General features: G+C 41.9%; 2 protein-coding genes across 2 annotated transcripts in view; one reads left to right on the top strand and one right to left on the bottom strand.

Annotated features, from left to right (window-relative positions):
* Positions 1-7,011: 7,011 nt before the first annotated feature.
* On the top strand, positions 7,012-40,836 carry LOC117881237 (rho GTPase-activating protein 7-like). The gene is made up of 14 exons (XM_034778214.1): positions 7,012-7,409; positions 14,030-14,101; positions 16,866-16,947; positions 17,810-17,873; positions 21,392-22,776; positions 23,232-23,402; positions 24,182-24,341; positions 26,164-26,362; positions 27,786-28,002; positions 30,847-30,961; positions 34,039-34,251; positions 34,771-34,988; positions 36,231-36,404; positions 39,134-40,836. Exons 1-14 carry the CDS (start codon positions 7,397-7,399, stop codon positions 39,249-39,251), a joined length of 3,201 nt encoding a protein of 1,066 aa, XP_034634105.1. The 5' UTR covers positions 7,012-7,396; the 3' UTR covers positions 39,252-40,836.
* A 3,893-nt stretch (positions 40,837-44,729) lies between these two features.
* RARS1 (arginyl-tRNA synthetase 1) overlaps positions 44,730-64,772 on the bottom strand; it is a 33,785-nt gene continuing 13,742 nt past the window's right edge. The window contains exons 4-15 of the mRNA XM_034778215.1: positions 61,927-62,038; positions 59,754-59,854; positions 55,786-55,907; positions 55,380-55,500; positions 54,919-55,048; positions 53,859-53,963; positions 52,419-52,597; positions 51,597-51,706; positions 49,877-49,982; positions 47,336-47,508; positions 45,700-45,947; positions 44,730-44,949 (exon numbers count right to left, since the gene is read on the bottom strand). Of these exons, the coding sequence (XP_034634106.1) occupies positions 44,840-44,949; positions 45,700-45,947; positions 47,336-47,508; positions 49,877-49,982; positions 51,597-51,706; positions 52,419-52,597; positions 53,859-53,963; positions 54,919-55,048; positions 55,380-55,500; positions 55,786-55,907; positions 59,754-59,854; positions 61,927-62,038 (1,617 nt within the window). The 3' untranslated portion in view covers positions 44,730-44,839. The remainder of the gene's footprint in view (positions 44,950-45,699; positions 45,948-47,335; positions 47,509-49,876; positions 49,983-51,596; positions 51,707-52,418; positions 52,598-53,858; positions 53,964-54,918; positions 55,049-55,379; positions 55,501-55,785; positions 55,908-59,753; positions 59,855-61,926; positions 62,039-64,772) is intronic.

Here is a 64,772-nt window from a genome sequence, read left to right as displayed (position 1 = left end):
AAAAAGAACAGGAGTACTTGTGGCACCTTAGAGACTAACAAATTTATTAGAGCATAAGCGTTCGTGGACTACAGCCCACTTCTTCGGATGCATACAGAGTGGAATAAATATTGAGGAGATATATACACACACATACAGAGAGCATAAAGAGTTGTCAACTCTCACCTGTTTATGCTCTCTGTATGTGTGTGTATATATATCTCCTCAATATTTATTCCACTCTGTATGCATCCGAAGAAGTGGGCTGTAGTCCACGAACGCTTATGCTCTAATAAATTTGTTAGTCTCTAAGGTGCCACAAGTACTCCTGTTCTTTTTAAATATGTGTGTTGCCAAAAACAACAGCTATTAATTTTATCTCATAAAAAAAAAAGCTAAAACAATTGGAATGATTTTAAAAGTGTAATGGGGTAGCCACCTAAGTGGGCAGGTGGCACTGGCAGCATATTTTGCTGCCACTTGTGGGGGAGGTTATCGGATTCCAGATCGGGTTTTCCTTGGAATGTTGTTTCAGGAGGGCTGCAGAGGAATCATAGAATATGCTGTAGGGGTGGGAAGAGAACATAACCCCCTCTGAGGTGGTACACACTGATCTCAAAGAGAGTCAACTCCAACCTGTAACCAAAGGAAATATCCCCAGGACTCAGGAGCCTATGTGGGGTCTGAGGATCCCAGTAGACTGTTTAAAATAAACCTCAGGGCCTCTGCTTTTGAAACAGTGATGCTACTTCTGTATGATTATGAATGTTTTATCCAGTATAGAGTATTATGGTGAAACAGTACTTCTATCAGAACACCCTTCACTAAAAATTATCACAGAATTTAATCACAGCTGAAATGAAGTTGGCTTTGTTTCCAGAATTAGAGCACAGGACATTCCTTTATACAGTTCTTCATTTGGGGGTGGGGGTGAGGCAACCAGGGAGAGGTGATCTGTGGGATCTCTGGTAGATTCATGTTTACATGGGAAATATTCCAATGACATCGGAGTTAAAATATGCAGTGGGTTGGCTTTTAATGAGATGTGACTCCACTGATGGGATCAGTGCCTGTCTGAAGTAGCTTGAGTAACTTTCAGAGCAATTTCTACAGTTTTGGTTAAGTATAAGGGAGGGGGAAAGACAGGAAAAAGTTCATTTCCATTTATGAAAAGGTTAATTTTGTTCATGAAATAGCTTGTGAATTTGTTTCAAGTGAACTGCTCCAAGATGACTTGCTGAAGTATCAAGTATCAGGGGATAGTATCTTGCTGAAATATCTTTCACCATATTTGGATAAATCTAGGAGTCTCCGCAACCCGGAATGCCTCTGATTTGGAGATACCGTGTATAAAATCTCTGCATGTGTTGGCTACAATAGGCAGACTGTAGTGTTTTAGATTGAAAAAGGGACATTGTGTCCTTAACATTTGCAAAGTGCTAAGGGTGTCTATCTGTGCCATCCAGCACCAGAATCCCACCAGTGTCAGGCATTCAGCAGAGATGATTTGTGAAAGTGGCCCTAACCCAGGGGCATTGGACTTTTCCTGTCCAATAGCTCTGTCCTGGATGCAAGACGGTGAGAAAGCAGAAGACTATAAACCATTGATATGAACTGGAAGAGAGGAAGTTCAGCACCAGAGAGTTACTCTAGTTATTGGAATGTGCCAATATGTAAGCAGAGTGACTGTGCAGTAGTGGGCATGGATGGGCTGTGGAATCAGGAACTAGCATAGGAAAGCAGGGAAATATCTCCTTACTGTCTCATGCTCCTGTCCTGCGAATCTCTACAGCGTGACACCCTGGAACTGGGCTTGGGCATTTTGATGTATTTATATAAATTATGGTGACACCTAAAGATCTCATCCAAAATTTAGTACAAGGGCCTCAACATGGTAGAACACACACAGTCTCTGCCTCAAGGAACTTTAAAATCTAAAGGCCCTGTGATGCTGCAACATGAAACCCCTGTGCAGGGTAGGCTGACCAGATAGCAAGTGTGAAAAATCGGCAGGGGTGGGTGGTAATAGGAGCCTATATAGGAAAAAGCCCCAAATATCGGGGCTGTCCCTATAAAATCGGGACATCTAGTCACCCTAGTGCAGGGGCACAGTCCCATTTACCTCAGTGGGGCTCTTTGTGGGTGCATGGGTCCATCCACCTCCATCGTAGTGCAGGATCAGCACCTACATACTCAAAACTGACCTCAAAGGCCTTCTGAAGCCTTTCACCATTCAGTCATGGCTGCACGGCACTCGACCAGGTCCTACCTTATTAACATTCTCTTCTGCCTATCTGCTCTTGATCAATTACCTATATAATATGAGGCTTGCATTCAAGATCACTGTAAACACTGTTTACTAGTAAACTAACTCTTTGAAATAGTACTAAAATGCTATCATTTCTTCCTGTCTCATCACATACTGGCAGCTGTTCAAAGGAAAATTAGAGTGGGAAAAAGATTGTATGATCATACAGATGGAGCATTTTTTTCACATAGAAAGTCTGTCTACAGATGTTCTCCTCAATTCACAATAATACATTCTGTCTTCTTAACCCCAGTGCATAGATGAGAATTTAATCAGTGAAGGGTGTGTACTTTTTACATTGAATGTGTGGATCTCTTACTTGACTGGCAACAATTTCTAAATTAATCACTGTTGGATATCCTAAATCAGGTTTATGTAATCTCATTTGTAGCACATGTGCTCAGTGAATCAAGAGCATAATAATACAGTTGCTTTATTCTGTCATAAAGAATTGCCAATTTAGAGGCCAATTCTACTCAAATTAGAATTGGCTCCTTCACAAGGCTATACAAGTCTTAAAATACCAAGTTTTGAGGGATACTTTTACCATGTGGAAACCATATGTAATTTTAATGAACTGAGCCCTTAAATTGCAACTTTATCAGGCTATCATAATTAGGGTTGGGCAAAATGGATTGGATAGAAACTTGCATGACCTTGCTTTTCAAATCTTCACTTAAAAATCAAACCAAACCCAAAAGGAACTTTTATTTGAAGTTTTAAAAATATATTTGATTAACTACTTCATTCTTTTTCATTTTTATCTCCCTGTGCACTTCAGGTTCCAAACTGGAAGTGCCTAAACATCACAAGATGTTGTATTAAGGAAATTTCTAACCCAGTTTTGCAATCTGAAGTGGTTCATAGACTTTGGATAAGTATCTGAACCTGAAGAATGATCAAAGCATCTCATCCTTTCGAGGGTCTCCCCTTTCTACTCATAATATTTAACAATTCAAAAGCCACCAAACTAACCTTGATTTAAAGTGTATCTGAAAGAAAATGTATGACTAGTAACCTAAGGTATGCTTCTGAAGCCAAACTACATTATAATCCGGTACCATATGGCTCTAAGCATCCATAAAGGTTGTTCAAATATTTTTATTATCATGAACCATAATGTATGGTTTAACTTGGCTCCAGAAACAATGTGGACAGAGTTTTAATTTTTTTAATTTAAAAAAATGTGGCCTCTGCAATTACAGAATAGGAAAATGTTTACAAGTTTGAGATAAGCCACATTAGGGAAATATCATATATCAGGCTGGCTAATTAAATTGTTTTGGTTTATTAAAAATATATAATCAAAGGGTTCATTGAAAACAGCCTACCGCAAATTCAGAGAAATCTGTGATCAGTCACAAAGTTCAGAATGTTTTTAGCACACGAGTGCATTGCTCAACAAGTGTGCATATTTCAGACCACAAACTATTTTTGTCTAGACTAAGTCTACATAAGCAAAATAGTCTGAAAGGTACTCTCTATTCCATAAAATCAGTTATGCCAATAGACCTGATTATAACACAATAGTCCATGATATGGTTTAGTCTGGCAGTGTAGATGGGACCCAAAGTGGGTTTTAATCATGAGCCCAAATCTTGTTTATCTCTTGCAAAAGTCCAAGGAAACCTGTCTAAGAACATGTAAGTCACTCATTAGAACTGGGAATAGAATGCAAGTCTCCTAATTCCCCCAGATTTGTAATTAATCATGCTACCATACACTGTACTGATAGATTTTAGATTTTTCCACTACCACCTTTCAGATCCAACAACTTGGGATCTTTTAGTTTGTGATGACTAACTAAATCTTGGGCTTGTCTACACTGGCAATTAACAGCGCTGCAACTTTCTCTCTCAGGGGTGTGAAAAAACACCCCCTGAGCACAGCAAGTTGGAGCGCTAAGAGCTACACCTGTCATTGAGGTGTTTTGTTTTGGTTTTTTTAGAGCTGTGACCACACAAGGCACCTTAAGGTCCAAAAAAGGTGCAAGACGCCCTGAGAAAATCAACAAGAGCTTGCCTGGGGCTGTTCAAATGAAAAGTCTTTGACATGTAAAATACCCTCTCTCAAAATCTGGAATTTCTGCAATGGTAGAAAGATTACCTATATCTGATGGAAAGTGAAGGGAGTAAACCTGATTTAAAACTAACAGATCTTAATTGATAAATTTGATACATTTTACAGCTGAATCTTTTTGTGCAATAGATTTCCTCCAAGAAACAGGTGTAAGCTGTTAGTGTAATGTCTGTCATATTAGAATAGTATAACAGGGCACTGATATCAGAATATGAAGCTACCCAACTAGAGCTGAGGTCATTGGCATGTTAATTACATCAGACAAATAAATTGTGGAACTTGTGGCAATTAATTCTCAGTGGGTGCAAACAGAATCACTTGGCCCTAAACTGAACACAGCTGGGTAGTGTTGCAGCTATTAGTGACTCATTTTAAACATGCCTGAGAGATCCTATATCCTTAATCCATGTAATATGTACCATGTCATGGAATTATAAATTGACAAGAACAAGGAAATTGCTACATCATAGTATCTAAGTTTATAGATTCATTCATTTTAAGGCCAGATGGGACCACTGTGATCAGCTAGCCCTGGTCTATGCTAGGAATTTACTTCAGTATAACTATGTCTCTTGGGTACGAAAAATCCACACCCCTGAGAGACGTAGCTGTGCCGACCTAACCCCAGGCATAGACCAGCACTAGGTCGGTGGAAGAATTTCTTGTTTCCCTAGCTATCACCTCTCTAGGAAGTAGACTTCCTACACCAACAGGAGAAGCCTTCCTATTGGTGTAGGCAGTGTCTACGCTGAAGTGCTACACTGGTGCAGCTGCACCGCTGCAGCGTTTTAAGTAGATCTATCCCTACTCTGACCTCCTGTATAACACAGGCCAAAATAATTTCTAGAGCAGCTCTTTTAGAAAAACAACACTCTTGTTTTTGTTCAGTATCTTTTTTACCTTTATGTAATACCTGAACAGATATTGACACGGTCTAGCTAGAGTCATAGACTGTCTCTCATCTGTTTCCTAGCTTGTATTGGTTGAAATAGTAATGTTAACTTTCCTTTCTAATTTTCATTTAACATATGTATTGCAATCCCAGTGCAATTACAATTATCATCTCAAATAGGACCCAATATAATCTCCATGGCACATTAATTTGTGTCTTTAATATTGACTGAGGGGTATCAGTACATGCCCAGCCCTAGTACATGTTGGTGCATATTTGAAAGCCTTGTGCCTGGGCTGTTCAGAATTCCCTCAGATGAGCTGTATTGGGTTGGTGACTTCCTCAGAAATTGTGTGTGTATATTTATACCCTCTCCCCCATAGACTTATTGGTACTATAGCACTCTGATCTTCCTTAATATATGGGCATAAAATTATTGTTTATGGGAAGCACTATGATGAATCGTGTCAATATGTAATATGTGGACCCTTATTGCGTGGACTGTTGGCAAAGTACGTTGGAAGTCTGTTATGTTAAAGGGACAGTATGAACTTGAAATCTAGACGGCTTAAAATAGAAAAGTAGTTTCAGGTACTATACCTGCCCTTTAGTCCCGCAACCAATTTTTTTTTGGGGGGGGGAAGGGGGGTTACAATTGCATTTCCTTTTTGAAACAATATTTTCTCTCTCCACTGTTGCTTTGTGAAAAATCCTCACAAAAAGGGGAAACAGCAAAATGATTATACACAAAATGCTCTCAAATGTACAAAGTATAGAAACTTCCCCACTCTAATCTTTGGTCTATCTGCCCTAGACGTTTTCTTACAATATTACACCATTGCACTACCACAGGTGTAGCTCCACAATTGGAACAACAGTGGGAGCACTAGTGGCAATAGGCTGCCAGTGTTGCAGTCATTGTTGTGTAAGCCAGCTCTAATCAGGAGTAGACAATGAAGAGGTTAAGACAACTGTGCTGCTGGTAACAATACTGGGAAATTTTAAGGAAAAACTTCTAATGCAGATGCAGTCTAGATACTAATCTTAGAAGCAGCCTGTAGGGGAAAATGAAATCAGAAGTGTGAAGTGATGATTAAACTGTCTGCATCTCTTTAACACACAATCAAGAGAGTGCCAAATTACATTATGATACCCATGTGACAGAGGGGAAGCAGAGGGGAGGGATAGCTCAGTGGCTTGAGCATTGGCCTACTAAACCCAGTTCAATTGTGAGTTCAATCCTTGAGGGGGCCACTTAGGGATCTGGGGCAAAATCAGTACTTGGTCCTGCTAGTGAAGGCACGGGACTTGATGACCTTCAGGGGGTGGGGCTGAGCGCAAGGTGGACGTTCCCCCTAGGGTGTGAAACTTCCTTGCATGGGCCCTGGATACTGGTGTACCAGTTTTTGAGCACAACCTTCCTGGTTAGTGCATTATAGCTACATGGCACTGCATGTAGTTACTTAAGTGAAACTTAATTTTAATTTATTAGGAAAAAAAATTCCTAAGAGCAATTGTTACAGCTCTTAATAAATGATAGTGCACGCCCCAGGATCATACAGCGAGCAGAAAAAAATCCATGCTGGAGTTGTTGACCATTGAAGGGCAAGGATCCGAGTGGAGGGGAAGGGATTCTGGCTTCCTCTCTACAGATAAATCACTCTCCGCTTCTAGTTAAACCCGGAAAGGGGCGGGGAGGGGGGGTGCGAGCCGTCTGTCAAAGCAGTGGTAGGTAACAGGAGCCTGCCTAGGCTTCCTTGTAGCCTCAATCACGCGGGTAGTGAAGTTAATTTCATTAACACTTAACACCCCTTTGTCCCCTGGCTCAGGGCTAGGAGCCGGCGAGGCTGCCGAGGCAGCTGCCCCCAGGATCGGGGGAGGGGGAGAGCCCGGGACACACGGACGGAGCCTAGCTGCTGTTCACCCCCTCAGTAGTGGTGGCACCAGGTGGCCAGCTCGCTGCGCCGGATCCCTCCCAGCAGCGCTGGGGAGCCCAGGCCGCCTCCCACGCCCTCTGCCCCGGATTGGAGGACTCCACAAGCGCCGTGCCTGGCGGGCAAGAGCAGCGCAGCGCTCGCCGCGCGGCTCCGGCTGCCCGGGGCTGGGAAGAGCTCGAGCCGCGGCGGGGAGCCGGCAGGATGATAGTGACACGTGAGTGGCGGGGCGGCTGCTGATGCCCAGCGGGAGAAGGGGGAATGTCCGCGGAGGGGAGCAGCGGGACCGAGACCGATTGGCGCCCGGGGCCGGGCCGAGGACGCCTGGGCACTAGCGGCTCGGTGTTCCGCTGGGTGAGCCGCCCGGGGAGCGCTCCGAGCGCAGCGCGCTGGGGCTGTCCCTGGTGCTCCGCTGGCTGGCCGGGGACTCGGTCCCGCCCGCTCTCCGCGCTTTGGCGGGGCTCTGACCGACACCCTGCAAAGACGGTGGTAATTCTGCTGCAGAAACCTGCCTTGGTGATGGCTGTGGGGTGCGCGCGGGGTGTGTGTGTGTCTTTCTCCTAACCTTAGTGAATAGCACCCCCGCCTTTAATTCCCTCCAGTCCAGTGTGCTGGTCGGGGGTGGGTTGAGTTGGGCACTCCCCAGTTTTTCACCTGTTAGCTGAAGTCTTTCTGCAGTCGGGCTTGTGGCCAGGCCCGGTGAGAACGTAGGTTTTCTTTTCCCTGGTGTTGTTCTGCCGCTAAACAACTTGTCTTTAAAGCATCTAGGTCAGTGGCCTAGATTCTTCAGAGACCATCTTGACCTTGAACTCACTGATTGTGTCTCTCCTGCAATACATGCTGTATGGTAAACTGAGGCACAGAGCAGTTAGGTGACTACTATGCTTTAGCTCACTTACAAATAAAAACCTCATCATCCTCTTTATAACTGCAACAGGACACTTACACTTCAAATGTATTCAGTTCAAAACAAGTAAATAGGTATGTGTAAAGGGGGTGGCATTTCCCCCCCCACACACGCACCTTGCCAGGAGATTATGGTTTAAATATTTGGTAGGGACTCTCCAATTAACATTGGTAATGCACAAGGTGCTGCTCAAATTCATATGGTTCCAGGGGAGTTTACAACTGAGACATTGATTGCAAAGCTGAGCCAGAGCAAATAATTATGTCTCTGGGGTATACTGGAAGACTTGATTCCCAAGGACAGCGTTGTAATGCGGGTGAGTGTATATGCCATCAGGCAGTGATACAGAAACAGGGACAGCAGTACTCCAGAGAAAACAGAATGTACTTTTTTAGGGCAAAAGGAACTATTAAAAGGATTTGAGGGCATACACTTTTAATTGAGGTGAATGGCCAGAAACAATTATATCCAGTAGTTAAGTGGATTGTGTGATATAATTTTTTGTTTAGAGCTACAAGTGTTTGTAAATACATTTGTGGTGCTGCTGGAGGCTAGAAATCTGATTTGTGATACCTGTTGGGATTTTGGAGTACAGCTGGGCAATACACTGGGATTTGGGTGGATCTAGTCCAATGGACGTGTTTTTCACAGCACATGTGCAAATTGGAATTGGCTTCCTAGGAGCTGAAGTTTATGGACAACTGATATGAAATTTTACAGATGCAACACGGAATACAGACCAAGGATGTCAGGAAGGACTAATAAGTTTATCTGCAACCTGGATCAGCCCCAAAGTCCACTCAACAGCTTGAATTACAGCCCACAATGAAACCAAGGCTTCATGAAGAATCTGTTAGCTTAGTAGGTGCTGGGATAGGCTAATAGGAACAATGCATTCCGGAGTTTGGCATCTGGCTGCTGCAGCTGCCAAGCATGTCCCATGCATGTTGACTTCAGTTCTGGAGTAGATGGAGGTGGTTGAGAAGGACAATAGATTCAGCATTACCAATAACGGAAGGAGGCAGCAGCATCCGATTAGTATTGGAGCCAACTGCTTTGCTGTATTTTGTGGTGGTGGTGGTGTTGTTGTTGTTGGCTTGCCTTTTGCTGTCATAGTAAGATTATTGTATTATGGAAAAAATCCTTCACGTGTCACACAAGGATCAAGAGGGAACAAAACTCTTTTGAATTATTTCTGTAGCCTCACAAATTGGTGTCCAAGCCTAATCATGTAAAGTTAAAATTAATTCTACACTAATTGTTCTCTCCTTTGTACCTGCTGTGAGTAAGGAGATGCTGCTAGGCTTCCTGGTGAGCTGGGAGTGTTGAGTAAATCTTACTTTTCATAGCGATTTCTTATGCAATTTAGTGCTGCTGAAATGGAGAGTCCTGGGATAATTGGTATGGAGTTGCTGCAAACAGCAGGAATGTTCACCATCTGCAAGGTTTTGGAACAATTTCAGACTTAAAAACCCCTCCCCCTTCAATTTTCTTAAACCCCGATCACCATCTAATTCTTATCCATCAAAACTGGCAAACTACATTGTGACACAATGAAGGTGAAAGATGTGCGTTTACCTTGATCTTGATAATGGAGATGTTACACTTTTCAAATGCAGGAAAGTGGTAGTGAGGGACAACTGTTTTAAAAAAACCCCAAAACAATACATTAAGAATGAGTTTTATGTTCAATATATTGCAGCAATACTGTCAAGCATAAATTTATATGCTGTAGTTTTAAACAAATATCCTTACCTTTTACTAATACTTTGTTTTAATAATTTAAGATATTTTTAAATTCTAAAGTACTAGTTAACAATCATACTGCTTGCTTACATGAAGTATTTCATCATTTTAGACTGAGATTAGACTAGTTTGTTTCATGTGCTCTTTCTGGTTAGTTTCATTTTCTGCCTTTCCTATACTAGCACAGGGCTGCTGTTCTTGGTCAGCAAACACTGCAGAGGGTATGTTTAAATTCAAATCTTCATTGACAATTTAATAAAAACATGAATATTCATATTAATGTGAGCATTTGTTTGGTTTTTGGACCTAATCATCCCTTCTAAATTTTGGTTATGTGATAACCAGCCTATATTACAATCCTATATGGAAAATTGGCACAGGTCATGCATTTGTGTTTTGATTCCCATAAACATTTGGCAGTGACCCTCTCACCTTTGGCTCAAGAAAAAACAGCTAACTTTAAAGTGCTGCCTCTAATCTCTGATAAACTAATGGGGCTTGCAGGAAATGGAAATTTTTCCAACTGCTTAAATATTTATAAAACCAAACAGTGTATTTAATGTGTGAGAAGGAGTTGCCATGTCAGAGTCACTCTGGTATTTCATACTATATGCAAATAATGCTGTACGATCTCTAGGAATCTGCCTTCTGCTCAATCCTGAGAAAGAGGATGTAATTGTAATACAATCTGGAGTGTCACTCCTGTGCCAGCTTTTCAAAGGATCTCCCATTTCCTGCTTCTATTTAGGAGGGGCTGACTCCTTCCTTACAAGCATCTGAGCAGCAATATTGGCATCAAAAAAGAGTAAGCAGTTAGAATCATCCTGTGTTTACTAGCATATCTATTTTAAAAAGTTGGTCAATAAGTCTATTGATAGATCCTGTTGTAGTATCTGTGTAACTGTATAAGGGCAAAAACAATTCTAACAATTTAGTGAGGTTGGTAGTTATTGATAGTGGCTAACACACAAAGTTTGTACACCTGTTACAAGAACTGTACAAATATTTATTAATCCCCATACCGCTTTAAGATAAAATACATTTCTTGATTTCACAGTTCAAGAGAACTGAGACTGGGAGGGGCAAAGTGGCCGTGGGACGGAGCAGGTATTAGAAGTCAAGAGTTCATGTCTCTTCTGCATAAACTACTAGGCTAGGCTGCTTCCCTGATCAAAAAGTAACACATGGGTGACCATTTCAACAGGCTAAATAACTAGATGGGCTCTGCTCTACATAAACAGATATCTCTGACTCCAGTTTAGTCCTCACTGAGCTTTGGTGTCTCTTAGCTGCACTTTTGAAGCACTGTGGTAGTTTACAGAGCAATAATATTCATGATCACAGTAGCTCAGTTAAACCAGGATTTATAAGTGCCTTGTTACATCTCTAATACTTGGTGCTCAAGTTTGATCCTATGCTGTTGGTGCGATACAGTGCCATGCCTTCATGAGTATTTCCCTTTTCTCAGGTGTTAACACTTTGGGAGCGTTGGAACACTCTGTGTGCATCCATAGAAAACATCAGTTGGGTATTTAATATGTATGCCATTGCTACCAAAATAGCCTTTCAGACATCGCATGTCTTAAAGTTCCTTGCTGTCAGGCCACAAACTAGCCTGGCACATCAGGAATCTAATGTAGGTCAACACAAATTTTCCTTTTGATAAAGTTTATTGCCTCCTCTCAGGTTGATTAGTATCATATTGGTACAGTTTTTTTTTTGGGGGGGGGGGGGAATGTCCTTAGATCATATCTAAACAGCTGGGACTCTATTTTCCAATTATCTTAATTCCCATTAGAGTTAAGAGGAGCTGCACCTAAATCTTCCCTGGATGTCAGTGGCATCCACAGACTTTTTAGAGCATTTTGGCAACCATTTCTAGCAGTGAAATAATAACTGCTAGACTGTTTCAAAAGTTCTAACATTGGAACAGATGTAGAGTAAGAAGTGTATTGATGCTTCCTGTACAGAAGCCTGGTAACAGAGAGGCAGCAAGCCAAGATGAAGCTATTCAAAGTAAAGAACTTTGTAGTGTATGTAACCTTTGTGTACAGTGCTGCATTGAAATACCTGAAGGTAGAAGGTCATTTAGCTACAGAATAGAGGTGGCAGCGGTACAACTTTTCCGAAGCTGCCTTAACCTTGTCCCGAAGGGACTACCACTGGGGTGAAAAGGTCATTGTGTCCAGGATCATTAGCTGATGAAGAAATTACTAATGGAAACATTTTTTAAGCTGCGGTTCCTGGATTAGTTTTTTCTTGATTCAATTCACAGTGGAAATGCAGCTGTAGTTTCAGAAGGAAGCTCTGGGTTACTTTAACCTGGGAAACTATTTAACATTTATGGGACTATGTAGACTCTTCCGTCTTCACTGGAAAAAAGATGTGCTTAACTAACATGAGTTAAAGTCCTAATGAAGACAAGGCAGGGCATAGTTTACTTTTTGCAGAGTTAGCAGGTTGAGTTAAAGACTATGATGAATTTAGGGTTTCCTTGACCTGCTAATTTGTGTGAAAACTACAAATGGCTTTACCTAACACAAGGGCAAATTCTAGTGAAGACAGCTCGAGTTAAGAACAAAACTTTTTTTTTCCTAGTAAAGTTAATGCCTAAAGATTTATTCTTCTTCTTTTCCCTTATTATAGGTATGTCATTTATGAATGTGCATGTGATTTATCAATCTGTTCCTGATTTTGTTAATAAAGGCTATGCTTTGATAAAATTATGTGCAAACTGGGGGCAGTTGAACCTGAAATGTGTATTATGAGAGCAGCAGCAATGGTGTATTTAGACTGGTGAAGTTGGCATAGTGGTAGAAATAAGTATTTGTGAAAAATTTTAAAAATGGAGAGAAGTGCATCACTCTATTTAAAACAAATGTCATTTCAACCTACCTCCTTACTTGAAGATGAAAATGGTTGCTTGGGTGTGCATTGCAATAGGATTACCTAAATTAATCAAACTGAGCTTATTTGCATTTAGTAATAAAACAGATTCAGGGTTGAGAGATTCAAAATTCACTTTACGAAGAAGAAGCAAAGCAGTAAATTCATGACAAAACTAGAAATACATAAATGAATTCCTTCAACTTACTAAACTGGTAACTTACTGCTAAATATTTCAAGCAAAATCAGGCTACGCATTCCTATGTATAAATGTATGGAATGCATTTTTTTGTTTAGAAAACATAGTAGAGCAAACCACTTTGTTCCTTCAGTCTAATATCTCAGATTCTGAAGCTCTTTTTAAAGATTTGAGGAAAATGTATAGGGACTGTCTGTGTGTCAGGCAAGCCTTGACAGTTTGGTTGTACTCATAACTCAACTAGAAGTATCCCTAGGAAGGAGAAAAGTGCAGTTCAGGGTTCCTCCCCTCCACAACAGACACCAGTAACTTCCAATATTGGCACGGTTTAGAGGCAGCTGGTATGTGCTCTTCCAACAGTATACTAAATTTGTTTACATTTTTAAGGCATCTGGTGAGTGTTCTGTATTTCTGTAAGGTTATGCTTTGCCTCTGCTCCTGTGGGAATGTTATAATATTGGCCATAATTGCTATAAAATGAGCAGTTGATTCCTGATATCTGTTGTTCTGAAGTAACTGCCAAGTGGAATTGATAGTGGGCAAGGAACAAAATATTAAGACTCTACCAACGGGTACTATACTGGGGCAAATTCTTGTTACTGAGAACTAGTAAGTGGTGTTCAATGTTACTAATGTGCTGGTCTTCCAGTTTAACTAATAAAGTAGTATTCTCTGCTATGTGTATGTCCTGCTGTCATACCTAAGAGTCAGTACGTGTGACTGGCCATTGATATCTTGGACCAGTAACTGGACATATGTATCATATATCCTTTTTTGTTCATTCCAACATATAACAGATGTTTCAGAGCAAAAGATTTTCACAGATGGATGATGTAGACTGGTACACTATATAGCAAATGTACCCCACTTTCAACATATTTGTATGTTTGCTGCATCTACACGGTGGAATAAATACTGTGCGTGTGTGTACGCATGCCAAATGGTAAACTAGCAGAACTCGCATATGTAGGATTCCTCAGGAATCCACCTTTGTGGAGTCATACAGAATAACCTCGCTTATTTAATAAAAGTCACCCCAATTGCTTGATCTCTAAATTTTTTGTTAACCACTGAAAGTCAACCTTTTGTTTTATTACAGAAATTGAAGCCAAAGAAGCCTGTGACTGGCTGAGGGCTGCTGGTTTCCCCCAATATGCTCAGTTATTTGAAGGTACAGTATGATCCGTACAGCTGATATTAAATCCAACTGGAATCCCTTTAAAAAAAAAAAAAAAAAAAGAGAGGAAAAAAAAAATCACTTTCAGAGCCTAGTACATCTGACCACACTTATACTGTAAGCACAGCCATGTTGTTATAACCAGTTCATACAAATTTAATCTGATCCAGTTTAACAAACAAAACATGCAGCTGAGTTGTGCGCATGGAAACTATATCTTAAGTTAATGTTTGAGCAGCAAAGTAAAGTGCCTTTTTTAAAAAAAAGATGGGGTCGAGGGGGAAGGAGCAAATATGAGTAATAGGCTCTGGTAGCAGAGATTGCAATTCAGGTTGAATTTCAGTTTCCCTACTTCGAAAAAGTTCTGAGCTATTAAAATCTCCTTCCTTTTTGGCTGAAATTTTCCACATTTTGTTTCTTTACCCTCAAGCTCTCTCTCCACCCTCCCAGAAACGCTTGAACATAGTTGTTTGAATCACTTTTTTAAGGGGAGGAAATACTCTTCCAATCAGAAATGTCTCAAATAGATTATAAGTTTAGTCTCAGCTTGTTCTCATAGTGTTATTGGGCTATAAGGATTATGCTAAGTTTGGAAAAAATGATTGTCATTTTGAAGTTATAAACATTTAAAAACAGAGCAGTTTTATGTGTGCACGTTAGAAGTATGCTTTTTAATATTTGTTTATCAGCTGAAACTTTTGATTTAGGATAGCTGGGTTGACGTGAAACCAAATAGCTATAGATCAAGGAATTTACAAACATCACTGGCAACACTTCCTTTCTTTAAAATAGACCAGCAAACAAATCAGTGATTGCAACATTAAGATTGAGAAATCAAATAGTCAAAGCTAAGCTTGGAAGTCATATGCCTTAAAATGTGGTGTCTCATGATATCCTTTGTCAGACTGAAATAGATAGTAGATATAAACTAGCGTTTTATATGCAACCTTAGATTTTGTGTAGATACTCAGTGTACCATATTGTATAATACTCTCTGAATTAGCCTGAGGATGGAATCCAGTATTCTGACTTCACTTGATATTTAAATCTCAATAAAAGAATCCAAGAAGAACATTGCCAGTGGAACTAGCAGGCTCCTTGATCTGGGAGGGTAGTTTTCAAAATCTGGGCTGTCAAACTTTAATCATACTTTTAAACCGGAGAACTGACTTTACTCAGGTGTTGCATGTTTTGTTGATCTCATTAAAGTTTAAGCAGAGTGTCCCAGGCCAATGGGGTCTGCGGGAAGCGGCTGATGTGCTGGCTGCTGCTTCCCGCCGCCCCCATTGGCCTGGAGCGGTGAACCACGGCCAGTGGGAGCCAGGATCGGCCGAACCTGCGGACGCGGCAGGAAAACAAACCGGCCCGGCCTGCCAGGGTGCTTACCCTGGCAGGCCGCGGGCCAAAGGTTGCCAATCCCTGGTCTAGGCTGTGTGTAGTGGGCAGGTCCTTACCATAGACAAGATTTTTTTTGCAAGAAATTCCAGTTTTATAAATACATGTAGGCAGTATTGCCATCTCGTAACTTTATCGTGACTCTAGCAATTTTGATGGTTTTTTTTGGACAAAGAATTTAGACTGTACTTGCCATCACATTTCAGTTTAAGTTAAATAAAACTAAGAACCTTGGTTTTAATGCAACCTAATAGCCTAGTCTTGTAAACACCGAGGCCCCAGTCCAGCAAACACTTATGCACATGAGCAGAGCTGTCCCTTGGGTACATCGAATTGGGGTGACTGCCTAAGGCCCCACGCTTTGGGAGGCCCTGCACTTCGATAAAATCATGAGGCGGTGAGCCGGGTGGGCAAGCGGGGTTAGGAGGTGAGCAACAGGCGCAGGGGGCAAGGAGGAGCCACCCTACCAGAACGTCCCTCTTCCCCCAGCACCTCCTGCCCGCTTCCAGGCCCTGCCGATCAGCGCCTCCCCCTCCCTCTCAGCGCCTGCTGTGGATCAGATGTTTCACAGTGTCAGGAGGTTCTGGGGCGGGCGTGAAAAGAAGTAGAACGGGGCCTTGAGAAGGGGTGGGGGCGGGACCTGGGGGAGCGGAGCACTCCCTGGCAGATTAGAAACTTGGTGCCTATGTCCCAGGTACTGCACCCCCTCTAGGGATGGCCCTGCATGTGAGTAATCCCATTGAGGGCATGTGTGTAAAATTGCGCATATATAATTGCTTGGAGGATTGGGTCCTTAGACATTTGCATGTGTGTATATTTATATTTAGTTTTATCTAGCTTTAACTGAACTGTGATGGCAGGTACTGTTTAACTTCTTTGCAGATGTTCATATTATGATCCTTGTCAAAAGATTATAAGTGGGGTTGGCAGAATTTGATTTCTTCATTTTTTTTTTTTTTTTAATAACCAGCAAATATCAGTGTTTATTTTTAAGCTTTCAATTTTTCTTTTTTTAATTTTCACAGTTGCAGGAAATTATTGGGGGAGGTCATGCAATGGAAGGGTCAGACAATTATTTAATGACTGTTGAAATGAATGAGTTGTTGAGAAGAAAAGTTAAAGCTTATAACCATTAAAACACAAATTGTCTTCATCATATATCAAAATATACAAAGTAAATAGCCTTAAATCAAACTCTTAAGTTCTCAAGCAGCATTTTTCTTACTTTGCCTAACTGTAAATCTCGATTAATATTGATGGATGTATTTTTTTCATTGCTTTTTGTGTGTACGATGAAACTGATGTTTAACAATCTTTATTGATAAAAATCTAAAGCTTAATTATAAATACTTTGTATTCACAGACATGCAGTTTCCTATTGACATCAAAACTGTGAGGAAAGATCATGAATTTTTAGATCGAGATGCTATTGATTCTCTGTACAGGTAAATATTATTAATTTGACTTTTCCCCCAGCCTAGCACACATGGAAAATTATGCTTATAATGTTTAGCTTTTAACCTACTCCTTTTGAGGGTATGTTGTTTTTCTTTGTTTAACAGATGACTTGTCTAACATCCCAATTCAGGAAAGCTCTTAAGCAAATGCTTAAGTCCCATTGAAACCAATGGCCTTGCATACTTAAAAGTTAAGCAGGTGCTTAAGTGCTTGCCTGAATGAGTTTCTCTATAGCAAAGCTATTTTCTCTATGTACAGAGTGAGATGGAATACTACTCTGGCTATCACTTAATCCATTCACCATCAGAATTGCATAGAATGATGTCACTTTTTTTATTTACTGGAACTACATCTCAGCATTTCATATTGATGTCAAAGCAATTACTTACATGCTTAAGTGCTTTGCTGGTTTGGGGCCTTATTGATTCTGCAGTTCCACCAAAATGATTTAAAAAAAGAAAACAAAAAAAAACCCAGGAGAAAGTCCTAGTGATCTACTTTAGTCCCATCGTTTTTTCCTTATGTTTTAAAACATTAATTTGACCAAGATTTTTTTTCTTTGCCACATCCTTCACAATCACTAAAGGTTTCTTAAGCTTTTATTAATGATTGGTTATAGTCCTCTCTTCGGACTTGGCTAGGGGAGGACTCTAGCTGTAGACAACATCATGTAACTGCAGAACTGGGTTGGTGGTTTGAGGGCATTTCAGGAACCCACAGCAGAAAGTCATTTATTACTGGCAGAAGTTCAGACTGTTTTTAAGATTTCAAGAGCAGAATGTCTGTCTGCTTTTATTCAAGAAAATAATTTGGGTTAAGGTCTTCAGTCCTTTTTTTCCTTTCCCCTAGACGGTTAAATACACTGAACAAGTGTGCAGCACTGAAAGTGGAAATAAGTCGTCAGAGAAAACGGGTATGTCTTAAAATTTTCATTTCTTAACTTAGCCAAATAGAGCATTTAAAAAAATAGCATAACTTGGCGCACATATCATTGCCTGGTAAGATGAAAGTTTTACTCCTAGATGTTTAATGTTTGAGTTGAAAAATGGACTGCACAGGGGTCCTGACTCAACATGTGCTTAGGTGCTGCCGTGACTAGGGAGACTCTTCTGCGTTAGGGCCTGAAAATGTATGTTCAGAGGAGGGCTCTGTGCAAGCTTCCTGTATCTCTGTATCTCAACTGATCTATAGGTGAGGTTCTGCAGTGTTGTAGTTATGTTGGTCCCAGGATATTAGAGACAAGTTATTGAGCTTACACAAAGCTCTTATTCAGGCCTGAACTTCCTCTTCTGGCTCCAAACAATCCCCCAACTCATCAGAAGCAAGCTCCCCCCTAGATCAGGAAACACCCACTCAAAGTGGCAACAGACCCTGCCAGAACAACCGATGCAAAACCTGTAGAAATAGCTCCATCGCTATGATGATCAACACCCCACACAACACACCTTTCAAGATCCATGGGTCTTGCACATGCTTAAAACAACATGGTGGTGTCCCTCATCCAGTGCACTAAATGGCCCAATAACGACTGTGGGGGAAATGAGACCGTCACTATGCTCTTGAATTAATTCACAAAGAAAAATGATAAGACACAAACACCAGATCACCTGTGAGTGAACAAGTTTCACAAAGCGATCATTCTGTCTGACCTCTGTCCTCATTCTCAAAGGAGATCTGCAGAACGTTTTCGAAAGATGAGCCTGGGAGCTTAAATTCATAATTCTGCTAGACACTAAAAATCATGGACTTAAATAGAGACACTGGATTTGTGGCTTATACAACAGTCTATAACCCACTAACTACCCACGCCCCCTTCTCCGTGACTGGAGAGGTGTTAATGAGACGTTTCAGCTTGAATGGTCCCTTGAAATATGTGTTAACTACTTATGCTAAACAATCTGTTCCACCTTGTATTTAGCTGTAACATTGTGAATGTGTTTCCCAGACCTGAAGAAGAGCTCTGGGTAAGGCTATGTCTACACTACACATCTTTTAGTGACACATCTTTTGGCTGTGTTGCCACAACCGTGTCACTACAAGTCACGCAGTGTATCTGCTGTTTGTCTCTCCTGCCGACAAAAAAAACTTCTACCCACAACAAGCGGTGTTTGTGTTGTCGGCAAGAGAGTGCTCTTGCCTACAATGCGCTGTCCACACTGGCACTTGTCGCGGCAAAACTTTGGTCTTTCGGCAGCAACAGAGTTTAAACACCTGACAAAAGACAAAAGTTTTGTTGTTCAACTGCCAGTGTAGACATAGCCTAAACTGAAAATCTTGCATCTCTCATCAGTAGAAGTTGGTCTAATAAATGATATTTGCTCACCCACCTTGTCTCTCCTCAAGTGAGAGGGTAATTCATTCTCCATGGGCTTGTCCACAATAGGGAAAAGCCTAGGATTCCCTTGACTAGCTAACATGGGATAAATCTACAGTTTTGCCACTCTGCACTAGGATTTTAAAGAGAGCTAATTATCATGTTGTTTAAAAAAACTCATACCATTTTCTGTAGCATGACCCTTTGAGATTGCCAATGCAGATGCCCATTATGAGAATGGGATTTTGATTAAGGAAGGTTTTGCTTCTCTCATGCTATTCGGTGAACAGTGAAAAGTTCCGTATCTCGCTGTCAGTCACTTGAACCTACACACACTTGTTTTATGGCACTCAGCGTGCCCTTCCTTTGATTTGGATACATTTTTAACTTGTTTGTTGGCTACTGACACTGTCTTTTGTTTTCAGACAAATGAGTGGCTGGAGAGAATTATAGACTGGGCACTGTGGATGTATTTTTCCAAACCACTTAAGAGCACAAAGCCCCTTGACAGTCAATGGGACTAGTGTGCCTAAGTCACTTAGCTATAGGGTTGCCAATTTTCTACTTGCACAAAACTGAACACACTTGCCTTGCCCCCCTACTAACTCCATCCCCCCTTCCCTCTGTTGCTCACTCTCCCCACCTTCACTCACTCGCTCATTTTCACTGGGCTGGCTCAAGAGGCTGGTGTGCGGGAGGGCAAGAGGGCTCCTACTGGGGGTTTGGGCACCAGGGTGGGGCCAGGGATGAGGGGTTTGAGGTGTAAGAGGGGGCTCTGAGCTAGGGGGTGGAGTCGAGGTGTCTGGAGTATGGGAGGGGGCTCCGGGATGAGGCAGGGGGGTTGGAGCACGGGAGGGGGTTGGGGTGCAGTCTCTGGGCAGCACTTACCTCAAGCAGCTCCCAGAAGCAGCGGCATGTCACCCTCTCCCCCCCCCCCATGGCTCCTATGCAGAAGCGCAGCCAGGTGGCTCTGTATGCAGCCCCGTCCGCAAGCGCCGCTCCCATTAGCTGCGGTTCCCAGCCAATGGGAGCTGCAGGGATGGCACTTGGGGCAGGGACAGTGTACGGAGCCCCCGGCTGCTCCTGTGCGTAGAAGCCGCAGGAGTGATATGCTGGCTGCTTCTCGGGAGCCGCGCAGCACGGAGGCTAGCAGGGAGCCTGCCAGCCCCACTGTGCGGCACCGCCAGCCCCACTGTGCGGCACCGCCAACCCGACAGTCAATGGCCTGGTCAGCAGTGGTGACTGGAGCCACCAGGATCCCTTTTTGACTGGGTGTTCTGGTAGAAAACCGGACACCTGGTCACCCTATTTAGCTACTTCCAGAAGTCCCACCCTGTGCCTCCCTGAAAATATTTGATTGCTCTCTTAGAGCTGGTTGGAACACTTTGAACTAAATGAAATTTCATCAAAATATGCTATTTTGTTGAAACCAATATATTTTGTGGAAACATATCTCTTTTGAGAGAGTTTTTTTGGGGATAGAAGAGAGAGCCAGACTTCCCAGGCCAGCACCATAGCCACCAGGCTAGAGTGAGAAAGGATGTGAGAGATCAACATTCGAGTCCCATCTCTGTCTGATTCAGGGACTTGAACCTGAACATCCAAGCCTGTGCTCTAACCACCACCTTGGAGAAAGACAGACACACCCATCCCCTGCATGCACCCCCCCCCCCCCCCCCAGCTACCCTCTTCCCTAATAGAAAAGCTCAGGTTTTGATCTGAAAAAACAGACAATTCAACACAATTTCACTTTCATGAAAATGTTCCAGGGGTTTTGGCTTTGTTCCGACGTTGAAAGAAACTAGATTTTTGAAACCAAACTTTGAAAGTTGCCATGAAACAGATTTTTTTCGTTATCCAGTCAGTTCTATTCTCTTTTAACAAAGCTTCCAGCATGCTTAGGTGCTGTCTCTCCCCAAACCCTCTCAATTAGCAAAACAAATCTCATGCTGAAGTGCTTTAGATTGAATGTTGTTACAATGTAGAAATCTAAATTTAAAAGTACTGCAGTGACTCAAAAATAAGCATAAAAAGTTAAACCTCCTTTTTTGTTGCATCTTAGATATTTTAAAACTTGCTGGACTTTGCCCGTTGAACTGTACTTTCTTTACTTTAAGAGTGATGAATCTGAAGACGATGAACCTTGTGCAATAAGTAACAAATGGGCTTATGAGAGGTGCAGTCAGAGATGGTCTCGCCTGGAGAGCATAGAAGGTTTCCCTGAAAAAGAGTCTAGTGCATCAGTCCCAGACAGTCCAAGACTTAAGAGCACTGGTAGTGAGGAGATATCCTTTTCAGACCAAGGAGAGAAGCATGATGTGTCTTCAATTCACAGTACTAGCAGTGGGGACAGTGACATTATCAGCTTCCCTAAGACTTTTGAGGATGTTGAGACCAGCACTAGTTCTTCAAGGTGTTCATCAAGTAAACTGGCCTCTCCTGACTCTACTTTTAGTTGTTCTCCTTCTCCTAGTGAGTTCTTAAACATCATCAGCGAGGAGAAGCTTTTGGATAAGCCACCACAAAAAAAGGGGAAGAGCTTTCTAAAGAAAATGGAGAAACTGCGCATAAGGAGTTCCAGTGTAAAGAGAGCTGCCCAGTCAAAGGCCAAACCCACTATTGGTGAACCTGTTCTTCTGGCTGGACTGGACGAAGAGAAGCTGAAGAACCTTAATTCTGTAGATATTTGTGACCTATCTGACTGCCAGATGAAAAAGAATTCTTCCTATTCTCCCCACACTTGCAGCAGCAGCAGCCAGTCTGAAACCAGCAGCACAGTGAGCACTCCAAGTCCTGTTATCAAAGTCAGGAGCTATGCTAAACGGGGAGGCATGTATGCGGAGGACTCCGACTCTAGCAAGCTCTCTCTGTGGAACGATGTATCTGAGCAAAACTTAAAAAATGAAATAAATTTGCATGCGAACCAAATGTTTCACGTACCACAAGGCCATAAGCCTGGGACTTTCCCCAAAGCACTTACAAACAGTTTCTTATCGCCAACAGACAACACTTCTGTGAACTGGAGAACTGGAAGCTTTCATGGATGTAGGCGGAACAGAATTAGAACTAGTTCTAAAGAGTCTGAGACCCCTCTGAGTCCTCTGTCGTTTATAGATAACAGGATGAGTATCTATGACAATGTGCCCAGCATACCTGTTCATCTTAATAAGATGGAGACGCCGGAAGTTAGTGACGACGATGTTTTTTCAGAACTAGACAATGTTATGGAACATGTCAATGGGCTCAGAAAGTTGGTCAATCAGTGGACTGAGAAGTTCTCAGATGATGGAGACTCTGATTTTGCGAACGACTCAACCTCTCCGTGTCCATCTTCCCCTAAAGAAATCCACCTTGAGATAAAAAAGCATTCAGAAGAGAAATTGGCAGATCTACCAGCTGCTGATGGAAAACAGAACTGCAAGCATGGCAATGACCTTGATTCCCCAGAACTGGCATATATAACCGATTCAGAGATGGGATCCTCATTCTCACATTCCAACAGGTCAGCTTCATTTTTCTTTATAACCTTCCCCTCCTCCTTCTGTCCTACCTCCAAAAACTCCCCTCACTCCAAAACACAATCACCTTCTCAAAACAATGAGAAATTTAAATCCATTTCAACTAGACACAAACCTGAACCAACCAGATCCAAGTATTAGGTGCTATAGTATCATGGTGATGATGGCCACATAAATACCGAGATAAATCCAGTTCCAAACTTTGGGGCTCATTCCTCTCTCTAATTTGAACCTTTCACATTGGTGCAGTACCTTATAGCCTAGACCTTTTATGTAAAATGCAACCAAAATCTGCTTGGAAACAGCAGGTCACTTTTGAAGTGAGTGATTGATTGATTTGATAGGACAAAATGTTCCATATGTGTTCCATTGCTGTAGGCAGAGACCTGACAGGAGCAATAAGAACATTCCTTTAACCTAAATAATGTTTACTCCTTAGACATGAGAGGCGACACTGGTCTGCAGAGGAGACTGTAAACTTGGAAAGCCTTTCTGTACAAATTGATAACCAGTCAGCAGCCCACCTAAACCGAATACAGAAACTGGCTTTGTTGAAACTCACTGCTTTAATGGACAAATACTCTCCTTCCAGTAAACAGGGCTGGAACTGGTAAGTTGTTATGTTAACATATTCTACTTCAGGAAAAATGACAGTTGGCAAAAGCAGATGGCTCTTACCCTGCTCTGAACTGAGTGTGCACATCTGGCATGAAATCCAGGTCCCACTGTCTCAATGAGAGTTTTGCTACTGATTTCAGTGGGGCCAGGATTTCACCCAGACTGTCACCCTTTCCTACAGTTTGGCATTATTGATAACTTAAATAACATTCCAAGCTTCAGTCTTCGCTTTCTCCCGAAGCTTGCCCCTTCATAGTTCTTTTCTGCAAAAGAACTCCTCCGAGAAAAAAGGGAATTAGGATCTGGGACAGAGACCCATTCCAACCCCTTCTATCCTAGTTGTAGCTTAAATAAATAAATAAGTCACCTGCCATTGTGATCAGCAATAACAATTCTGCATTTTTATGCAGGGTTCTAGCACTTGAACATAGGGACACAACAGAGGAACCTGCCACTCTTACAAGGATGGTAGTGTATCCTGCAAGAGTTTCAGCTTGAAATGAAGATTTCTTTATGGGAGCTGCACCCTGCTAATTTAAGGGACTTAGTTGTTTCTGTGTTTTTAAGTGTTGATTTCTTTATGCTACCATGAGTGTAATAAGGCTGCAGCATTTGGAGAAGGAACAAAGGTGGCACATGACTTCCTAAATGTGCACAGCATAAAGAGAGGGGTGTGTGTGTGAGGGGGGGAAGATCCCCAGTGCCCCCTGCTCTAAACTGCTTGAATGGAAGGGCAGCTAATGGTTTGAATGTATTTATTTTTGTTTTCAGGACCGTTCCGAAGTTCATTAGAAAAATCAAAGCCCCAGACTATAAGGACAAAAATGTATTTGGGGTCCCATTACTGCTAAATGTTCAGCGAACAAGCCATCCACTTCCAAAGAGCATTATCCAGGCCATGGAGTACTTAAGAAGCCACTTTCTTGACCAGGTACAAATATAAAACAAACCTAAATATGACTTGAGTGATACTTCATTCCATGTATGTTTTTTAACTTGGAACCCCTAGAGAGCTGACCGCCAGTTTCTTTTGCTTTGTCAACCCTTTCAAGGACATTCTTTCCTCTCCAAGGCTTCTAACAGTGGTGTCTGAACAGGCTTGAGTGGGCACCCTACAGGGAATAGCAATATTGTTCTCCTTTTGTGGATACCTTATTTCCACCCCAGTATAAATGTATCTGCCCTTCTTTGTTTATAGCACCTGCAGCTGTTCTGTTCACTTGGCAAATGTGGGCCAACTGCCTTCTCTCTGTGGTACTTTAGTGGTAAAAAGCAAAAACTAACACCTGTAGCACCCCTTGTCTCTCTTCTGTACAGTCTGAAAGCATCGCAACATCGGAATTCTCATTTCATATTTCTAAGAATTGAGCTGTAGCTTTTTATGGCATATAATCAGGATGTGATTTAACATCCTTTTTGTGTCTAAGTTACATTTATCCGCTGCTCTGAAGATATTTACATTTGTAGATTAGTGCCCACAATTATGAGCCACATACTATATGCTGCGGTAGCTCTGTAATAAGGATGGGGAAAGTTTGTAAAGTTAGAAGTTTTCCATCCCTCTTCAACTGTTTAGATTCACAAATCTAGTTAGGGTTCATTAATCTTTTTCTCATGTAACTTAAACCCATGGAGGGTTGTGGAGGTTTTGTTTTTGTTTGTTTTTTAAAAAAGATTCAGTTCACTTAGAAAACCATTTTACATGAGTCCTGGATTTGGGATAAAGTCTCTCTTCATTGAAAACTAAATTGACTAAAGTGGGGAGTCGCCTTGTATGTCACTGTGTGCATATTAAAGGAAGATCTGTCAATACAGTGTTTTATTTGCAGATTTGTGTAGACCTATATAACCAAATATTATGCAAAATGAAAAATTGATCCAAATACATATTATGGGGTTAGTGTACAAATCTATATCTTGCAGTTAAAAATGGAATATATTTTCTGTAACATCGTCAAAACATGTCATTTCAATAGTATCACTTTGGTTCATTTGGCTTTGACTTTATATTACATTAAAACATTAACGTTACTGTATATTAAAATATATAACACTAAATATTTTAATATTATAAAAGTTGAAACAAAATTAATTGAAATGATACTATTGAAATGACATGTTTTGACATTATCCAAATTGAATTTTTCAGAATTTTTTGTTTCATGGAAAATTAAAAAATTTCCAATTTTCATTCCAAACTGAAATTAATTTCTTTGAAATATTTCCCACAAAATGGAAATTCTGGTTCTCATCCAGCTCTAAAAAATAGGCTCATGAAACTTTATGCGATTGGATATCCTGCTTAATGCAATTACCTAGGTATCAATTTAAATTCATACTTATGTACAAACCCTTTTCTCTTTGATACACAACACCCAAAGTGCACTGGCACTTGCGGACCTAGTGTTAACATTGTATCCTGTTGATGTAAATTGAGAGAGCCAATACAAATAGATTTAAAAGGAAGAAAAGTCTTCAGTGAGGACTCACTTCTCTCACTCTTGGGTTAACTGATGCACCAAGAATCCCAGTGTGGTTTGGCTGGAGAATCTCCAAGCTGCTGCTAAAGAGATCAGAGTGCATTGGTAGTAGCTGACTTTTCAGAGCAATGCCAGGGATATTTGAGCAGTCATGTCCCATGTACAGTGTGTGCATGTACAGCCATCATAAGTACTTCAGTGTCAGAGTTAAGGAGAAAAATTGCTTATTCTGACTTAGGTTTGGGCTCTTATGTCTGTCTGTTCTCTTAATAGGTTGGCCTGTTCAGAAAATCAGGCGTTAAATCTAGGATCCTTTCTTTAAGGGAAATGAATGAAAATGACCCAAACAATGTAACGTATGAAGGGCAGTCGGCGTTTGATGTGGCAGATATGGTAAAGCAGTATTTCCGAGATCTTCCTGAGCCTATATTCACTAGCAAGCTTTGTGAATCCTTCCTCCACATCTATCAGTGTATGTAATTTTTTTAATTTTCTGAGTTTCTTGGACATTTAGGCCAAAAGTAACCTCTGATTTTTGTGTGCTCCATATTTTGAGAATCCAACGTTATGCTGCTGGGGGCGGGACTTTTCAGAAGTTCTGAGCATCTTTAAGCCCAGTTGAAGTCATTAGGAGCAGCAGGTGCTCAGCACTTCTCAAATAAAATCCAGTGTGTCTCGAGATGGGCTTCTAAAATCAATATGAAAATATTGGTCTCAGATTATATAACACATACTATTTTCCTCACCCTTGTGTTCTCTCTCTCTCTCTCTCTCTCTCTTTAACAATACTCTGTGGTTGGTGTTCTGACTTGATTTTTAAATGGTTGTTTCTGTGTATTAAATTAAGGCATAATCTGTTATTCTCACTGAGGAGCACCTGACTAGTCTTGTTCATTTCAATAAGACTGCACCTTGAGATCAGGTACTTCTTACCACGGGAACAGCAGTCATGCTATGGCATTTTCACTGGAAATACCAGCTGATTTCTAGTTGTTCTGTCAGCCTGTCTACATTGTCTGAAAGAAGAATAAACCATAAGGCAAACTACGTCATTTGCAATTGCTTTGAATTAGTTGTGTCTCCAGTAGTTTGTTTTAACTGAATTCATTTTTGAGATGCAGCAAGAACTTGTGATGTTGGTGCCTCAAGGTTTTTTAATGACAATCTTTTCTGTAACCTGGAAAAGGCATTTAAACTTTAAATAAGCCTAAGCTTTCTAAAAAGATTAAATCTTGAGTTTTGTTGTATTACTTTGACTTGACTTTGACATGAAGAACATGCGTCTTGCTGCCTTGAGGCAGCGCCTTGACTATAGGAGTCCTAGTTGCTTGTTATTTCCTGTCTGTAGAATATGGAATAATATCCCAAATCTCTGGGTAAAGTGTTTGTTTGTTTTCAATTTAAAAACAAACAAAGATTTTAAATAAAAAAAAAGCTATTTTTAAAGTAAATCAGCTGTTCCTGTTTAGCCTACCCTGGAGGGCACTCTGCTTCTGGAGTAAGTATGGCTGAACAGGGAGTTACTCAAAGACAGTTACTCCTGAATAACTCCAGGTGTAGACAAGCCCTTATCTGGATTTTAAACAGCCTTATTTCAGTTTTTTAAGTCTATCAGGAAGAGCTGTAAGACCAGCTGAAATAAGCCACTATGTAAACCTCTTGTGGAGGCTTAATTTAACTGGCTTTACTAAACTGGTGCAAATAGGTGTCTCGACACCTGGAATGGTGGCCGTTTAGCTCTTTGCCATCTCTGAGGACTGTCCCGTGATCCTGAGTAACAGGAGAACTGATGTATGGAGTTGATGCCCTATTTAGGGGATAGTCTGTTCATTCTTTTATTTAATGTTTTATCTTATCAAACCCTCTCATGAGTTTCCTAATTCTTCTATCTTCAGATTTGCCAAAGGATCAACAGTTTCATGCAGTCCAGGCTGCCATTCTTCTGCTCCCAGACGAAAATCGGGAAGCTCTGAAAATTCTTCTCTTCTTTCTCCGAGATGTAGTTGCTTTTGTTGAGGAAAACCAGATGACTCCGACCAACATTGCAGTCTGTCTCGCACCATCCTTGTTTCATCTCAATACTTTAAGGAGAGAGAGTTCATCATCATCTAGGTATCATTGTCATAACAGCTGAACTGTTAAATAAGAGTTTCTCTGCCATGTTGACTGCATAAATAAAATGAGCCAAAATGTACCTTGCCTGTTCAAAAATCTGGAAGTGCTCCAGATTTGTCCCATATGTGACAGCTCAGTCCTTAGGGGAGATGAGACTACGTCACGCTCCAGCTCTTCTGGCTCCCTGTCAAATACGAGATCAATTTAAGGCCCCGTTCTTCAAAGCCCTAAATAGTCTGGGCCCCAGTTATCTCAGGAATCCACCCCCCACCCCAAGCATCATATACTAAGACAGCTTTACTCTTTGTGGATGCACAAAGTATTAGTTAACACGGGCCTGGCATAAGATTCTGAAGGTGGCAAGACGTATCATTTGCATTAGCTTAGCCTGATTCCACTACAAAAAACTCAGATTAGGTTTCTCCCAATATCTATGCCAAAAGAGACAGCAAAAAACCCATTCGGTGTGTGCCTTATGAAGAGGGGGTCAGAATAGTCTCCCTGATAAAGTTTGCTTTTTATAATTCTGCTTGCACTCAGAGAACATGCAATAGAGATGGCTGTATTCCAGAGAAATGGGTAGGTAGAAAGCACTTATTTAAGTGGGCTTCCAAACTCCTGTTAGTATTTACATGTAAAAACCCAGCTGCAGATTCAAGTTCCTGCAGCTAGTGTCCAGCTCAGGTACTAATTCTTTTTGGTGATAAGGATGCCGGGGGACTGGGTGATTTTAATTTTAATAAGCAACAATATCCTAATTGTGTAACCTTTATCGGCAGTTCATGCAGTGATGAAGGACCTTCTAGGCAGGGCTGGCTCCAGGTTTTCTGCTGCCCCAGGTGGCCAAAAAAAAAAAAAAAGCTGCGGCAATGCGATCGCGCCACTCCACTCTTCGGCGGCAATTCGGTGGCAGGTCCTTCACTCCGAGAGGGAGTGAGGGACCCGCTTCCGAATTGCAAAGACCCGGACGTGCCGCCCCAATAGCAGCCGGAGTGCCGCCCCTTGGTATTGGCTGCCCCAAGCACCTGCTTCTTTAGCTGGTGCCTGGAGCCGGCCCTGCTTCTAGGTAGAATCAGTACAGTAACCTCTGAGAATGCTCATTCAGGATCCAGTCTAGCCTCAATGCAAGGTCTTGTTTGTTTTCTATACAGTATGGCTGTGCTTGTGGATAAACTTGTTTTGAGGCAGGAAAGGACTGTTTTCTTTTGACAAAAACATCATGCCCTTGTCAAAGCAGATGCTTCTTCATCTTATGCAATCTAATGATAAGGATATTGCATTCCATTTAGGTGAGGAAGCATGTCACATGCATGGTATTTGAGCATTTCAGATTTAATGACACTCTCTGAGAAAAGTAAATAGAGATGAAAAATGTAAAGAATTTGCTTTTAAGAAGCATAGAGCATCTCGAAATGCATATCTACCTATAAAACAAGTCCTGTGATGCTCAGCTCTTGCTGGGAAGAGCTAACACTGAAGCTGAAACAATGACAGCACTGCTGATCATAGTGAGAGAAGACTTGAGTGGAGCCAGGAATGTGGCAGAGTGATTGATAGCTTTTCAGTTGCAAATCCTGACCAGAATTAAGCAATGTGTAATGTTTGGGAGATTGAGACTCCTAGTTTAGTGGTTTGTACCATTTGGATTGACTTTTAACTCTACATTGCAACAGCAAGGAGCCTAAAATCAAGGGTGCTTTGAAACGTAAGTTCAAATAATTAGTTGTTAATATTTTACCTTACGATTCAGACTTCAAAGGGAGATACTCTAAAAGGCTTGGCTCTAAGGAATAGTCAAGGGTCCTTATTGCTTGCACTTTTTAAAGTTGTTCAGTAGGAATGTTCCAAGATAAAGCTATTGTGAGTGTTTCTAGTGTCATATAAAGATTATGTCTGGAAAGACCTAAAATACTGATAACACGAGTTAGCAAAACATAGCAATATGACAGCACTTTTTTGTGGATTGTGATGATTTTATAAAAAGTCTTTAGACAGTCTACATAGGTTGTTGATGTAACTAAACACTTAACTCGATGCTGAGCACATCAATGAGAGCTCATTAATTTCTTTGGCTAATCCTATCTAATTGCTGTTCAGTAAAAGACCATATTACTTGCAAAATTTTGGTAAGCCTCAGTAGCACTAGTGATCCTTGGTATCTCAGCAGTTTGGTTCAAGGCTACCATTTCTATGCAAAAACAATGAGGAGTCCTTGTGGCACCTTAGAGACTAACAAATTTATTTGGGCGTAAGCTTTCCTGGGCTAGAGTCCACTTCATCAGATGTATGAAGTGAAAAATATAGGAGCAGGTATAAATACATGAAAGGATGGGGGATGCTTTACCAAGTGTGAGGTCAGTCTAACGAGATAAATCAATTAACAACAGGATACCAATTGATTTATCTCGTTAGACTGACCCCCATCCTTTCATGTATTTATACCTGCTCCTATATTTTTCACTTCATGCATCTGATGAAGTGGGCTCTAGCCCACGAAAGCTTATGCCCAAATAAATTTTAGTCTCTAAGGTGCCACAAGGACTCCTCATTGTTTTTGCTGATACAGACTAACATGGCTACCACTCTGAAACATTTTTATTCCGCTTACTATTCACAATGACTGGGGCTTTCACAATGTTGTCCATGTGAAAGTGATGACAGAAGACTTTGTCTAGTGAAGCTGTTTGTGTACAGAACTCATTGTAACACAGAAATTCAGACACCAGAGTAAATGAGAAAATTCCCTAGAGCTTCCAGGCTGCTGCTGATGTGTTTCACCTCTTACTTTTTTGATTTACTCGGCTGTGCCTTTGAAAAAATCCTTGTTAACCCTCTCTCTAGGTCCAGCCAGAGGAAGTACAGCCTGGGAAAACCAGACCAGAGAGATTTGAACGAAAATCTGGCAGCCACCCAAGGCCTGGCCCACATGATCATGGAGTGCAACAGACTCTTCCAGGTATGTCACTTCCTATAACACCCCCTATGTTACAACATTACGGAAAGTGTCCACCATGCTCATTAGAAAAGTGAATATGCCAGTAGGATGCTCCAGCCCTGAAACTTAAACTGGACATGCCTGCAAGTTCTTTGCTGCCTATTGGCAAGAGTAAATGTCCTCCTGTTGTTGCTTGAATACAGTTTTAAAATAATCCAAACAAGCCCTGAAACAAACCCTGAAGATTTGTTTTTACTGAGGATGATAGTTTCCCTGAGCTAAGTTATGATTCACTATCCTGTTGCTCTTTCCTCTGCTTGCAATTCCTAATGCTTTAGTTGGTATCTGCGTCCTACTGACCTGAATACAGGGAGAATTCTGTTGCAGAGGTCATTGTATCTGCTCTACAGTACTTAGCAGGATCACATTTTGCCATCCATTTCCTTCTTCCTGTGATAAACCCAGTCCTCTGAGGCTCTGGATATATCTGTGTGCTTGGGAGGTGGGCCCGAGCCACAGAGGTTGAGGTGGGGTTTTGGGTTTAGCCCCACTGTATTGAGAACTCAGAATCAGGATTCTTTTTAAGACCCAACTCTGAGTTTATTTAAAATGTCCCATTTCTGTGCAGTTGTTTTTTCCAGCTGGCTTGGCTTAGGACAGCATTTCTAAATGTATTACCAGTTAGAGATAGAAATAACTTGGCAATGCTTTCCCCACAGGCATATGCCTCCAGAAATCCTCTATATTCAGCATTTGACCGACTCGGGTAGGGCATCTCTACAACCCTGAGCTGATTGTAGCCTACGTGTAGGCAGTGGCCAGCCCCTTCTATATGTGGGATGCAGGGCTCTAATGATAAGCGTGTAACAAAGGGAGCTCGCCATCTCAGAGTGATTTAAAACATCTTTCACGAGGTGAAATGTGCGTGTTTCCCCTCGCTGGGAGCCCTGGGGGAAGGCAGCTAATTGCATCCTCTCCTCCCTCATTTTTCCTCTTCCTGTGAAGATTGCTGTCAGTACTGCACAGCAGCCTCGCTGACAGCTGGTTAGCTCCCTCCAGCAGGCTAACTGGCCTGCACGTGGGAGTCTGCAGTTATGCTGTTGAGGCAAGACCTGGATAAGGATCAAGAATCAGTCTGGCATCCAGGCACTTCTGCCACTCCCCTTGGCAGCATTCATATGTCTGTTAATTGGTGCCAGGCTGTCCCTTCCACCTTGTTGCTGAAATGGCCCCTTGGAAAAACTTCAGCTTCATGGAGGGCCAGAGGAGCTTTCCAAAATACCTTCACTGGCAAGGAGGGTGGGATGTTCCAATCCCTCCAGCCTCCTCCCTTGGCTTAGGCACGTTCAGCGATGGCCTGTATTTGAAGAGTGAGCACAGGAAAGAAATGGTGCAGCGTGGGGAGGGGGAATAGAAAAGGGATTTGTGCGGGGCAGGGGAAGAAGCTGCAAAGAACGGGGTGGAAAAGAAGAGCCATCACCACCTGCAACAGGCTCTGGTGCATAACATATATAAACGAAGGGACTAGTGAAAGTTCAGGGTTTTGTTCCCAGCTTTGCCACTGGCTGTGTCACATAGAAGTCGCGTAGGCCTGGGTTGGGGTAGCTACAGATGCAAACCCTCAATGTAGATGCACTCTGCCAGTGTCAAATGGGCCTTATTCTGATAAGCCCCACTCAAGCAAGCCCCTTTTTTGCACTGGTGCAGGATGTGCTTGTGACAGGTTTGCAGTGGTGTCACTACCACTGAGGAGCCTATAATCATTGTGTCTGTAAGGTGGGGATAATAGCTCCCTTGCTGAGAGACTTGGTCATTATTTGCAAAGCAGCTTGGGAGACTCAGATGGAAGGTGCTAGATCAGGACACTAATGAAGTGTCATGTGTTGTTTGCTCTGGAGAAGACCTCTGTTCTTCCTCTGCAAGCATACCCACAACCCTCTGCACTCTTCCATTAACCATATGTTATCACAGCTGCTCCCAGACTGGCAAGACTCTCTCACTGGGGGAAAGCTTCCTTATCAGAGAAGTATTCTCAGCCCATTAAGTCTGTCTATCATGGTGAAGGAGTTGGCTGGGCTTTTTAATGAGACTTTGGGGTGTATACTCTCCCTAGTAGGCAGGCCTGACCTCCTTCCTATGCAGCCAACGGCCCCCACAATAATCCGCATGATGGCTGGCTCCACAGCCTGGGCCGCCATAGAATAAAAGATGTAAGCAGCTTCCCAGGCACGCTCTGTAAGGTCAGGCAAGTCGTGTACATGCAAAGGAGATAGTGTATCTCGTCTCCGATCAGTCATCTCTACCTTGTCCATAAGCCAGGAACTGCTGCTGAGAAATGGAAATTCCTGTCTGAACCTTACTCTATCTCTCGGTATGAGCCAGAAAATGCTGTAACCTCACTACCTGGAACGTCTGAGGCTGTGGCTTTCATATGAAATTGATCTAGATAGCCAAACCCAAGGAAGAGCAAGTCATGTGCCTTTACCTCAGTTGCTGTCTCTGCAGAATTAATATAAAATCTACCTAGAGGTGTTGGTTTAATGAGTTTAGTTTTCAAACACATTTATAGGCAGAATACACTTTTAATGGGACTTAGTCATTTGATTTCTTGGCATAAGACATTATAGTTAAAGTCTCAATGCTCCAATTAGGTAAGTAAATTTTCCAGTTGTGCAGATGGGTGTGAAGCGACTAGCCCCACATTGCACACTGAAGTGGTGGAAGAGCCAGGAGTTCAATGTAGGAATCCCACTACAGTGCTCCAGCTGCTGAGAGAGGATGTCATTCCTTAAACTAGCTTTCCCATTTCTCAGGGCAGTGGTTTTTATTTTCACATCTAGTGCTATAAAACGTGTTGGGCTGCTCCTGATTGCTGATCGATCATTCACAGTCTCGCCACATTAGCAAGTCCAGCTCTTTCAAGGAACGGTTTAGAATATTCATTGGCACTTGCTTTTGCGCTTGTAACTTTTACATGAAGACTCTCCAATAGTGAGTTCACATTCACTTAAGGATCATTATCCTAGTAGATCTTCTCCCAGTGTAAGAATAAATGTGATGGGACTGTGCTTAGAATCCAACATCCCCTCCCATTGCAGATGCCTGACTATTGCCTGGATCAGTATTGTGATGACTTATGTGAACAGAATGGCCTGAGTGAAAAGGCTTCTAATCAGACGGCCTCAATGAGGCACTCCATGCTGGTTTCCCTTGAGAACTCCATGCAGGACTTGCTGCGAGATGCCAAGGAAAAGTTCAAGAGCTGGGTTACTTCTTCAAACTTGGAACGTGTGGAATTGGCAAATAAAAAGGTAAATCTGATGCTGGGGTGTTAGCAAAGCTGGCAGTTAATAATCACGCACCTTCCTGAGCTTGCGGCTGCGCTGAAACTAGCTGTGTTTCTGCCTAATGTCAATTCAGCAACTGCTCCAGAGCCCTTGTGAGCTAGCGGCAACTCCCTGGTGCCTTTTATTTGTAGTCTATGTCTAGCATTAATTCAAAGTTGAGCTATCCATTTGTGACTTGCACATCCTCATCTACAGCACCCCATTATCGAGGCAAGATCTCTACCTTGTAGGAAGAAGACAAGAGAGGGCCTTCATTGTAGATACCAGAAACATGAGTATTCATGATCCATGCTGACTAGGCAGTTTATTCATATTATAAAGCCCCCTTTACTCCACTTAGGCTCCTAGAACCATTCTTCTGTAACACACACCTTGGTAAAAGGCTGTCTAGGTTTCTGCTGGTGGGAGGGAGTGGTGGAAGGGGGAACGAATCACTAAATCTACTCCTAGTAGACTACTAGTGTCCATTAACTGTCTTCTAAGGTGGAAGATAACTACCATGTCCGGTTATGGAAGGCATCCACTGAAATCAGTGCCGCTCCTAAAGTAATCCTTCAACGCATACTGACAGAGCAGCATCTGTGGGACCCAAGTCTGCAGCAGGCTAAAATCCTAGAGACCTGGGATGATGAAACAGATGTTTATCACTATACAACAGAAAGCATGTCACCCCTCCTGCCGCGGGATTATGTGGTTTTGAGGTAAGGAACTGCTGTAACTTTTCTCATTGGTTTCCCAAACACAATTTATAGCCCAACTGTGGTGCGTGTTGCTTCCCAGCATTTCATGCTGGGTTGTTCCAGTTCCATGTCAATCAAAAAGGGGTGCAGTTCCCTATTTCCGGATCCCTACTGTGTAACTAACCTCCGATCTGATTGTCCATTACTGTGACACAGTGTGTATTGCGGTAATGCCTAGAACCCTCAGCCCCATTTGCCAGGCAATGTGCCACATGTAACAATAACAGTCTTCCCCAAAGGGCTTACAGACTCGGTAGGAGGCTTACATTGATGAGATTCAGAAATTGTTGCCACATTCCTGCCTCCTTTCTTCTAAAAATTACAGCACAACTGCAAACATTTGTTCTTGTAGCTCTATTATTCCCCAGTGCGAGAATCCTCGGTTTGCATCTGGGAAAAATGTAAATTGTAGCCCAGTATGACAATGAATAGATCCTGTTCTATCACCCTTTCTTCCTAAGAAGGTATAGGTGGGAGAGGTGGGTGGATTGATTGATTTGGGGGTTTTCCCAGATCTGCTCAGGTGATTTAGGCCCCTGGATCCACTTGAGCAGATCGTTGTGCTCATGTGCAATGTGGTGTCTTGTGGGGGCAGGAATCTGGTTGCAGCATTGGGACCCTTAGTGCTTGTCTACACTTACAGTGTAGCCCCAGTGCAGCTGTAGCGCTTAGTGAAGATGCTGTCGGCATACGTAATCCACCTCCCAGAGAGGCGGTAGTTATGTTGACAGGAGCCCTACCATCAACATAGCGCTGTCTATACAGTGGGTTAGGCCAGTTATAACTATGTAGCTCAGAGGTGTGGATTTTCCAAACTGAGCAATGTAGTTATACTGACATAAGTGTGTAGTGTAGACAAGGGCTTAGTTAGCTCCTCCATATGTCTCTTCTATATGGATTGTAAACTGTTCCGGGCAGGGGCTGTCTTTATTATGCATTTGAACAGTGCCTAGGACAAAGGAACCCTCATCCATGACCTGTAGGTGCTAGTGCAACACAAATAATAGGTCGTTTATGGCAGGATTTGTAAGCTTCCTCCATATGGATTGAGGCATGGAAAAGGTTTTTATTCATGTCATGCATTAACTGATTTGGTCTCTGCCCATCAGAATATTGCTTTATGCCACAGGCAGAACATCAGATTGTCCAGCCATGTAAAAACATCTGTGCGAAACAGCCTAAAAATGCCCTTCTTTGTTCTAGGACTTGGAGGACTGATCCCCAAAGTGGCACCTGTATTTTGGCAGCTACCTCAGTTGACAGTGAAGGAGCTACTCTGCATGGGATTTTGGCCCATGTCCTTTTGTGTCAGTATCTCATAGAACCAGTTGGCTCCCAGAAATCCAAAGTGACTCACGTCTGCCGGACAGACACGAGGTATCATTTTAGTTTATGCTTCTTTACCTTAGCCCTATGATGCTGCTGGGTCCTGAGCACAGCTTTCCAGCCACCAATATGTTCTGTCACATGTATTCTACAGTAACATAGAGGAAATTAACACAAAATAATCCTTAGCACTCAAGTGGAGAGGGCACAAGACTGGAGTCTGGGTAGATTCCTGGGTCTGCCACTAACTTGCTGGATGATCTAGGGCAAACCACTTAATCCCTCTTCCTTGTAAAAGTTCCCCCTTGTGAAATGAGGATAATGCTACTTCCTCACCTGTGTAAAAACACTTTGAAGTCTTTGGATAAGAAGTGCCCGTTGATTTATTTTGTGTATCTGCAAAGATGTCTTTGCCAAGTGGGTTGTCTACTACAGGTTTGAGTTTGTGCTCACTGTAGAGAAGTATTCTGACCCCCAGAGTATCGACAACAAAGCTATTTTGGTATTGGGACAGATGGTATTTAAAATCCCACATAATCTTTTACTGAGATTTTTTTGACTATGAATTTTATATTAATTGCCTCAAACACAGTGAGTACTAGAACTATTCATCACACACTGTCTGAAGCTGTCGCACAGTGTTATTGTGTGCTGTTAGAGAGCTATTTATAATAGCTGCCCTATTTGTGGCTGCAATGATCTGTGTGAGTTTACGGGGAGAGAGGTAGAAAACGCCAATCAACTGGTATAATCCAGTGCTGAATATCTAGAAGCTGGGAAAGATGATTGCTTCACATTCTCTGCTGGTGAAGCCGTTCTCGTGAGTGACGATGGGGGCTGCATGTTATCTAGATTTCTAGAAACCAAGATGACTCTTGTTACTCTGTCTCCCTAGAACAAACAAACAGGTACAAGTTAACCCCCAATATTGTAAAATCTTGGGGCACATGCAAAACCTTTGGTAAAATGGGAGCTTCAATCATGCACAGAGTAGTTATTCTGCAGGATATGCCTTGCTCTGGACCTGTAGAGGGGGACATAGCACACAGTTTAATCAAAGGCAGGCAAATGGGGTATTATATGTAGAGGGATTTTTTTCTCCATGGTGTTTCAAAATAAATAAGCTGGTGGAAGAGAGTTGGAGGAGATGTATGATGTTGGAGGAAAGTTAGATTTCACTCATACACAACATATTCTGCCCAAGAACCGTGAATTCTAATAACCTCAATGCTGCCAAGAGATGTGACTTATTCTGTAAGGGATGGTGTAGCTGGGAGACGGAAGGGTCAGCTTTAAATTGCATGTCTCAATTTTAAAAACATTTGAGACACAGTGTTATACTGTAATCTCTCTTTCATGTGTGCTTTACCTCTGGGCATGACTCACTTCCTGTCTGAGCTCTGGAAAGCTCCCAGAAATGTGAGCCAACTTTGAGTTCACTGTGAAATGTCCAATGGACTTGAATTGTTACATTTTGTTTCAATTAACCAAAACCCAAAGGGGCGAGAGTCCCAAGTAAAGTGGCACCACTTTGACTAAACAGTCTGCATCAAACTGCGAAATAGTCACCAGTGTCACTGAATAGAAAAACAAGTGGGAATCTGGGGAATGGCTGCAATGGCTCATTTGGAAGGTTTGATGGATGTGCCCCCAATACCCATTGGGAAGAGATGTGCAGCAGTTAGCAAAATGTCATTAATCGCGAACACCAAGATGACCAGTCAAAAATTCTACTATAACCTAGGTGTGATAAGAAAATGAACCTCTTCCACTGTTTCTCCACTGGAATTAGTGCATTTTTGCATTAAACCCTTCTCTTTCCCAGACCTAGCCCAACTATCTTACAGGGAGGAGTTGGCCTTTTGTATGTACACACACACTGTGAGGGTGGGGGCATGTAGGCACTACTGCAGTACTAATAATAATTAGGCGTGTATGTGCTTACAAATTAAGAAGGTAGTGGACAGAAAGAAGAAAATAAAGTGCTTAGTCCTGTTAAAATATCTTTTTTAAGGCAGGGGTCTCAAACTCAAATGACCATGAGGGCCACATGAGGACTATTGCATTGAACTGAGGGCCGCATCGCTGACACCCCCACTCTCTGCCTTTGGCCCCGCACCCACGCCACCCTTTCCATTAGGCCCTGTCCCTGCCCCACCCCTTCCCTGCCCCATTCCAACCCCTTCCCCGAAGTCCCCACCCCAACGCTGCCCCCAGTGGGGACAGAAAGGGTGCAGGGTGTGGCGGGGGCTCAGGGCAGGGAGTGGGATGTGGCAGGGGGCTCAGGGCACGGAATTGGGGTGCAGGGTGCAAGCTCCAGTCCGGCGCTGCTTACCTAGAGCGGCTCCCTGTCCGCCTGCCCTGGCCCCCGGCCCCATCCCGCTCCGTTCCAGGAAGCAGCTGGAACCGTGTCCCTGCAGCTCCTGGAGGGGGCTCAGGGTTCCGTGCATGCACTGCTCTTGCTGCTCCTCTAGGTACCTCCCACTGGCCGCGGTTCCCTGTTCCCGGCCAATGGGCGCTGCAGGGGGTGGTGCCTGGAAGGCGGCGGCAATGCAGGAGCCCTCTGTCTCCTTTCCCCTACCACCCCCCCCCCCCCCCCCCCCCCCGGGCCCGAAGAGTGGTGGAGCCGGCCCGTTCAGTGAGGCGGCTGGGGCTCACAACACCACAGGGGGCAATCCCACGGTTAGGCGGGGGGGGCCACGGGGAGCTTGGCGGGCCAGGCCGCGTGTTTGAGACCCTTATTTTAAGGGCTGCTAATATATCAACTTCTTGGTTTACAGGGGACGAACAACAGAATGGTACAACAGAGTTTTTGGTCATATGTGTGCTGCAGAACTGATGAGGATAAAAGACTCCTTCAAACCTCTCAGGAATGACACAAAGGAAATGAAAATCTAAAGCACCTGGTTCTAAACAGAGACTGGTGCGGAGGCATGAATTGCTCCTCTGCTATCATTTTAAAAGCTACAGACTCAATAGACTTGCCTATATTTTAAAACTAATAAACCAAGAAGTAATTTGTAATGGCCTATAATGTAATGTAAAATAGTAATTTTATAAAGCTGCTTTTTTTTTCTTTTTCCAGTTTCAGGAAGCTGTTCTTGAACTGGCTGCACAGAGATAGCTAAAAGGTCAAATGTGTGTATGTATATATACGAAATTATAAAATGCAATTGTTACATCCAGGAAAGACAAAATATGCTGGTTCAAAATTATAGTTATAAAGTAAGTTATTAAACTAAAAATATGGTATTTTTCCAAATACGCATTAAGTATTTTATAAGATGTAGACTTTTATGCATTCTAGAGTATTATGTCTCTTGAATTTTCTTTTTATTGAATAAGGTGGTGGAGATGTGAAGTTAATTTTAACCTCTTTACAGTTGAAAATAGGCCTGAAAACCTATGCCTTTTACTAGAGGGAGCTAAATACTTTAGCATGTGGTGTTAACTCTCTTGATACTTCCTTTTTACATAATGAAAAACCAAATCTGGTGGGGGTGGTTGTTTAATGTGATGGGTAGAGTTCCTGCATTTGAGAACGTTGCCTACTTTTACCATGGTGAAGCTTTAGGAATACATTTCAATTGTTAAATAACGGCCATAAGTCAACCTAACCAAGCTAACTTCTAAGCAGAAATTATGTGAATGGACTATCAAAAACCAGTTTCTGCATTTAACCTGCAACTTATGTCACTTGAGCTCAATCGTAGGCATTGTGCTTGTCTTCTGAACTCCAGTCATGGTTAAACATTCCTTATGTACCTTTAATAAGCTGCTCATCATGAAAACCAAAAAGTGTGTGTACACAGATAATTAAGGTGCTACTCCTAGGGGTAAATGTTTTATACAGCTGGGGGGGGGGGCAGTGTTCTTGTAAAACTACGGTAACTTATCCTTGATTTATGATGTCTTGGACCTCATTCATAGTTGCAGGTGTGATTTAGAGTTGCTTAGGTGTATGCTACTTTGCATGGCAATGTTACATCCTTACACTGATGGTGGTGTGAATGTTATCAGTGTCTTACCAACAGCAAGTAGAAGTTCTGAACAGTGTATCACCAATAGATTTCTTAGTGCTACATAAGAGCTGGGATATCCGGACAGTAGGCATAGTAGTCAATAGCTCTGAGCTAGTGTGGTTGAACATAACTAGAGCGGTAAAGCACAGGTAGGAACTGAAGAGACAGTCAAATGAAAGAGAGTTCCACTTAATTACATCCCATAATGCCTGACAGCTAAAAAGTGACTGCTTGTATCAAAATGCTGTATGTGTAAATACTAATAAGTGTGTGGTATTGAATGAGGATAATAATAGACATCACAGCACTGTGGTGGAAGAATGATAATCAATGGGACACAGTAAGAGGAAGGTACAGAATATATAGGAACGAGAGATGAGGTAGTGCTGATGAAGCAGGGCCTACTGCTGGTACATGTGCAAGAAAGAATAAGGGCAAATACAATAAAAATCTTAAATGAATCAAATTGTAACAGACTTTCTCTGGCTAAAAATTCTATGCTTCAATAATAAAATATTCCTACTGCTATATTCTTACCTCGTACCTGTCTAAGATGGTGATTGTGAAATGGTTTGGGAGAAAGATTATAAAAATAGAAAACTGAGTAATAATGGAAGATTTTAACTATCCCCAATTTGACTGGGTACAGGTCACCTCAGGCTGGGAAGCAAAGACAATAATTTGTGGTGTCAAAAAATTGCTTCATGGAGCAGATAGTTCTGGAACCCAGAAGGGGAGAAGCACATGTTGATTTAGTCCTAAATTGAGCATGTTTGGCAAAGAGGTGAATATTGCTGAAAGACTTGCTGATTAGCAACCATAATATAAATTTAACAACATGGGGGAGGGGGTAGGAGGGGACACACAGAAGCCCACTGTAGTAGCATTTAATTTTAGAAAAGGGAATTCCATAAAAGGAAGCTAGTTCACTTTAAATTAAAAGGAACAGCCACACCAGTGAAATGTGTGCAAATGGTATGGAAATATTTTAAATACACCATAATTGAGGTCCCAAATGAAAAAAACATAGTAAGAGGACCAACAAAGTAAAAGTGGTAAAAGCAAAAAAAAAAAAAACATTAAAAATTGGAAGTCAAATCCTACTGAAGAGAACAGACAGGAGCATACACTCGGGCAAGTCAAAAGAAGAAATTGAAGAACAAGACACAAAGCAAAAATAAGTTTGAGAACAGCAGAATGAGGAAAGTTGGAGGACCAAGGTGTTAAATGAGCACTCAAGCAAGAGCAGGCTATTGTCAAGAAGCTAAGTGAATTCTTTGACTCCGCCTTTACTGCAGAGGATGTGAGCTACTGTATTAGTTTTAGGTGATAATGCAAACTGTTCCAGACTGAGGTGGCAATAGAGGAGGTTTATGGAACAAAGTGATAAATTAAACAGTAATCGGTCAGCAGAAGGCATTCAGCAAAGAGTGAGTTGTGAAGGAACTCAAATAGGAAAGTGCCATGGGTAATATGTAACCTACTTCAATCAACTTCTGTACTAGCTGACTAGAGGCTAGCTACTGTGACACCCATTTTTTTTTAAAGGCTGCAGTGGTGATCCAGGCAACTACAGGCTCATAAGACTAAGTTTAGTACCAGGCAAACTGAGTGAAATTATAGTAAAGAACAGAATTAGCAGACACAAAGATAAACACAAGATGTTACAGAAGAGTCAACAGGGCTTTTGTAACAGGAAATCATACCTCCCCAATCTACTGAAATTCTTTGAAGGTAAGCCAGTTGATAAAATACTTGAGCAAGGTCCTTTACCAAAAAAATCCTAAGAGAGTCATGGGATAAGAGGGAAGGGCCCCTCATGGATCAGTAACAGGTTAAAACACAGAACCAAAGGTAGGAATAGATGGCTAATTTTCAGAAGGGAGCAAGGTAAAGAGTGGTGTGCCCCAGGGATCTGTCTGGGGACCATTCCAACATGAGCAATGAGGTGGCAGTGAAGCAGTACAAAGTTCTTACTGATCGCCACAACAAAAATGGAAGATGAAATTCAAAGTAATGCACATTGGGAAACATAAGCCCATCTATACATACAACATTAGCTGTTATCACTCAAGAAAAAGACCTTGGATGGATTGGTCACTGTTAGCTGTTTTCAATGTTAGGCATCACGAGGCAAGGAATAGATAATGCCACTATATCAATTTATGGCATGCCCACATCTTGAATACTGCATGCAGGGCTGGTCACCCCATTGCAAAGAAAGAGACAGGTACAGAGCAAGGCAACAAAAAGAATTAGGGGTATGGAACAGTTTCCTAGGAGGAGAGATTAAAAAGAGTGGGACTGTTCAGTATAGAAAACAGACAGCTACAAGGCACATAGGATAAAGATCTATGAAACCATGAATGGTGTGGCAAAAGGGAAGTGTTCCTGCATATAACACAAAAAAGCAGGGGGCCCCTCAATGAAATTAATAGGCAGCAGGTTTAAAACAAAGAAAAGCAAGTTATTCGTCCCATGACTCAGCGTCAACCTATGGAACTTACGTTGTGATGGCCAAAACAATGCTAACAGGGTTCAAAGTTAGAACAAGCTATGTTCATGAAGAATAGGTCCATCAGTGGCATGTTCCCTAGCCTCTTTTTGCCACAAGCTGAGTGTTAGAGATGGATCACTCAATGCTTGCTTGTTCTATTCAGTCCCTCTGAAGCACTGGGCAGTGGCAGAAGACAGGCTGCTGGGGTTGATGGACCACTGGGCTGACGCAGCATAGCCATTCTTTGGAGAGAGAGCACGTTAGCAGACTTACCAGCACCCACTATAATGCTACTTTGCCATTTTGCTCTTAAACCCCACTGAAAACTAGACGCTAGGCCCCACATGCTCATAGTAATGCTGCCAGATTAATTTTATTGCAGCACTGGAAATATAGGTGGTGACAAGTTTTCCTGAGCTGGCGATTTAAAATGTAAAAGCTCTGCTAACAAGTCACACAGCTAAACCTGGAGCCAGGCTTGGAGATAATTTTGCATTACTGTGGGTCTCAATCTACCTCCGGTACACTGCATACTATTCTAAATGCTAATGCAGCTTTTTAAAAAATACTAAGCAACCCAGACATCTTAAGTACTTAAACATTTAGATGTAAGCACAAACAATGACAATGCATGTAAAAATATAGCAATATATGGTCAGGGATGCTATACTGAATTTTGTAACAGGTACAGCAAGTGATTTTAAAAAAATTGCTCTATAATATGTAAGCTTTACAAAGTCCAGTGTACCATGCTTACAATGAAAAGTGAGAGAGGTTAGTATTGTGCAATAGCAGCTAATGATTTTAAATGCCCTGAGAGGAAACTTTTTGTTTGGCTGGATGTATGCTATGCTGCAGTATAAGCAGGTGCTTTATTTAATCTATTTCTAGTTTACAATAGTTAAAAAAAAACAACCCTTAGACATCAGTGGCACAGCTGCAGATGCAGAACATAGATGTGCCAACTGCTAGTAATTTATGGAGGCTTTGCCACATCCCTGTACCCTACATAAGTATTAGAAACAGTGTTTCAACTGTCTTCTTTCTAGGTGCTGATAAGTGAGAATAAGACAAGCGATAGGTGAAACTACTTAAGCTCGATAGTACTAGATACAAAACAGGCACCGCTTCAACTGAACTTAAAATAAGCTAAATCTCTGTCTCCCCTGTGGTTCTTTGTAGCTCATGATATTAAAAGTGTGATTTAATTGTAGTTGATAAAATAAGAATATTGGGTCAGGCCTTTTTTCTGTGAGAATAATATAAATAAAAACTAAATATTTCCCATCATACTGTTTAAATATGAATATACAGTAAATGAAACAATGATTTCACGTACTATGGCTCTTTGTCTCCTGGCGATCTGAGTATCACTGATCTAACTGGTGTGTCTACAACTGCATCTTTCAAAAGAATTAAGCTTAAGCTATTGAAAAACACTTAAATGAGGCTATGCAACATAGTGTGCACAGGGCAGCCTCGGGTACTATAGCTTTGTATATTTTGAAAGTCTGGAATGTTAATATGCATAAGAATTTAACCACTTTCCTCAGATTTGTATTTACTCAGTTTTGTTCCTCTTCTGTAAATACTTTTGGTTGCAATACTCAGATTGTAATAGCTTGGACAAAGCACCTCTAATAAAGGTGCAGCCCTCAAACACTTGTCAGCTCTGTTCTCTCTCTTTGTCTCTCTTCCAGGTTACACTACTGATGCATTCTTGACCTTGTTTTTTGAGTACCTATTCAGCGTGCGATATATACATTCAGGCATCTGTGTGTAAGAGTTTCATATCCTTTAAAGCGTCACACTGACAATATGCCATCCACATACAGGGCAGCATACACAAGTTCAATCCACACAATGTTAGCACTTTTTTAATTTTTAAAGTAGGTTTTGAATAAGACTCCTATGACAGCTAAGAAAACTAGTTCAGTAAAATACAAGAGGTCCAAGTGCAGAAGTAGTTACATCTTTTGGACTGGTTTGATGCCCAGGATGTCAAACCCTTTGGCCATGACGGCAGCTGTTGCTTCACACAGCAACATTCTCCACATGTTCACCTTCACTATCGTTCCTGAAGAAGAAAGAAAAATAGTGCAAGCTTGAATTAGATGGTCAGGAAGCTTCACAAATTAGACATTACAGTGATGGCATTTGTGCTGTTTCCATGATGTAGTACGGTTAGAATTATGTGGCTTCCATTACACTAAAAGGGACTGGTAAAAATGCACTATTTAATACACCCAGGAGGTACAACAAGTAGCATTTTTCACGAGAGATGATCACTAATGCTCACTTTTTTCTCTACTTGAGAAAGTTTTGTTACGTGTGCTAGCACTTGGAAAACTAAACTTATTCTGAGCACTTGTAGGTTGCTTTTACATATATGATGAATTTCTTTTTCAAATATAAATGGGAACTGTTGAGTCTTCTATAAAGCAGGGAAAGAGCAGTCAATGTGGGCTACAGACAGCACTCCTTCAAACACGGCAATAGCTCTATTTTTTGAATAGGCCAAGACATGCACTTGTTTATAAAAATCACTTGTCATAAAAACTAGATATTATTTACTATTAGCAGTAGCTCTGCAGAAACAACAACGAAAAGCTGCCTTGACATGCTTGTGCATTAGTTACCTTGGAACCAAGAATTACTGTAGTAGCAGCATTCTTAACACAAAATTAAGACTCCCCACTCCTGGATATTATTATGACCTTTCAGTTTGGAATCTGGTGCAAACCTGATCAATTGTATCATTAGAATTCTCCAATTACAACCTCACAGAGATGTGTTTGTTGCAAGCAAGTTTAAGGGATGCACTCACCAGTTTGTCTGTCTTTTTCCACACAGTAACAGTTATCGTAGAACTCTGTGAAGGTGGTGGCCAGCTCATAGAGGTAATCACAGAGTGTGTGTAATAAGAGATCATCCAAAATCTTCTGCAGAATCTCAGGGAATCTCAGAATGCACTTGCCCAGTTTCCACTCCTTTTCGTGGTCCAGTAATATCTTTGTTTCTCTAGCTGCCTTCTGCAGCATCTCTTCATCAATGTTGGCCAGACGTGCTATAGATCTGACAAAAAAAACAGCCCAGCATTGGTTATGCTTATGTATGGAATTTTACAACAGGATTGAAGGGCCGAAAGCAAAGGGGTTCTGATCTGAATGATCTAGCTACGGAGTGGTAACTTAATCAGATATTAGAAAACGGCCTGAACTGCATAGAAAAATATTCAGTACATTGCAAGAACATAGGCAATTAATGCAGGAGGCATGCACTGGGTGGAGGCATTAGTGCATGGAAGCAGCAAGGGGCTAGACACGCATTCAAGAGGAACAGTGGAGGAGAAGCTTAAAGGTGACCAGGGACTGATGTGGGAAGAAGCCTGGGGGCTCAAGTATATGTGGAGGCAGTGGAAAAAAAGAGGGAAAGCAGTAATAGATGGGAGAGGGAAGCAGGGACAGGTACCCAAAAGAGATGGTGGTGCCCAGTTCCCTTGTGAGAGTGGGCTATGTAATTATTAATAAACCTATACAAATATTCATTTGGGAGAGAGCTCTACCCTGTAATGTCACTCAGAGATGCCTGCCTGGAAAACTTCTCCACACATTGCTGGAGCATGTGTACCGAAAAGAGACCTGCCCCTTCTGAGGGAGGAAGTTGACCATGTTCACTAAGTAGGCTCCATCGAGACATGAAGGCAGAAAACAAGACAATGGCCACACTGCTAGAAAAATTAGATATGCTCTCCCTTCAGCTGGCAGGACAGCCTGCAGTGACTGACCAAGAAGGAGTTCCACTTCCATGCCCTCTCAGAACATATGGGGCCTAGATCACAGCATGCACCACCTGATAATACTGATAACAGATTTACCAAGGGAGATGAAGTTTCAGCCCAGCACAGAATTCAGGCTAAGCTGTTATGAAGCATAGTAGACATTTTACACTAAACAAGGCAGAGCTTTTCAGAGGGGTCCAGCTAGACTCCTCCTTTGGCATTTAAAGATATCATCAGGGCAAGCAGCTCAGGAAACAAAATGAAACAGGCTTAAGGCCCCAAACACAAATAATATTTTTTTTGAGTAAGCAGCAGGAGAGCAAAGGAGACCACAGCTGAGATTTCCCCAGGAATTCTGTTATTTTTAGTTAATAAAAGATGGCATAGACATACACCGCACTACCTCGATATAACGCCACCCGATATAATACGAATTCGGATATAACGCCGTAAAGCAGTGCTCCGGGGGTGGTGCTGAGGGGAGGGGGGGGGGGCGGGGCTGCGCACTCCGGTGGATCAAAGCAAGTTCAATATAATGCAGTTTCACCTATAACGCGGTAAGATTTTTTTGGCTCCCAAGGACAGCGTTATATCGAGGTAGAGGTGTATTATGCTTTTTGCAATCTAAAGGGCAATTCATTTTAAGCTAGGTCTTAAAGCAACCAAAATACTCTTGCGCTACCTGATTCGAGTGAAGGCATAGAGCAAGTAAGCAGCTGTATTTCCTCTATCATCCAACATTTTATCAAAAGAAAAGATGTAATCATTCATCCTGTTATGGGAGAGGTCAGCGTATTTAATGCAGCCAAAAGCAACTGATGTCTGGGCAGCCTTCAGTTCTTCTTCAGTTAAAACCTATGGAAGACCAAAAAGAAAAAAGAAAAACCAAGTTGTAACCATTCTGTCCCCGACATAGCATTTGCTTCACCACAAACCCAGAGAAACGGAAAGGCCTCAGCAGGAAATATTCTAGAGGCACCAGCCAAGTAACATGCTGGGGGGAAACACGGTCAACTCATGGGCTTTGACTGCTTTTTCCAGAGGGAAATTAACTAGTAAGAACCCATTTCAAAGCACTGACTGTTCAGCTAAATGTCCTTATCCCTTAAGTGAATTTTCTATTTCATCAAGGCTTACTATAAGGTGGACACCTAGATTATCTGGAAACACAGCAGGATCAGCACAATACTTCCTGCTGCCAAAGAAGTCCCATGCAGGTGTTGTTCCTGTGATACTTGAAACTGAGGCCCTGTCGTGTGTGCATGGACAGCAAAATTAGTGGTTGCGCCCAGTGCCTTTAACCAAAATGTCAGCTGGTTGTGGCACCCCACCTAATTAGTGGTGAAGTTGCATTGCTGGTAAAGTGCTTTGGAAGGCAGAAAATGCCATGTAACTGTAAATTAGTATTCTGCCCCACTGTCTGATTGACCTCAGAGAGGTTTAGGAACAGTTTAGCACGCTCTCCGATGTTCTAAAGGGCATCCTTCTTCCCCCATCAGCATAACAGAGTGGTCTGAAAGTTTTGACTTGTGTTCCAGAAAATGAGGTTCTCTTCAAAATTAGATCACCTCACATAGTGGAATACAGTATGTAACGAGGCAACACAGTTGAAGGCTACGCAAGAGCAAACTGCCGTGCTATACATTTTTGAAGCTATGTTGAGGCTGTTGTAACCAGGGATTTGGAGCAATCAAATTTTTGAATTGCTCCGCTCCGGCTCCAGGCAAAAACCTACTGGTCCGCGCTCCAGCTCCGGACTCCGCTCCAAAGCCCTGGTTCTACCAAAAAAACAAGGTTTTTTACCCATGAAAGCTTATGCCCAAATAAATCTGTTAGTCTTTAAGGTGCCACCGGACTCTTTGTTGTTTTTGTGGATACAGACTAACACGGCTACCCCCTGTATTCTACCACCACCTGCTGGACCTTTAAGAAATCAGCTGTTCCTCCATTGCATCTCACCAACATACAGTGGAGATTTAACGCTGTTTTACAATGCAGGAACTTCTCTCACACAGACAAGGAACATGACCTGCCCCAACTTTTTTTTTAAAATTGTTTCCACCAGTTGGCCACTGCTGACACCGGTATAGCAGCTCTGCGAGTGCTAAGATGGGTTCCTAGTGGACTTAACGTTCATTTTAATTTTTAATGTATCGATCTTTGCTCCTGCTCTTCTATGGCCTGTGACATCTCCTCACCTAACTAACCTCCCCCACCTATTGCTGGCAAGAGAATTTCTGTCCCAAACAACAGGATCAAGTCCTGGAGTTGCTTATCATCCTCAACTGCCTGTTTGCTGGCTCTGCCTCTCCTACTCATCTCACACCCTGCCCCCTTCTAAACCTTGCTCATATCTCACCCTTTTCCCCTATTAGGGATCCCTGCTCTCCCAAAAGGCTCCTGGCACCGTGCTGCGACAGTCTCCGACAACTCAGATTCCGAGCTGTTCCCGAAGAGCAGGTTGCTCAGCATTCTGCACCGGCTTCAGGCAGAGCAAGGAGCGGTGCGGGGATGATTACAGTCAATGCTTCAAGCACTGGAAGCTTTAACATCCTAATTTATTCTCCTGGATCCAACTGTGCAATAAATATTCCAAAGGGAAAAAGCCGACAGTAGATAGTGCGGAGTACCTAGTGCCCACATGTGGACCCTCTTACTGTGCACTAAGGGAGCCTTCTTGCACAGTAGCGTAAGGCATTTGAGAAGTGCATTAAGCTAAACTGCCTGAGGGCATTCAGCATGTCCCCACCGGGAGTACGTGCAGAGTAGCTAGCGTGCTTTCAATTCGCACCTTAGCTTCCTGCCCACTAACTTCCCCATGCAGACAAACCCCCGGACACTGTATGTTTCAAAACTACAATGTCCAGCCACTGCTGAGGCTTTGCCTGCAGTGCAATCCTGCCAGCGCAAATTAACCCAGAATTGCACTAAATCCATTAGGAATTAGCATCAGTGTCTACTCCACACTGCAGGGAAATTTAAGAGGTGGAGAGCCTCTCCTACTGGTGTCAAGAACAATTCCAGGCCGTAAAACAGAGCTGCTTGCTAATCACAACATGCAGTAGAATGGTGACACTGAAAATAAGCCAAGTGAGCTATGTGATGGAGGGGAAAGTCTTGCTCTGTATATATTCCCCTTGGATCCATTATACAGAAGCAGCAGTACATGATGAAACTCACCACATACTGGTTTCCAAGAAGGAAAGTAAGCCATCACAATTACCTTGTCACGCTCTTTGTCCTTCAGTTTGTCCATTGATCGTTTCAGCCCCTCTTCCAGTAGCTCAATGAGCCGCACTGTATCCCCTGAACGAGTTTTGAACTTTTTCCTGAAAGCACATAGACAAAAATCCTGCTTGGCTCTATAGAACCCCCAAGGGTCACAATCAGCACTATATACAAGCCTCTGCAGAACTAAATCTTACAATTACTTGTGTGGCCCACATTTCTCCATAGTCTTAATAGAGTCAGCTGCACGTTCCAATGGCCTCCGCCCCGGAGTTAAACGTATCAAACAGGCATCTAACTGGTGCACCTATAAGGGCGGATGGGGACTGTAATAAAACTAACTGGAGAAAAAGAAGGTTTACAATTGGCTGGCCAGGGTGTCAGTCATATGTGTAAGACAGTTTTCCTGTACCATCAGAGCAAAAACAGTTGTCAGGAAAACAGCTCAAAATATTTCCCCCTATTTTAATAGTGAAATGCAACAGCAAGGAGACAGCGCGTGGACTCTCAGCTACACGTAGCTCTTGCAGAATGCATAGGTCTGATTGCAGTATCACCTAAGAGAAGAAAAGGAGCTGGAGATGGAGTACTAAGTAACTGGCCTAGAGATAGGGGCATTGGGATCCCTTTCAATATTCATGCAGCCCAAGGAAGATGGGGGACGTGAAGGAGAAATGAAAAACCATCCCTTTACCAACAAGAAAGAGGGAGACAGAGAATATAGCTTAGAGTGGAATCGCACCGACCCACAGTACAACACTTGAACATGCTATGCGATATGTTCCTTGTGACACAGAGTCACAATACTGCAATGTGAAGCTGCGAAAAACAGACATAGAATTTCAAGCCATACTGGAATTAGTTTGTGACTCTTGTGGGCCACTGCCACATATACTTCTATTTGTAGCAAAAGGATAAAACAGGATTGTAAAAAAATGCTGAATTAGCTATATATCCCCTTCACAGAGAGAATCCTACAGAACAATTCTGTGGTTAAGGTCTTCCCAATTACCAAAACAGAAACACAAGCTATAAACACATTTGCTATGGAGTAGATAGAATAATCTTGTCAAATAATATGCAATCTAAACCCACAATCTAGCCAGTATGATTGAGCCAGGGTAATATATAAAATATTTTTCTTATGGAAAATAAATTCAGATTTCTTATTTTGCAGTTACTTTACTAACAAATAATGAAACATTGGTTTGCAATGTTAATTTAGACATACATGAACTTCATTTACAAGAAATCTGGTTTTTTTTAGATAGAATTTTCTCAAATGAAAACAAGGCAGAGCTAGTTCATTTGGGATGGAAAGAGAGGTGGCTTTAAAAAAAACGCCCCAAAAACTTGATCTGTTTAGATTCCAGAAAAATAGTGCACTTTTATAGAATAGTATCAGAATATATGGAATGATAGTCACAGCAAACATGCAAAAAAATCATTAATAAGTGAACTTTGTTGTTTCATTATTTTAGATGTCAACATGTAAAGCAAATTTTCAAAGTGCAAGTACTTGTGTGATATTTGAATTTTAGGTCCTCATACAAGAATATGTCTCAAACATATTTCAGGGTCTACTGGAATCTGACCCTGAAAACTGCAATATGATCTGACTTCTTTTCTTTTTGTGTTGTCTGATGCTGAGACAGCCTGACAAAGTATAATCACAGCATGATTATACCATGAAATGAGCGATTCATTTAACTTACTTATCTTCTCCCAGTACCACTCCAAATGCAGCATGGACTACTCTGGTCAGGGCAGGGTCATACCAGCCAATCATCTGACCTGCTGCGAATACTGTCTGCAAGTGCACGGACTGCAAAGAAATAGGAGAATAAAAAGCAGTTGTCAGCTGCATTTTCTAATTGTCTTTTTCTCATTGAGAGTCTGGTATAAATATTATAAAATGCTTTTGTACCAAGAGTGCTATTACAAGGAAAAAGAAAGCTTCCCTTAACTGATCACCTTTAGACTCATTGCACAGGACACTTGTAATGATGAACCACCCCTGTCATGAGTTTCTACAGACTATTCTGATTTTCAGAAAGTATCAATGCCTGATACTTTTAAAGATCCCTCCCCAATTCTCGGTATAAGAGAGTGTGACAAGTACAACACCACTGCCTAGATTTTACAGTTCCCATTTAAGTGAATGTAAATGCTGGTGAAACGTACTCAACTGACATGCTGGAGACTCCACAGATAAGGCCATGCATGAGCAGTGACAGTGCAGATTTATCACTCTCTCCAGCCATTCAGACTCAGCACTGAACTAGATGTGCAGATGGTTTAGTTTCCCTGAGTGTTAAATCCTTGGGCTCTGCTGAGCTCGCCACGAGTCTAAACTGTGGTGGCGAATTTTGTGATTGGCCCACAGCCCATCAGAAACTGGACAGTAACTACCAAATAATTTCACATAAAGGCCAATAAACAGCTATCATGCAGTAACACCTTCTAGCCCCTGTCCTCTAGGCTAGTGCAGTATCTAGTGACTAACTGAACAACAAAGCAGAGGTCTGGGTACTCACCTGCCCACTATCCACCACATAAACAATGATATCAGCCTTTTCCTCAAATAGCCTTTGCTTAAGAGCAGCTAAGTCAGATGTATCATATGTGAAACCTCCATCTGACTTCATGATTGTTAAAGGAACAGAGTATCCTGGGACAAACACAATCTTCCGCCCGTCATCCATCTGTACAAATCCTAGGGAAAGAGGTCATTTGAGGGTAAGCATTCAGGAGAAATTTGAAGAAATATGCACGCTGTTAGATGCTACATGTAAGAAGTGATAATGCTCTAAAGCAGTGTTTCCCAAACTTGGGACGCCAGTGGGAGCCGCGATCGGCCGAACCTGCGGACGCGGCAGGTAAACAAACCAGCCAGGCCCGCCATGGGCTTTCCCTACACAAGCGGTATCCCAAGTTTGGGAAACACTGCTCTAAATCTTGTGAAAACCAGTTGCTCCCATCTATTCACATTCTTGAAAGACAACTCTACCCATTTTGTGCAGGTCACATTAAATGCTTGATTTCTTAAAAACAAATACACACCACCAATCATAATTTGCAAAGAGAGCATAGATTTATACAAATCTAGTTTTGCTGGTGAAATAATAGGCTATTATTAAGAGAGTTCTAGCTTGATTTTAAAACCATTGTAAGTTGGTATCCTGATGTACTAGTGCAACAGTGAAGAGGGTGTTGGGGAGTGAGAGATTTGAAGGGAAAAACACACCCCAAAAGAGGCAGCATGTGGAAACCAATAGCAATCAATAACAAAGTGGTTTTCAAAAGCAAGCTGTAAGTGTGGCTACCTGGGGCCTATGGATGGATAGAGATTAGGTATTGCTAAGACCAGGGAGAAATCTGCAAAGGCAATCTTTAGGGGAGGGAGCCTGTAAATTGTTTATTATTGTCATGAATGAAAATGGAGCACGAAGTCAATGGGAACTGAGTGTATCTGTCACTTCACCATGTTTTTTGTGTCACAGGACCCCAGCCTGGCTGGAGTAGGCCCTTGGAAGTTTTACTATGGAAAGAATTGCCCCCACTAATTAGGACCAAGCTAAGGTGCTGGTGCATCTCGATGTTACAGTGTTACTTGACTAGCTTAACTGTATCGAACATAAATATTTGTAATGTCACATTCTAGCTCCTGGTAATTCTCGATATAGACCCAACACACTCCTAATGCATTTTTGCATCAGGGCCCCAAATTCCCAGACCTTTCTGAATGACAAAAACAAGAATAATAGCCTGTGCCCCTCAGCAGGAGAGCATTTTCTAGTCAAATATATATGGAGGGGAAGGACAAGAGAGGATGAAAGGCAGTGTCTAATCTGGGGAACATCAATCTTGAAAGTGTCTCTAAATGAACTAGTAGCAAGTAACTCTCTCTCAAACTGGAAAAAAAGAAGTGACTGGACAATTGTTGATTTTTTTGACAACGTTAAGGAACATGTTACCTCTTTCTTCAAATTCTTGCACAATATCTGTCATCTTATCTTGGTAGTATGATTCCCCCCTCTCTATTAGTTTAATGTCCAAGCAGTCATAGATTTTTTGGAACTCTGAGTAGAGAAAACAGAGAGAACTATAAAAAAATAACACGTACAAGATTTTGACTGTGTTTAAGACTCGAAGCAAATAGGCCCCTTAAAATATGACTGAAATTAGAGGAAAGATGATCCTGAGGCTAAGCCTTTAGCCTGGGAACCAAGAGATCTGGGTTCAATTTCAGCTCTCTTGCAATCTGTGACCATGGGCATGTCACTTGTTTTCTGTGCCTCACGTCCCATCTGTAAAATGGAGTTACAGTACTTCCTTACCTCCGGGGGGGACGGGGGTGGGGGGATGGGACGGGCTGAATTCATCAGTGACTGGGAAGTATTCAGATATTAAGGCAATGTAGCAAAACCTTCAATACTGGACAGAATGCCACATTACAGAGGTAAGTAACATTTAATAAATAAAACAGGCCACAACAATACTATACTATCCAGTAAAAGCATAAACACTTCAACAAGCTGTCAGAAAGAGATGAAGGGTTTCTCTGTTTGTCTGCTTCTGAAACACAGGTCGTTAAACAGAGGTGCACGAAGGAATGAGGGTTAGACATTTTTTTTGGAAATGATCGATTGTTACTAATATTAGACATTTGTTAAGCATCAATCAGCATAATACTTAGACGTCACTCTACATTGGTGCTAATGTCATTGGTGCTAAGTCTTCAAAACCACTCTTCCAGAGAGTATTAAGGGCAACACCCATAATGCTGTTTGGGGCAAATCTGAGAATCCTAGGATTTTCAAGTGTGGCTATATTCATTTTAAGTGAATTCTGCATCCTGCTCTGATACGTATGGTGGAGGTCTATGGCACAAACCTTCCTCAGCCATATTGCTCGTTTTTATCACAACGAATTTTATTGATTTCCAAAGAACAACTTGTGTCTCAGATCAACATAAAATGATCCACTTAAAACAAACACTGGTTTAAAGAAAGAGACACTAATTTTAAGTGTTACCTTTCCGAGATACATCGCAGATCAGTTTCCATGCTTTAATGAAGTCTGGATTTTTGCTCTGTAGTAGGACCACACACTGATAGGCTCGCTTCTTAAATTCTTCCTCTGTGTCAAATCTCCGCTTGGATTCCTAGGTTAAAAACAATACGTAAGAAAAAGTATTTTCTCTCCTATACAAAACAGTATTTCTGACACTTTAAAGCAATTTTTTATTTGGTGGAAGGAAAGCAGTGTGGCTTAATGGACAGGGTAACAAATTACTTTTATTAAAGCAGAATACAGTTCCTGAGACCAGATACCTGTATTTCATAAACTACAACAAGCAATTCTTTACTTCTTTAACAAACCCAGTTAAAATTCATTTTGTTTCAACAATGTTATACTGATCATTCACAACAGTTCTGAATTATTGCTTCGTTTAAAAGTAAGAGGAGAACAAGTGGATATATTAGCTAAAATACCTTGTAAAAAGCTTGGAGATCCCCAATGGGGGGTGAAACAGTCAGGAAATCTGGAAACTTATCTTGGAGGTGAGCAATGAGCATTCCAAACTGGGTGCCCCAATCTCCTAAATGGTTTAACCTGGACAACAATTAGAGAGTGCAAAACAAAATTATGCATCATACGAGAAATCAGAACTAAAACAGGCTGAACATTGTTGGCGGGGAAGGATGATTAGAGCTTTTCAGTCACATGGCTTGCTGGGGTGGGAGGGTAATACCGAATTGTGCTTCTACACTTAGGGTTTTAGTTATTATGTATTTTTAAGTTATACCAAGGGTGGCTAGAACATACAGACAAGCATCATTGGTGCACTTGTATAAATAGAGATGAACAAACTTGTGTCCCGAGTCCAGCAGTGCTCACCTCAGAACATCATAGCCCACAAACTCAAACAGACGGCACATGCTGTCTCCAATAATAGTCGAGCGCAGGTGACCAACATGCATCTCTTTGGCAATGTTAGGGGAAGAGAAGTCAACCACCACCTTGGACAGGGCAACAAATGAAGAGGAAGAAACATTATTAAATGCCACACTGTACGATGTCGTGCTCTCAGGGTGAGGTTTTCAAAGTTGTGGATACGTGCCTCATGGATATGTGCAGCCATCATGATTGCATACACAAGTGATGTATTTGCTTGTGGCAAATGGTCAATTACAACTGGCCATTTGGGCAAGCTCAATTTTCTGTGTTTGTATAACTGTAGTCATTTTATAGTTTGGTGCTGGTTTGAAAATCAGGCTCTAAATGTCTAGAACTCTTCTGGCTGCATCATATTTTGCCTATGAAAATTATCTGCATCCCTACTTATACTCTACAAACCTGGCACATCAAACTCTAAATGTGGCTTTTAGCGCCAAACTCCAGCAAACAATTCAGAGCAAAAACACCCTTTTTAGGCCCAATCCTGAAAAATCAGATCCATTGGCATAGATCTCCGTACCCGCAAGAAGCTTATATAATGCTATGTAAAAGAGGATCATTTAACAAACAAGAAGGATGTATAGAGATTTTATACATATATTGCATATAAAAACTATGTTAAAAGAAAATTATTAATGTTGCAAAGTCAAGCACTCAGAAATCAGGAAATGCCAGATTTGAGGTCAGACTCCGTGTGTATTTACATTACAACACAGATTTCAATTACATAATGACTAGGGCTGTCAAGCGATTAAAAATGTAATTGCGATTAATCGCCCTGTTAAACAATAATAGAATACCATTTATTTAAATATTATTGGATGTTTTCTACACTTTCAAATATATTGATTTCAATTACAACACAGTGCTCACTTTATATTTATTTTATTACAAATATTTGCACTGTAAAAAAACAAAAGAAATTGTATTTTTCAATTCACCTAATACAAGTACTGTAGTGCAATCTCTATCATGAAAGTTGAACTTACAAACGTAGAATTATGTACAAAAAAAATTACATTAAAAAACAAAACAATGTAAAACTTTAGGGCCTACACATCCACTCAGTCCGACTTCTTGTTCAGCCAATTGCTCAGACAAACAAGTTTGTTTACATTTACGGGAGATAAGGCTGATCACTTCTTAATTATGTCACCTGAAAGCGAGAACAGGAGTTGTAGTTGGCGTCACAAGATACTTATGTGCCAGATGCAGTAAAGATTCGTATGTCTCTTGATGCTTCAACCACCATTACAGAGGATATGCGTCCATGCTGATGACGGGTTCTGCTCATTAACGATCCAAAGTAGTGTGGACCGATACTTGTTCATTTTCATCATCTGACTCAGATGCAGAAGGTTGATTTTCTTTTTTGTGGTTTGGGTTCTGTAGTTTCCGCATCAGAGTGTTGCTCTTTTAAGATTTCTGAAAGCATGCACCACGCCTCGTCCCTCTCAGATTTTGGAAGGCACTTCAGATTCTTAAATCTTGGGTCAACTGCTGTAGCTATCTTTAGAAATTTCACATTGGTATCTTTGCATTTTGTCAAATTTGCAGTAAAAGTGTTCTTAAAATGAACAACACGTGTTGGGTCATCATCCGAGACTGCTATAACATGAAATATATGGCAGAAAGTGGGTAAAACAGAACAGGAGACATACAATTCTCCCCAAGGAGTTCAGTCACAAATTTAATTAACACATTTTTTTTTTAAACAAGTGTCATCAGCATGGAAGCATGTTCTCTGAAACGATAGCCAAAGCATGAAGGGCATATGAAACTTTAGTGCCTCTGGCACATAAATATCTTGCAACAACAGCTACAACAGTGCCATGCGAACGCCTGTTCTCACTTTCAGGTTAAATTGTAATTAAGAAGTGGGCAGCATTATCTCCCGTAAATGTAAACAAACTTGTTTGTCTTAGAGATTGGCTGGACAAGTAGGACTGAGTGCACTTGTAGGCTCTAAAGTTTTACATTGTTAAAGTTTTAATTGTTTTGTTTTTGAGTGCAGTTATGTAACAAAAAAAACCTACATTTGTAAGTTGCACTTTCATGATAAAGAGATTGCACTACAGTACTTGTATGAGGTGAACTGAAAAATACGATTTCTTTTGTTTATCATTTTTACAACGCAAATATTTGTAATAAAAATAATAAAGTGAATACTGTACATTTCGTATTCTGAGTGGTAATTGATATATTTGAAAATGTAGAAAAATCCAAAATATTTAATAAATGTCAATTGTTTAACATATTGTTAAACATATTGTTTAACAGTGCGATTAATCATGATTTTTTTTTTGAGTTAATCGTGTGAGTTAACTGCGATTAATCAACAGCCCTAATTATGACATACAGGATCCCTGCTTCATTCAGTGCACAAGATGGATGGTGCTCATTTAATGAGAAGCTATTCAATATTTTGTTTTCTCATCGTTCAACATGTGGCCCTATGCCTTATCTGCTGCACGCTAGTCAAACCCAACTCTAATCTCCTCATGGGATTTTCTGTAGCGCCTATCACAATAGCATCTGAGTGCTTCACAAACAATTTTCACCGCACCCGTGTGCAAGGAGGGGATATTATTCCCATTTTACAGATGGGGTACTGAGGCACAGAGAGATTAAGATTAAAAGTTTCCACTAATTTTGAGTGCCCAACTTGAGATGACTAGGACGTGCTATTTCAGCACACATAATATTATACAAGACTTTATATATTCAAAGCACAGCTCCCATTGAATTCATTTGCAGCTGAGAGTGCTTGGCACTTCTGCAAATCAGACCCAGGGTCTCATGTCAGGCACTCAGAAAATGAAGAACATGCATTAGTGCCCACCTGTGAAAAGTCTGATACAAATGAATTTCCTAGCATCACAACTACAACCCTGGAACAGGCCAGGATAGAATCCAGTTTTCTGGGCAGCATTCAATTGCAAGAGCAACCTTAATTCTGGCATTTCTTAACTTCTGAATACTTGACTTTGCAACCTTAATAACCTTCTTTTAACAAGTAACAGAGGGGTAGCCATGTTAGTCTGAATCTGTAACAAGCAACAGAGGGGCCTGTGGCACCTTTAAGACTAACAGAAGTATTGGAGCATAAGCTTTTGTGGGTGAATTGAAGTGGGCATTCACCCACAAAAGCTTATGCTCCAATATTTCTGTTAGTCTTAAAGGTGCCACGGGACCCTCTGTTGCTTCTTTTAACAGTTTTTGAGTGTGTAGTTTCCTAGATTTTCAAAGCAGCAAACTGAATAAACAAGAAATTCCATCATGTGGCGTCATACTGACATCCACATGGGTCATGAGCAGGACTGAAACCTTTAGATCCACTGCACAGACCTCTGCCACTTGAGCTGAGTAACTGATAGCGATAGTATGCTGTCGTCCTCTATGTGGACCACACGAGAAGGGGATGAGACATACACTTTGCCCATGGTCTGCACAGATATTTGCTGACAGAAAAGGAATAGGAATCTCGGGTTTCATTGCAGGCTCTGAAGGGAGAGTGCTCGAGTGGGCACAGGTTCTTCTGTCCGTTCCTCCCAAGCTTGACCCCTTCTGCTCCCTCTCCTGTCTCTTCCCCACCCACGTCCCCATGTCCCATTCCCCTTAACAACCCAGTCTCCACTCCTCAGACTTTTCGTCCAGATCTCCTTGCCAAGTCAGTCCAAGTCTCCCCTGCTGCCCCAACAGCTGCAAACTGACTAACCCCGAAGTGCCCACTGTTAAAATAGTAATAACCTGTGTATTTGTAGTTGGAATGTTTGTTAAAACCTTCATTATAAGTTCAGTAAGAAAGTACAGGCATACCAAGCAAAAACCGAGTCAGAACCATTCATCAGCACTTGCTATTGGACTGAAAGCAGTACTGAGACTTTAATGAAAGTTTACTAGCACACCTTTTTCCTGTTTTCAATAGCCGGTGGTTGAACTCCATTCACCAGTAAACTGCTCAGTTGTTTGGACACAAAATCCTTTCTCAAGTGGACGTTAATAAAACCTTTAGAGGAAAAACAATGGTTGTTGGTGCCGTAAAAGTATCCTTGAAAGCCATTTAATTTTGTTTAGTACCAAAGTTCACAATTCCCTAGATACAAGGAAAATACAGTATTTAAAACTAACTACACAACGTCTTAATAAACTTTTGTTTCTGTAAGAGGAAAAAAGCATGATCACTCTCTGAAAAAAAAAGAGTTTATTTATCAGGTTATGAGAGACTGTTTTCCACAAACAAAATGCTATTAAGCAAAGAAGTCTAAACTATACATATCAAATGCTACACGATCTGCTAAGTACCTGTTTTGGGGTTCTTGTAATCAAGAGTGAACCCAAGAGTGAAATACTTGACAAAAAATGTATCTTGGGGTGTTTTGCAAACACTTATATACTTAAGTGACATTACTCACAGCTGTCACCAGCGAGTTATCCTGTAGGCCAGGGGTCTCAAACATGCGGCCCGTGGGGTTATTTTCTGCCCCACCCTTCCCCAGCGTTTACCTAGAGCGGCTCTGGCCCGACGCAGTTCCCCGTTCCCGGCCAATGGGAGCTGCTGGGCGCGGTGCTTGAAGCAACGCAACACACAAACCCTTGTGCCCCTCCTCCCCCAGGTTCCGGCCGCTTCCCGGAGCGGTGCAGGGGAAGGGCAGGGCAAGGAGCCTGCCCTGCCTCTGGTGCGCTTCGGGCCAGAGCCCACCCCCCGAACCTCTCCTGCAGCCAAACCCTCTGTCTTGAGCCCCTTGCCACACCCCGCACCCCGACCCCCTGCCCTGATACCCTGCAACCCCCCCTCCTGCACCCCAACCCCCTGCCGCACCCCAACCCCCTGCTCTGAATCCCCTGCCGCACCCCTCCTGCATCCCAACCCCCTGCAGTACCCTGCACCCCAACCCCCTGCCCTGAGCCCCCGCCACACCCCACACCCCTCCTGTACCCCCTGGGGGCAGGGATGGTGTGGAGTTGGAGATTTTGGGGAAAGGGTTGAAATGGCAGCAGAGAAGGGGTGGGAAGAGGCGGGGTAGGGCCTCATGGAAGGAGGGGGGTGGGGGTTGGGCCGAGGGCGGCGGGGGGGAGGTGTCAGTAATGCGGCCCTCGGGCCAATGTACTAGTCCTCATGTGGCCCTCATGGTCATTTGAGTTTGAGACTCCTGGTGTAGGCACTTATGCACATGAGGCTTTACTATGAACAAGTGCCACCAGTTCCCATATATTTAAAACCACAGTGTCAAATTTAGAAAAATTCTGACTCGCAGAACATTTGGGCACTGCTTTGATTTTACTGAGTTGCAGGGCTAACAGAAAGCGACAGAGTGTCCTGTGGCACCTTATAGACTAACAGACGTATTGGAGCATAAGCTTTCGTGGGTGAATACCCACTTCGTCAGATGCATTGTATTCACCCATGGAAGCTTATGTTTCAATACGTCTGTTAGTCCATAGGGTGCCACAGGACTCTGTCGCTTTTTACAGATCCAGACTAACACGGCTACCCCTCTGATACAGGGCTAACAGAGATTCTCTTCCCCATCCATCCGCAAAATATTTCATTTTATTTAGTGCTTATGAATGGGGTCAGAGTGAGTACCAAAGAGACTGAAGTCTTCCACTTCCTTCAGAGCATGAGCAGTAGCAGTGTCATACTTTCCACATTGCTCTGCCATTGTGCCTTAGCTCTGAGCTGGAACGATCTCCTCTGAGGACGAGAGGATAGCTTGGGTTGGGTTCCAGGCCCAATCATTTTCTCCCAAGACTGCCAATTTTGGTGGTGATTTTGTACTATGGACAAAACCTAGAAGCCTATAGGGTGGAATCCTGATCCCAGTAAAGCCAATGGAAAAATTCCCATTAACCTCCCTGGGACCAGGATTTCACCCACTGATTCTAATGCAAGTGCTAGTAAGCAGATTTTATCCTGCCAAATTCATCAGGCAAAACTGAATGTAATTCAAATTTTAATTCTATTTATAAAGCTAAAAAATAATCTAACTAGATTTTGTCTCCTTTATTGACACTTGGTAAAATAGCTGCAACATCAAATTTAAATGTTGGGAAGGTACAACAATAGAGTGACCATACCGGGACCAGCGATTTCAACCTTCTCAATGTATTCATTTTCAGGAATGTTTCTGGAAATGTTATCAGCAATTTCTCTTGGGCTCACTTTCTGTTCGTTGGTTTTGGGAAGCATCTGAAACGTAATGAGAGGATTCAGTACAGTCTAATCATGGGCGAATCTGATGGAAAATAAAATATAATCTGAGTTGATACTACACTGACAAGACCCACTAAATTCCTCTCTTCTAATAATCTCTGTGGAATATTAAGAACTTAGTTCTGTAAGCATGTCATGCATGGCACTCCCATGGGCATTAATAGGAGTGCTACATGCAAAGCCCTGCCAAGATCTGGTCCTAAAACCTGTGGAATATGGTACCACCTTAAGATGTCCTGGTGATATTACAGCTTATAACATAGGAAAGTGCAAAGAAAAACATAACTGCAACACACGTAACTAGCTAGTTTCAAATATTGTCTTTGCTCATCATGTGCACCAAAGGTTTAAATCTAGCCTGTTTTTACACTGCTCAAAACTGGGTATCCAGGCCTCACTAGCACATCATACGCTATGCGAACCCACTGCACCCCCAGAAAATCTGCATGGTTGCTTTTGAAAATCCCACTAAGCACTAATCATCATCATGGGAAATCTCAAAGGAACGTAGCCTTCTTGCAAATCAAGAGACACTCGGATTGATCTCTGGCAAGGTGCTTGATTGTATATTCAGTTGATGTCCGTCAATGGCAATCTTGTTGTGCCATCAAAACTTTTGGCACCCATGTGATCGCTGACACGCACGCTTTGGAATTCATTGGTCTTCCATTCTTATATGTCCATACCAAGAAAGCTACTGAAACTGAACCAGTGCTGGAGGCGGCAGTTGTTGGGTTTGGCTTTGATTATTCTTGTTTCTGATCTTGTCCTCTCACCGTACACGGCAGCTGACAGAGATGCCAGTGAGGCAAAAATGACCAATGAAACCTTGCAAAAGGGCCATTCTGGAAGCCTATATGTAGGTGACAAATGTAAAACTGATGTCAGGAATAGTAAAATGTTGTCCAAAACAGCTAAAGCCATCCACCTTGTCAGTCAGTTAAAAAACAAAGTTGAGGACTATACATTTTTGTTCTCAGGTCACCCCGATTAAGCACGCTGGCAATCTGGACCTTTTCTAGGCTAGGTTTTTGTTTGTTTCAATCGAGTTAGCCAACCTAATTTGAAGCACCATTCAGCACCTAGTGTACACCTTTCAAATCATGCTAGCTGGTCTTGGCTGTAACCTAAGCTCCTTCCAGGCTACACAACAACCAGCTTGTGTGGTTTGAACTGTGCCTACACTAGGCGCAGAATGCAGTTTCAAATCATGTTCACTAATTGAATTTAAAACAAAAACAAAAGCATCTTCTTTTCTAATTTAGTCAACCCTGGGTGCAGCCAAAACTAGATCTGAAAATCCCCTCAGTGCCCAGCATCTGATGAGCGGTTCAGTTGGCTATTTGCACCTGCCCAAGCATTAAAAAAGTTGATGAGTGTGTGTAGAATTGCCCTTTTGTGCTTCTTCCTCACTTCTGCAGGCACCGAATGGGAAAAGCAGCTTTAATATCACTTTTAAAAATATCAGTGATTAATTCCCCTACATCATGGCCAAATTTTCTACCCATTCAAGTGCACGTGAGGTCATTGTACTGCCCTAGCAGAACCTGGGTGAAAACGAAAGGGTGCTAAAGTGTTTTGAGTGACTTTGACTGGAGTGAAATTTAGAAACTGGGAGGGCAGCCGTGCCTGGTGTGTACAGCATCATATAGCTGTGACTTAGAAAATCCCACCAGCTGGATGCCCAGTCTTGAAAGCAGATTTTTAAAAAGTAAGCACTGTCCACATTGTCCCTTATAATTTTCCTGTGTTATCCAAAAACTGGGCATATCAGTTCTCTGTAGAGCGCCAAAACTTCATACAAATATTCAAAATTTACTTTACGAAATGTAATGAAGATCAGATTTTAAAACAAACATTCCCCTGCCCAATTTTGAACTCAGACACTAAAATAGTGTGCTAGTGACTGAGAGCCAAAATGTGAAACTGACTAGGAAAAAAACAAAAGTGAGAAGAATCATATGAAAAATAACTATGCAATATAAACAGGGATGGGCAAATCAGAATTTTAAAATGTTTAGTTTTGGTAATTGAAAGTGTTATTTTTAACAAAGTGAAGGAAATGTACTGGTTTTATTTTTATTATGATTTTTAACCTGACAGTGAATCTGTAAAACTATTATCTCAGAGAAATAACTACGTAAGACTGAGCTGGGCTGCCATTAAGTATTGCAAATGACCTCCTGATATGTGAATCACAATCAGGCAGATCTGTTGTCTTGCATTAGGACTACTGTAAGGAGAACAGTGCTTAGCTTAGCCAATTTGTTGTAAAATAGCATTTCTTTCCATTAAACTTAATACGGGGTGGGGTAGGAGTTTCATTGAATCTTACAAGTTACCCTTTAAGAGGGCCCTGATATTTAACATTGTTTTGAGGACCCGAAATTCTGTGAGATAAATCAATTCATTGAACAAACTATGCATTCACACTGTGTGAAATCTGCCATAAAAATGTGTTTCATAGAGTTTGATTTTCTTCTGTCATTCTGCAGTGTTTTCAAAATATCTATCACCTTGCGAGGTAAGCACCATTTCACCTCAAGGCCACAAGATCTATTATTTTCTCAGCGATTTGGATTCCAGACTCTTGGATGTTTATATTGTTAACTTCCCGTCCACCATGAAATGTGACAGCTTAACAAGTTTCAGTTTCAGATATAATGCAGCACTATATGATTCATTTGATCCTACCATCAACACAATATGG

The sequence above is a fragment of the Trachemys scripta genome, chromosome 8, assembly GCF_013100865.1.
Source record: "Trachemys scripta elegans isolate TJP31775 chromosome 8, CAS_Tse_1.0, whole genome shotgun sequence".
Classification (NCBI taxonomy): domain Eukaryota; kingdom Metazoa; phylum Chordata; order Testudines; family Emydidae; genus Trachemys; species Trachemys scripta.
Note: the sequence above shows the minus strand (reverse complement) of the source record. Positions and strands in the feature narration are given on the sequence as shown.

Coding starts and splice junctions, on each gene's coding strand:
- LOC117881237 (XM_034778214.1), top strand. Junction 24,342..26,163: donor GAAGCCACTTTCTTGACCAG/GTACAAATATAA, acceptor TTCTCTTAATAG/GTTGGCCTGTTCAGAAAATC. Junction 36,405..39,133: donor GTCTGCCGGACAGACACGAG/GTATCATTTTAG, acceptor CTTGGTTTACAG/GGGACGAACAACAGAATGGT.